General features: G+C 37.0%; 5 protein-coding genes across 7 annotated transcripts; 2 read left to right on the top strand and 3 right to left on the bottom strand.

Moving 5' to 3' along the window:
- Window positions 1-395: 395 nt before the first annotated feature.
- LOC131671536 (growth/differentiation factor 8) lies at window positions 396-16,867 on the bottom strand. Its single transcript, XM_058948025.1, has 3 exons — window positions 16,265-16,867; window positions 1,459-2,122; window positions 396-1,281 (listed from the first exon to the last, which is right to left on the bottom strand). Exons 1-3 carry the CDS (start codon window positions 16,623-16,625, stop codon window positions 1,062-1,064), a joined length of 1,245 nt encoding a protein of 414 aa, XP_058804008.1. The 5' UTR covers window positions 16,626-16,867; the 3' UTR covers window positions 396-1,061.
- Window positions 16,868-23,842: 6,975 nt separating this feature from the next.
- On the top strand, window positions 23,843-29,037 carry LOC131671555 (uncharacterized). The gene is made up of 7 exons (XM_058948055.1): window positions 23,843-24,067; window positions 25,836-25,930; window positions 26,019-26,150; window positions 26,247-26,479; window positions 26,675-26,895; window positions 26,959-27,233; window positions 27,578-29,037. The coding sequence occupies exons 1-7, from the start codon at window positions 23,843-23,845 to the stop codon at window positions 27,807-27,809; spliced, it is 1,413 nt and encodes a 470-aa protein (XP_058804038.1). The 3' UTR covers window positions 27,810-29,037.
- Window positions 29,038-29,195: 158 nt separating this feature from the next.
- LOC131671518 (endothelin-converting enzyme homolog) lies at window positions 29,196-46,489 on the bottom strand. Of its 2 annotated transcripts, XM_058947989.1 has the most exons (17): window positions 46,329-46,489; window positions 46,020-46,072; window positions 45,845-45,925; window positions 45,536-45,756; window positions 44,861-45,287; window positions 35,211-35,316; window positions 34,864-35,017; window positions 34,117-34,326; window positions 33,757-34,037; window positions 33,598-33,696; window positions 33,355-33,525; window positions 33,116-33,264; window positions 32,751-32,973; window positions 32,222-32,681; window positions 31,648-31,794; window positions 31,413-31,552; window positions 29,196-31,260 (listed from the first exon to the last, which is right to left on the bottom strand). In XM_058947989.1, the coding sequence occupies exons 1-17, from the start codon at window positions 46,389-46,391 to the stop codon at window positions 31,084-31,086; spliced, it is 3,162 nt and encodes a 1,053-aa protein (XP_058803972.1). In that variant the 5' UTR covers window positions 46,392-46,489; the 3' UTR covers window positions 29,196-31,083. The 2 variants fall into 2 exon arrangements, with proteins under 2 accessions (XP_058803972.1, XP_058803973.1); XM_058947990.1 differs by lacking the exons at window positions 44,861-45,287; window positions 45,536-45,756; window positions 45,845-45,925; window positions 46,020-46,072; window positions 46,329-46,489 and adding an exon at window positions 39,101-39,406 and having other exon boundaries at window positions 35,211-35,324.
- A 2,525-nt stretch (window positions 46,490-49,014) lies between these two features.
- On the top strand, window positions 49,015-51,803 carry LOC131671538 (RNA polymerase I-specific transcription initiation factor RRN3). Its single transcript, XM_058948029.1, has 8 exons — window positions 49,015-49,172; window positions 49,480-49,683; window positions 49,802-50,021; window positions 50,100-50,208; window positions 50,294-50,446; window positions 50,530-51,018; window positions 51,097-51,275; window positions 51,347-51,803. Exons 2-8 carry the CDS (start codon window positions 49,480-49,482, stop codon window positions 51,790-51,792), a joined length of 1,800 nt encoding a protein of 599 aa, XP_058804012.1. The 5' UTR covers window positions 49,015-49,172; the 3' UTR covers window positions 51,793-51,803.
- A 453-nt stretch (window positions 51,804-52,256) lies between these two features.
- On the bottom strand, window positions 52,257-66,739 carry LOC131671537 (diacylglycerol lipase-beta-like). 2 transcript variants are annotated; one of them, XM_058948026.1, is made up of 15 exons: window positions 66,318-66,739; window positions 65,346-65,538; window positions 57,036-57,135; window positions 56,699-56,911; window positions 56,060-56,382; window positions 55,335-55,478; window positions 54,993-55,161; window positions 54,126-54,249; window positions 53,888-54,031; window positions 53,676-53,787; window positions 53,483-53,575; window positions 53,265-53,419; window positions 52,967-53,110; window positions 52,505-52,623; window positions 52,257-52,423 (listed from the first exon to the last, which is right to left on the bottom strand). In XM_058948026.1, exons 3-15 carry the CDS (start codon window positions 57,128-57,130, stop codon window positions 52,261-52,263), a joined length of 1,998 nt encoding a protein of 665 aa, XP_058804009.1. In that variant the 5' UTR covers window positions 57,131-57,135; window positions 65,346-65,538; window positions 66,318-66,739; the 3' UTR covers window positions 52,257-52,260. The 2 variants fall into 2 exon arrangements, with proteins under 2 accessions (XP_058804009.1, XP_058804010.1); XM_058948027.1 differs by lacking the exons at window positions 65,346-65,538; window positions 66,318-66,739 and adding an exon at window positions 62,134-62,420.
- Between the last annotated feature and the right edge of the window lie 4,829 nt (window positions 66,740-71,568).

The raw sequence follows: 71,568 nt of genomic DNA, 5'->3' as shown, positions 1-71,568 counted from the left end.
CTCGCACATTGCACACTTTCCATTAAAAAAAGAAAAAAAGACATAACGAATTATAACTGTACACCGAGATCCTTCGACCATCGCGTTTTTTTTCCATTACTGTGCTTTTGTATTTTCTGTAGAGAGTAATTTGAAGCCTTTTTTATATATTATAGTAAAACAGCATATTTTGAATTATCTTTCATTGTTGTCTGCAATGAAAATGTAAGTTTTTTAATTTTTCGTACTTGTGTTTTTTTTTCATTTACCAATAACGCGATGGTATCTTAAAATAATACCGTGACACTAGGAACTATTCGCCTTGTAATGTATTACCGTTTTTCACTTTTTCAAGTAAAACGCATGTTTACTCCTGAAGGCTCATTTGTACAATAGTTTAATTATGCGCAGTAGGTATGCTAAGAAAAACAGTTCAGCAGTGCACACTATGAATAATGGTATTACAACTGTAAGGTTTTTTGAAAGATCCGTCGAAAAGAATGTTCCCTTTACTTTCATATTTTTAAACAAAATTACTGTATATTTTCTATCGATACTTTGTGCCAATTATTATTCTCTAAGCAAAGGATTTATCATTAGCATTGCGTGCGATAGATAATACTATTGTGCAGAGAGCCTGGTGATGTCGTTTAATAATTGTCGTGGAGCGCGCACGTCTCTTCCCTATTCTATACGAAGAATTTACTAGCCAATCGACACCCTCGTTACTCAAGTTCGATCGACTCTCGTTTGCGGCAGCCACATCTACAAAGCACTTCAGTCTATCGATGAAAAATAAGAAATAGAACAAAAAAGAAAAGAATGTTAGAGAATGAAAACGCACGCACACGCACACACGCCCACACGCACCCATGCATGTACGCACGCACGCACACACACACACACGTGCCCATCACCAGAGCAGTCTCTCTGTCTCTTGTTACGAAAGCTCTTACATAAACTTCAGTTTATTTCGACAAAGGCGAAATTTCTTATCGTTCGCGCTGCCGAATATATGATAAATCACCTCTCGATCTGCTGATCTGCTGTCACGGCCTCGATCCTCTTGAAGATTGAGAAAACTATGAGCAGCCGCAACGCTCGACGACCATGCCAGGCAACCGTGAGAAGACAATCTGGTACTCGTTGTCGAAGTAGAGCATCGTGATCTCCGAGAGCTTGCGAGGCGCGCAGCACGGCCCCGTTGTGTTCGGTGGTTCGGCCAGACTGACGATGTGCGTGTTCGGATATGCCGGTAGAAATGCCATCGGACAGTCACCCGAACAGTAATTTGCGTCGTACCTGCAATCGGAAATCATAACAACATACCAACATTTTAGGCGAACGTACTTTGACAACTGTTATTCTGGAAAAGTCTTCTTCGATTTCGTAAAATGGAGTTAACGTTACGAGAGAAATTCTATCGGTAGTACGATTTCAGCATGCGATACAGTATAGGACTTTTAGGAATAAACTCACTTTTTAGGCGCAATAATCCAGTCCCAACCGAACTTTTCAAAGTCGACGGTGAGCTTGTACCGACAGCACCTTGTCTCTTGGCTGGCTTCGTCGCAATTGAGCCCGACATTCCTCTTTATCCTAGCTCCTCGCCTCGAGTCCAGCTCCTGTGTCTGTACCTCGAGATAGGGCGCGTTGTCGGCGTCCGGACTGGTCTCCACGGGCCTGGAGCTGCGGCTTGGTCGGCGGCCATTGGCCAAGCTGATTTTGACCGCAACTCCGAGATTGTCGCGCGGGTGCTTGAACCATTCGGCGACCATGCGTCTGAGCTCGATGGTAACCCAGGTGCCGCGCCTGCCCGCAGGTCTGCGATGCTTCGTGGTGAGAGCCGGCCCGAGCGGTGGCCCGCTGGCCTCGGTCGAGCCGCGCATCACACGCTGCAGCGTTATCGTTATCGTGCTACTTTCCGCAGACTCGTAATTGTCGAGTAGCGTGGCTCCTCCTCCATCGCCTCCTCCTCCTCCTCCTCCTCCTCCTCGTCCGTCGTCCGACTGATCTCGACTCTCTTGCATGCCGTAGATCCACAGCGACAGCTCCGCTCGCGTCACCCTGTGCTGTAACACCTTGTCCGAGAACTTGAAGTAGAGCACGTCCAGGCTGCCCTTTGAATGCCTTAGTCTCGGATCTGCACAGACATTGAAGCACTCGGTCAATTGCATTGTTAATCCACGCTTTTCTCTTCTCTGATTCTACACCTAGATGTGTGGACAATTGAAATGTTATATAATGAAGATATGGCAGATATGAAATAAGCCACGCGGCTAAGATTTTGGTCAGCGAATTTTTAAATATAGCCTTATCTTTTCATATAGCTGATTTCAGCGCCACTAATAAACTGTCTCCGTTATTATGACTAGCTGACAAAGCTTATATCCACTTAATTTTCTATACAAAGTTACATCTAATTTTAAATAAACTTACTATTTCAGAGCGAACACTTGTATACAAGCAAACCCCATTTGGACTATTACTCATTTAATATTTTCTTTATAATAAAAAGCATTCTTTTTTTCAATTTTACTTATTATTTCGGTTCATCAAGATTTAAAATTATCTTTATTTATTTATGCATGTTAAACTGCTTAATAGCGGGAATATGAGTTGGTGTTACTTTATCTAGAAACCAAAATGAAAAAATTTCAATACAGTATGGATTTTTATTATCAGATTTCATTCGCAGTATCGGCATAATAAATCAATTGCTCAACACGTACGCATTGGTCAATTCATCGTGTATGATTCAATTTTTATTTCAAAAGTTAACAACAGGAAAACATAAAATCCAAATCAACGTTTCCGTTCTGGAAGTCTGTAAAAATATTCATTATTCTTATTCAAAGCAAGCTCAGGAAATGTTTGCGTACGTTGCAGTCAAAAATGTTATTTTCTAAGATCAAGCTACAGTCTAGAAGCATAAATATTCAAGTCTGGCACACATATGATATTTACGTCAGTAATTATTCGATGTTTGTTATGTTTTCCTGTTTTCTATTTCTTCCTGCAAGCACATATTTGTACTCATCTCTGACCTTACAGTGGCGATTGCAAATTGTTAGTGTTGTCTGATAAAATTTTGGCGAAGTTACGATGTAGTTCAAAGTAGTTTAAGATGCTCTCTATTAGCAAATGAAAACGAAACGAAAATACTTCAGATGACAGACGTTTCTTTCAATTAAACGTAATCTTAATGTTAGTTATTTTGAGCTTATACATTATTAGTATAACCAATTTAGTATGTCGAATTGAATCATTATAAGAAAATTTTTAAATGTTTTACGAGATCATGCAATAATCGTTAAATAGATGAAAAGTAGTAGACGTATAGATGGAAATGGTATTTTGAGAGTGTATAGCCATCAATTAAGATATTTTACTACGAGTATTGAATTCAAAAAATAATTATTCATTCGAGATTATTTAGAATAAAGTTTACGCAGAAATAGTTTGAAATGTAATTCAAAAAAGTTGTACACTTGACAATTATATTGTTACATGTCACATTCAAAGTGACCTACGTAATAGATAGAGGCTAATTGTGTAGACAATATGTAAGCTATAGATATGAGTAAATATTGAGTATCCAATGACAATCGCGTAGCATGAGAACTTTATCTGTCTATTTGTCAGTAAAGCTTACAAAGTTTGCTAAATCAAATCGAGTACGATTCCAACGCTAAGAAGTGTGTCAAACGATGTATCTAAATTGTAATGTCATTGCTCGTAACACTTTGGAGCACATTTAAATCGCTTACACGAGCTTATTCGAAAAATTGTTATGCAAAAGTCGATAATTTTTTCCGATACATTTAATTATAATCAAATGTAATATTTTTGTTGTACAAAATAGTTTGTGCATAAATACGTCCCTTGCGCAAATCACTGTATGTGCAATTAAATAAAAATATTGTTATAGTCGTTCTGTAACTTTTTTTGACTGTTAAGAAGCACTTTGGAATTGGTACAATCAGTAGTAAAATTAAAACTTGAACAAATTGATTAATCAATCCACTTACAAAGTAAGAAAATATTTGCAATATTAATATTCGTATAATGAAATTCCATAATGCCAAAATAATATTATAGTAATAAATCACGAGATTTGTAATATCTGACAATTACTAATTTTCGTCGATAAACTATCAATTCATAATATATAATCTCTAATTGCTGACAAAAACCAAGCAAGGCATGTAATCATAATCATAATGGATTGTACGAAGTCTAATTGTTCAATTTTTTTAGTTATTACTGTATCATTACAGTGTACTTAGTTCCTGACGTATTTGTTTCTTATCAGTAATGATATATTCCAATTATCTACTGTGCTTTTTTTTATCGGTCGCAGCAAGAACTCAGCCGTACTCCTCAGGCAAGTTGAGCATACATCTAGTAACACAGTGTAACATATTTGTGTCGAAACAGAGCAATATTAAATAACAAGCTCGTCGAGAAAGCTAAGCTTACCTACGAGAGGACGTACAATAGCAGAAAGAAATGGCGTATAATTAGGGATAAACATATAAGATAGAAGATTAATGGAGTCGCGGAAGAAAAGGAGAAAAAAGCATAAGAGGCCAAAGAAACGAGCCGGGACTCGTTAGGATGGTATTGCGTGGGGGAGGGGGGCGAGGTAGTGGGTATCGCGGAGTGGACAGTTTGTCGGACTGCGTGTGTGTTCCTGGCTGGTGGGTAGAAAGCGCAAGAAGTCTGCCGGCCGAGAGCAGATTCATAGGTGCACGTTCGCTTGTCTATTCAGGCTGCGTGAGGACCGGCTTTCCATCCAGGGCGGGCGCTTACCGTTAGCCGCCGGGGCGGCTGGTGCTGTTGCTGCTCTGTTGCCACTTTTTGCGACGGCGATCAATCAGCGGTCGATTGGCCGCGCGACCACCTTGTTACCTTTGCTATCGACGGCGTTTTCCCGAGAACGATCCTTAGCTCGCGCGCGCTCCTCGCCATAGCCCGCCTACCGATCAATTCCGACGATCACTTTGTCTTGCGATCATCACTGCTACTCCACATCCTCTTTGTCTACCTTTTCTCTCTCTCTCCCACCCTCTCTCTCTCTCTCTCTCTCTCTCTCTCTCTCTCTCTCTCTTTTACTCCTTTTTTCCTGCCATTACCGTACACTTTGCTAATGCAACTGATCGCTCTGTTCGCGATTTATCGCATGTGTCAATTATTAACTCCCTCTTACAAGCTCAGCTTTCAGCCGTATAGCTACATCTTTTCTCGTAATGTGCTTACTTTTGTTCTCTATTGCCGTCTTGTATCCTCGTCCCCTCTTTTTCTTATTTTTCTTTCTTCGTCAATCCTCTGAGTTTTAATAATAGTTGTTGAAAAATTGAGGACTTGTCATAAAAAACAAAAAAAAAAAGAGCTCAAACATTCTATCCACAGGCGCAAAGTTTATTTGTTTGACAATAACGAAGAATAGTGAAACGCTATATGCGCGATGAATTTTGCAAAAGCCAAGTGATCTTCCTTAAATTAGGTTTAACTCGCGCAGTCACAGATGTCAACTGTCAAAATGTCATGTCGCGCATCGACTTATGCGGAGACCTTCTTCAGCGTCAAAGGAATTGATTATTAGCTTTGAACCGAAGACGGAAGTGCGATTATTCTGAGATCTTATCTAATTACCAGGAAAGTCTTCTTATCTTCTAATCATTTTGGGAGTTCAATATCCGCTTGGACGAGTATTTTTGAAAAATTTGTCTAATCTTGAAACTGCGAGCATTATTCCATGTGAATAAACGACATCATATGATTTGAGCGTTTGTCGATAATTATTGTGTTTCAAGTGTTCCGAGAATATCCCCACTTTTTCATTTATCGCTTTGCAATCGGCCCGTTAATTACTCTTATCTTCGTGTTCAGTTTGTGTACGTGATCATTAAAGTTATGTAGAGAGCGACGAAGCAGCTGCAGTCCCCACTGCGTGAAGTTGAAGTCAAGGCTCGACTGCAAAAGCTCGACGCGCGTCGAAATTTCGCGTGCGCTCGCCCGCATGGCAGTGCACAGGCAACACTAGACGTAAAAGCACAAAACGAGTAGTAGACGGAAAAACGTCGACTTATTTACGTCTTGCGCGCGGCGCGTGTCACTGATCTCTCCTCGTTTTTCTTCGATTCGACAAACGCATACTACGTACCAGAGCTTACAATCCGAAAGTTTTGTCGAGTTTTGAATAGCATATACGCTGGGAATGTTATGACTTGTTCTTTTTCTTTTCTTTGCATTTTTTTTCTTTTTGATAACGAAAAGTTCATCGATGTCAGACTCGACTCGTGGATAAATATAGTCTTCACTAACGGATGACGCTCGTACTGCATGATGTCTTGCGCGCTACAAAATGATTCTTCGTACACGCTCTATCTTTAATGGCGATTATCCACTATTATTTTCGATCGACTAATGACGATTTGCAGAAATTCGATAAATTGAAATTGTTTATAACGAGTTAAAATGTTGTATCAAAATTGAGCAAGAGAAAGCTGGAGCTTTCCTTTCTACTAGCGAAAATAATGCAACGACAGCTTGATGCATAAAGTAGCGTGATTAGCGTACTAAGGCATCGTCGAGAGTCGGCGTGAATGGGAGCTGATTGGCTTTAGCTTATTCGGCGAGGAAGCGCGGGGACAAAACGAACCGGCAAGCAACCGGTCGCTCGCCTGCACCTGAATTACCTCTTGTACGGTTAGCTAGTTGAAAGGGAAAAAAAATTTGACGAGCTCGGTCAGAGGAGTACAAGCGACCTTGCGAGCGAACGAAATGTCGATGTTTCTCTCTCTCTCTCTCTCTCTCTTTCTCTCTCGAGTGCTCTCTTCGCGTCTTTTTTCTCCGCCTGCTCGCGGCGGTCGTTCATGCTTCTCTACTGCATCTTTGGTGATGCTTCTCGGAACGATCATTTATGTGCCAGCTGAACGCTATTGGTTTATGAGTTTTGATGTGTTTGCCGCATCGGCGGCCGAGGTGATTAATTGGGCATCAGAACTGGCGATTCGAAAATGCAGACAACGGGAAATATTGCTGCGGGTAAGTGTCAACTAAATCAACGAGGCGAAACTCTGTCTCAGAGACAATTCAATGATAGATGTGCGCAAAATAATTGTGTCTAGCTGGACTTGAAACTTGTACTTCCTGAGAAGAATCGAAGGCGTAATTTGTAAATTCTACGAATTAGGTAAAGCACTATAAGAGAGCTCTTCGAACCAGTTTTAATAAAAAAAGACGCAGAGCAGATAGTTATCGTTGCGTGCGCCTTACACTTTCGCTTTTCCCATCAAACTAGCCAACAACGTTCGATAATCGAGCTCGCTGGGGTAGCATCCAATTAGTCGGCAATCAGGCCTGTCAAATTATGGCCATTACACCGATAGCTCTCAAGAAAAACAAGAGTCCGTGGGGCCCGCCGAACCAGAATGAATGTAAATCAACAACATGCAAAAATAATTGCTACGTATATGCCGTAAGTATTTTACTAAGTAGCTTACACGCGGAGAGGTGTACATACGCTCGAGCACTGAGAGTCGAGAGTGGCTGCGCACGCATGGCCCACTCGTTTAAAAATATATCATCGCTCGCGAGTCTCGAAGCGCGCAGACGGACGAACGACGACGGCCCGAGCAGGATCCTTTGCATTTCGCTTCCGGGCGGCGGCGGCGACGGCGGCGGCGACGGCGGTGGCGACGGCGGCGGCGACGGTGGAGCAGAGCAGTTAGCCCGGATCCCTTTCTTCGCCGCAGCAGTTGTCTGGACGACGGCCAAATGACCCCGCACGTGCGAATGACTTGTAATCTGCCCCGATGCATTTTTCATACGATCGATTCTCGCGTTTTACTCGTGAGATTATTCGGGCTTCGTCGTTCTTTTGCGCGCAGCCAGTTGGAGACCGCAGCTAAAAGAAAACGCTTTCCTTTGGCCATTCTCTTTTTGCCGTCGTCTTTATTGTTGTAGCATTAAATGGTATCGGTATTGGAACAATCCATGGCCTTCCGTCGATCGACGAAATATTTCATTGATAGTATTTATCAATGCCTCGACGTTTTGCCAAATGTGATGTAACTTCCTGCGGACTGCAGTATCACATCAGTGACGTTTGACGACGCGTAACAAACTTTCCTTGTTTCATTTTCGCGCGATAACTAATTTGACGCGATAAATTTTTAAAAATAAAAATTATCTTGTAGAACGCTGAGAGTAAGGCTGCTCTCTCCAAGTGCTATTTTACAAGTTGGTATGATTCTTTCGAACGCGATAATTTTTTTACAGAAGAGCACAAAGAAACAGATCTATATCGTTGCGGGGCGAAGCGATGAGCAGGTCGATGTATGCGCGCGCGTGTATACGTACACTAGGCTGCAGCCAAAAATTCAAAGGCAATGACTCCCGTGACCCTCGCCAAGGTCTTCGCGGCAAAAAGTGGCCCGAGGGCGTGTGCACGGATTTCTGCGAAACGCGCCACTTCGCCGGGGAGAGAGAGAGAGAGAGCGAGAGAGAGAGAGAGAGAGAACGCCTATATGCTATATTAGACGACGAGAGAGAAAGAGAGACCGATTCGAGCGGCTCGCGTGATTTGCTGATTAGTTGTAAGGCGCAGCACAGCCTTCGCAGGACGAAACTGACCGTAGCTTCAATTTAAGAACGTTGAACTTGGGCTATTAGGAGCCGCTGATTCATAGCCAAAGAGAGAGCTGGCTTTTCAATCGATTGCGATATATTATAGCTGAGTATCCCAAACGATTCGATGCAGAGTCGAAGGATGAAAGTACGAAGAGCGACGCGGCGTTGCTAAAATAGCCGGCAATTCTATTTTCTAAAAATGTTGCAATTGATATCGCCGTACACATCGCGCACTCGCTTGGATGCAGTTCTCATCGTCAGCTGGCGCAGCGCATTACGAAAGGGGCACGACTTTAGAATCAGTAGGAAGCGTGGCTCTTTGGAAAGCGTAGTCTTTGGCTGAATTAAGCGAATTGCTCAAGGTAATTGTAAGTTCTGATAAAGTCGCGCTGGAGTGTACGTAGCCTAGCTGCTCGCGGATTACGTGACAAAACACCTTTCACGCCATTGCACGTCGACAATCCGATGCTCGAGAGAGCACAGAGATATTGCGTAATGGTTATATCAGAAGAACAGACCTGTGTAAGCTGTCACTCGGAAGCTGCTGCTGCCGCTACGATTACGGTGCGTTCTGCAAGCAGATACTCAAACTGTGCTCTCGACTTTTGCTTCCTTGGAAAGGAAGCTTTGTTTTCGGTTTTTTCAATAATTTTTCCGTTTTCGCTGTAATTTTTTTAATTTTATCGTTCGCGGTTCCATTCTTGTTTTTTTTATAGATCTACACGTCCTGAAACTGTGTAAATTGATATTTTACCATAGAATTACTGTCAGAAGCTCAGAATCATCGTCAAAGTCATATTTTGATGACGTCTGTCCGTGGGGATGTATGAGTGTATGTGTGTGTGTTCTGTCAATCGCATGATTGAATAATCGATGTATATCAAAAGATATAGTACTTAGAAGAAACCTATTTTCAAAAATTTAAAAAAAAACATAATTTTACATTATAGTTGCAATAAAATTATGCATATAACCATTTATTTCATAATTGCTGTATGAAATATACTATATTTAATGAAATACAATGAATATAAAAACGATTAATAAAGTTAAACACAAACGCAAATAACAGAAAGTCCAAGGAAGCACACCGCCAGAGCAGCTGGCAGCGTTTTTTATCTTTAAAATTGGAAATTTAAAACGAACATATAATAATTAACCAGTGGATTTCCCGATATCTAGCTTCAACGCGTACTCGTACAATTGAAAGCCATCGGCAACCGGATGGTTTGCGACTCGTTCATTTTTTCTCTCCTCTATTGCCCATGCTGCTGCGTATGAAACTCGTCGTAGGGAGATTCTCTCTTGGAGATAAAGCTCGCGCAGGACTATAGCAGCGACGTGCTCAAGTACTAACAGTTGAGACAGTCATTTTCTCACCCTTTCCTCGCGGCAACAGCCCCGTGCAAACGTGCCACTGGCGATTTCCGCAGGCCGTTTGAATAATTGCCTCGTGCGCATGCATCGAATAATAATAATAATAATAATAAAAATAACAAAAGTCCGCGGTATTTGCATTTGGGTCAAGCTCACGCACATAAACGCAATGGTACATTTGTTTGTGCACTGAAAGAACTAGATTTAACGAATGCCACTCCAAATTTTGCGTACTGAAAACTTGATTTTTTGCGTAATTTTCATCGTGTCCTTAAAAAGTGAAATCGGATAACTGAAACACCTTCTACAGTTTAATACAGTAAGACTTGATTTCGCTCGGTCGTCCGATTGACCGATTATCGGTATCTTTATTGTAAACGTATCTACGTGCATTACGCCGTCATGCAAACTAGCCGTTAATCGTGCAAGAAGAAAACGTCGACGAAATATTGTATGCCCGCAAAGGCAGACGGTACAGGTGATGAGAGCCCCTGAGCCGCCGCGCGACGCGGCGCCTGTCTGCTGTCCGACGAGCTGACCGCAGTTTATTTTCTTGTCGCGGCTGTCATCGCTCATATCGCCAATATCCATTACAGATTTATCAATTTCGTAGCTTGCTTCGATTTTTACAGCTGTAAATAAACCAGCTTCTGTCCGACATATCCATTTTGCGCCTTCGCATTACAATATTACTCCACGTGCTCGCGGCGTAGCTCAGTAGTATTATTATGCAGTCTCGGCAGTTCCTTTTCAATGTTTATGGATTCTGAGGTTTTTCAAAATGTGTTTTCGAAATCGAGGACAGCCGCATTACCGGGAGAGGTAGTTTTTCAATTTCTTTTTATGTTCGATTGCGTTCCGTAAATAGCAGTACTTGAGCTCAGGGATTATTACATTTTGCTCGGAATATTTTCACGCGATAGATTGCAGGTTGCTTGGCAGGATGTCAAGCCTGAGCTTTTGCACAGCTTATAGGGGACGAATTAATCGAACATTCTCAACGAGTGACAATAAAATATCTTAATGGTGATATTCGAAGTAAATATAGATTGGCAGCTGCGATAATTGAGCAAGCGCATCACTATCATCGAGACGATATAATGATTGCAATCAAAGCATCCACACAGTCAGAGATAATAATTAGTTTTCGACCAAGATTTCAGATGAATGAAAGAAAAAGAAGGATAAGAGATCAGGTTACGATGGGACGCACGTCAACGTGTAATTGCTCAGTTAAAAGCTTGTATGTGTTTGCTGGCGACCGAAACGAGCGAATGAACGAAAAAGAAAGTGGAGGCGCTAAAGCGTGGAATCGTGTGGAAAAGGAGCAACACGAGATTAGCGTGTGGTTAATAGAAGAGCGGCGACCGCGGCGCCGGCGGCTGTGTAACAGAGCAAAAAAAAGAATATCCAGATAGAAGGTGGATTGCGAGTAATGAGATGAGAGAAGCGTTGTACAATGTTGAGTGAGAGCGAAAAAAAGGGGAAGAGAGAGAGAGAGAGATACATAGAAGCGCCGGCTTCTCCACCTTAACGAGCGCCAAATTAACTTATATCTTCCCACGTAATTGCCGCTTATACGAGGTTCTCTCTCTCTCTCTCTCTCTCTCCCTTTTTCTACCTCGCCTTCTTCTTGCACGCGGCTCGCGATCGCACGCGCCGACGACGAGAAACTGGCCCCCGCATGCAAGGCACATGGGCAAAAACTAGCGTCGAGAGCGAAGGAGATGCAACCGCCGGATTTATATTTCGGTACCGTCAAAGTCGAGCATCGACGACAAAAAAAATTGGCGTCTACCTCGTCAGTTTTTTACGCGCTATATACGGGATCATAATCGGATAATTCTAAGATCTCTTTGTTTTTTTTACGCGGGCATCGTGGGTCGGATAGTGATTTACAACGACACACGTTTGACAAACGATTGGACTTTACATAACGCAGGCAGTCCGGATGGGGGTATCAAAGGGCAAAAGAATCGCTCCAGCGAAGAAACTGGTTGAATCAAGGCCGATGCACAGATTACAACGTCAATCTGACGATTGGCTCATGTCGGCGAGACATTAGCAATTTTTTTGCAACCGTATAAAATATCCATCACGTATGTGTGAGAGAGACACTGCAGCATTGATCAAGGTCGTTCGTGTACCTTCTGCACCTCGTTTTCCGCGCTCGCATAAAATGCAAGCGCGGTACCACAGATTTTCTCATCCAACCAGCGAAATAAATTGTCAGCGAGAGAGAGAGAGAGAGAGAGAGAGAGAGAGAGGTGGGGGGGAGAGAGCGAACGAGCCGCGGTAACTCGAGACACACGTTACACCTGCTCGAGCAGCAGCAACCTGACTTTAATTGGCTCCTTGTTTCTATAAACTCGCGCGCTCATAGCACTTAGCGCCGCCGCGCAACAGATTGACTGGGCAATTTCTGCACTGCCTCGCTAGCCGCAGGCAGGCGTTGTGTATTATAATGCTCTCAAGCCGCGCAACCGATCTTTTTCTTCTTCTTTTATGGAAATCGGTAGATTATATTATACACCCTGCATCGTAATCAACACCGATCGCTGGAATTATGGAGGCCCAATTTTCTATTACAAGCAGTTTTATTATGCCTTATCGTGCATTTGTGCAGCTTTTGATCATCATCTTTCTTTTCTCTTTTACTGCGAGATCTTTCTATTTCAACTTGGCGATAAATCGATTATTTATTGCTGTGCGCCCGCGTGTGTGACTTAGATTTGTTACAATGTTTCCATTATGTTCTCGATATTGACTTAACTACAATGTACGTAACAAATGTAGACGATGCGAACTATTAACCTCTTTTGCTGTGTCCCCAACGTCACACTCGAGATATTCACTTTAATTGACTGCTATCGCACTGTTGTCGATTAATCTGCTCAAAGACGACTTGCGCGACTTTTGAGTTCAAGCAACGAACTGTTCCAGTCCCAGTTGTGGGGGAAATGCAGCCGATTAACTTTTTACATGTGTTTTGGGCTGAGGATTACGATTTTTATTTTAAACGTTAAATTTCAGGACCTGCAACATTCGTTTATAACTTTTTTCCTAACTTTTCTTTAGTTACGGGCGAAAGACCTAAATCTTTTATCGGCCTTTCACCCGTATTGCCACAGTATATTTAAAAAGTCAATTACGACCTCAGCGATTCGTTTTCCGGACTACTTTATTGTTGCTAGTGTTGTTGTTGTTGTTTCTACAATGAAATCATGATCGAAAATAGCTTGGCCAAATTATATCGAATATTTCATCGTACACGGAGGGACACTCATCATGTGCTAAAATTAGCTGTCTAGTGAGGTCACATCATTTTGATAACTAATAATTAGGTCTGCTTGAAAAAAACATCAAATCACAACAAGATTAATTTTTCAATTGCAGATACAAATAAATCGACAGCGTTGAGATAGACAGATCTGTTTCCATAAGTCGTGCACTGTCGTAAAAGAACTGAAGAATTGATAGTAATAAGAAATTGATTTGGACATCCGACTTTTGAGCAAATGCAGTTGATTGAAAAGCACCGATCAGCGGGTAAAAAATACCGTAACCGAATCGCCGAATCAGGATTGTCGAATCGACGATAGCTGTGCTGGCGTGCGAATAACAAATGAAGCAATGCAGAAAAGAGAGCCACATCGATGATTATTACGGTAGGAGCTGGCTGAAATAAGAATCGGAAAAAACGATTAGAGCGATCGGAGCGTGCGTTTCAGTAAACATCGCATAATCTGCCGAAGGCGTGAAGCAGGTTGAGAGCCATAAAAATAGAAATGAAAAAATAAACGAAAAGGAAGAAAAATACGAAGACGACAGTGGGCGCAATTGTTGAATTGACGAATGGCTGTCTAAGAAGAAAGCCGTGCGCGTATGATGGAAGAGAGAGAGAAAGAGAGAGAGGCTTAACACTGCGAGCGCGATGAATAGTGGAGTGGGCAAATATTCCGGGGTATATATAATGCGCGCCACGTCAGTCGAGCGGTCGTCGTCGGATAAAATGAATTGGTCGGTTACTTGTCTTGCACATATGATGTGGGGCCTGACCTAGCCATCGGCCTCGATATGGCCCTGACCTTTGCACGTTTGTCGCTCGCACTCTCTATCTCTCTTCCTATACAGACGCAGATGCGAGCACGATATTACACGTAAGTACGTGGCGCGGGCATTTGTCAGCGGCGAAATTTGCGACTGGCTGCGGTCGAATGAAAGCCGGCGATGACTCGGCTATTTCGAGCGCGCTGCAGCTTTTATCCTCGTATCTTGTTGTTTTTCCTGCGCGCGCGCGCGCCCGAAAGTGCGTTTATAGATCGGCTATTCTCCGTCGCGCCGCGCTATACGCGGCGACAACGGGAGTAGAGCACGGCTAGCCTGGATAATGACGCGAGAGTGGCGTTGCCGCTCTGACACGGATTTTTTTGCCCGTCCGGCCCGGCGACCGGTCAACATGTAAACACCGAGTGGCGGCGATCTGACGCAAACGCACGCGACCGGTGCGCTCCCCGATCGGGATCGAGCGCAAAAACGCCCGCCGGACGCGCACTTCTGCGAAGGGGGCCGCGCGACGCGACAGATAGAGATATGCCCGCGCTCATCAGCTACAGGTAGCCTGCGCCGCTGTCATGGGAACGGGGAGCGAGCAGCCGCGGCGCGCCGCGCATCTGTTATCCGTTTGATGCAATTTACGGGGCAACGCCACGCTGGATCAACTTGTCACGCACCTAAGCTGCTGGTGGATGTGCCGCCCCTGCGCCCCTCCCCGCGTAACCCGCTCGATCTATTGCCCGGCTTCCTCGCTGCACCGCGAATCGGCATGCATCTCGGACGCTCCTTGCCAATGTTAAATCGGACGCGCGACCTTTCCAATTAAGTGCGCCGATGATTTATACCGCCGCGCACGGCTTTCGTAAGTATTCTTTATTCGAGCAAATTGGGGCATGCCAGGCGTATAAGCATTGATAAAGTAAATCACAAAATTTCTTGATCGCTATCATTTGTTTCGTTCTCGTCTGTTCTTTCCTCGGCCGCTTTCAGTTTCCTCGCTGACCGAACGCAAATTCTGCACACGCCGATCACCTCGCTATCGGGCTTCTTTACCATTATCGAGGATTTGCTCCAAGAAAAGGAAGCGAAATTAACGGGCCGACGGCGAGGAAAAGGCAATTCCGAAGGCGCCTCCGCGAGAAAAACCAGTAGGCCGTAGACAACGCGTGTCAAAATTCAATAATCTTTGCGGAAAAAAAAGTTCTCTAATCATTTCGACGGCAATCGTTTATTGACAGATATTTCATAAGCACATCATATATGTTGAAGGTGAAAGCTTTTATCTCGCTTTATTCATTTTTTACGTCGATTCCGGATTTCGATATATTTACATTGATTTTTTCAGGCATTTCTCAATCGTTATTAAATTGTCACATGCTACGTTCGATGCAGATATTCTAATGATTGATTATCTTGCTGAAACTCTGTTCACATGATATTTTAGCGATTAGGCTTTTGCGTAAAAACCCGGCAACAGCATTCGCAGCAGGGAATAATTGTTGTGAAAAAATAATATCGGAATTTGCAGAGCTTATCGGTGGCTTTTATTTAACTGGTGATTTTATTTGAGATGCACCGATATTTCCATGTCGAAGGTAATCATTTAGGCTCAAGAATTTGTTTACACCGAACAACGCTCACATTTTTATTGCTGGCGTAATTTAAAGTAATCTTGTCTTGTCTCGTCGAAATGTACAGAAGTACTTATACGCTGATCGCACGCTTTAAGAAAAAGATAAGAGCTTGAAAATATATTTTGACCGATAAGTAAAATCTTCGTAGATCGACGATAGGCGAAACATTCGACGAGCGAAATTAGTCGCTAACGGTGAGAGTACGACTGGTATCTGGCTGACCGACTTGGAGCAGTAATTCGCGCGCTTATCCGGAAAAATCGATTGGCCCGCGAGAGCAAGACGTGGCTTTTCGCGGATGGAGTTGACGCACGCCGTCCGCGCAACCGAACGAACCGCAGACAAGCAATCGGATGAAATTGGAATCCGGCTGTCAATGCTCGAAACGCGCACGCGAGTTATTTGACTACGGCGAGGGAAGCTACGCTGCTGGTTATTGCGATGGAAAACGATAAAAAAGAAAGGGCCGCCGCGAGTGCGAGACGGCGGCAGCGGCAGCTTGAAAACAGGCCAGCTAACAGTGAGTGCTGGAAGGCGAGAAAGCTTCGAGGAAAGGCAAAGTGGCGCAGGCTACTCACGGGGCTGAGCGAAAGCGAAGACGCTCTCGGTCTTGGCGGCGAACTCGTCGGGTTCGTCGTGGTGCGTGATGCCCGGCTCCATCGGCTGGTCGGCCTGCATGCCGTACATGTCCATGAGCTTGGAGATCGGCGGGATCCTGGGCAGCGCGCGGCCGGTCATGTTGGGCGCCTGCTTCAGTCCGAGCTTGTTGAGTATCTGCTCCTTGATGGCCTCGAGGCTCATCGCGCGGATCTCCTCGTGCATGCGGCAGGCGTTGCAGCTGCTGCCCATGGCCGCGAGGCCGGCGGGCGCGCAGGCGAGCAGCAGCCAGCAGCAGAGCTGCAGCGGCCCGAGGGCCGCGACGAGCCGCCCGGTAATCATGGTGCCAGTCGCTGGAGGCGAGCCGAGCGCAAGGGCTGCTGCTCAGCGCCTCCGTCCGTTTGCGCCGGGTGCGTGAAAGTGATTCTCGCGCGCACTGCTCGTCGTAGTCACTCGCGGCGGCGGCGGCGGCGGACCGGCATCTCTTCCAGCGACACCACTGACTCTCCCGCGAGAGAGACAGAGCCTACGCGACTTGCAGCAGGACGTATCACTTGACGAGCAGTGCGCTCGTTGCAGATCGATGTCTGCCTGCCTGCCTGCCCGCCAGTCTCGCGCTCTCTCCTCTCTCTCTCGCTCTCTCTCTCTCTCTCTCTCGCTCTCTCTCTCTCTTCCTCGCGCTCGGCCTCGCTGCGTGCGACTCGGTTGCAAGTCTTCGCGTTTAAGGTTTCGCATTCGTCTTGGCACTACTCGGGCAGCAGGCGGAATCGATTGGCAGGAGAGGCCGAGCCGTCGGTTGGCATCGCGATCGGCTGCTCGCGGCGCGGCTCAATCGCTCGCAGGCTCCCGCGGCCTCGGCATCTTCGCCACTACTGCCGTGCTCTCTTCTGCTGCACTCTCGCACGTGCTGGTCCGTCCGCGGCAGCCGATCTCGAGCGAGCGAGCGAGCGAGCGAGCACGTGACGGTGCGTTCGCACCGGTGCGTGGAGAACGATTGGGGGTGAGATAGAAGCCGAGCAGCGCGGAGAGCCGAGGCGACAGAGCCGACACGCACGGAGAAAAGGTGAGGGCGGCCCACCGGCAGCGGCAGCGGCGCCGCCGCTCTCCTCTCTACCACCACCGCCACCACCACCGCCACCACCACCGCCACCTCCACCACCACCACCACCACCACCACCGCCACCACCACCGCCACCACCACCACCACCACCACCACCACCACCACTAACACTCGGCGCGAGCGCGATTTTTGCAGTGCGCTAATCCTATCGATGCGTGCGCCTGCCTGCCAAACCGCCGACACTCGCCGCGATAGATGCTCGGAGCTCGCCGGCTTGTCAGCTACTGAGTCAGGAGGCGCGAGTACCTCGACGCATATATGCTCGACGGCCGCAGACACGTTCACAGTCGCACTGCTGTCTGCTGCTTCTGCTGCTGCTGCTGCTGCTGCTGCTGCTGCTGCTGCTGCTACTGCTTCTGGCGCTTCTGCCGACGACGACTCTCTTCGCTCTCTCTCTTTCTTTCCTTCTTTTTAACTCTTCGCGGTCGTACGCACTAGCACTTTCTTCCTCCCTCGCGACGAAGCTTTTTGCTCGTGCCGCAAGCAGCCGGCTGCGCCGATCGGTTGCTCTCTCCTAATAACAATCAGCTTTCGATTTCGGTTCGACCGACTCTATCATCGGCCGCTTTCATTCAATTGTGCCCGGCTCGCCGCAGACACTCCAAATAATACGCGCGAGACGGTTTTTATCGACGTTCGCCACCACGGCCACTGCTCGCTACTTAATCACTTTGCCCGACAGCTGAACTTTGAGCGGCTCTTTCATCGCAAGAAACCGCACGAGATTTTTTCTCGGCCCTAGCCTTTTTTCCTCTCCACCTCCCCTCCCCCCAGCCTAAGAGCAATTTCATTCGTTTATTTTTCGATTGTATATTGAAAAACCTCATTTTCAATATTTTCGTATTTCTTTAATCAAGTTGTCATAACGTCAACTCCTTCACATTTTACTCGAAACCAGCTCTATAAATATCTCAAACGGTATCTATTTTTTCAACTCATTATTTTTTTGCAAATTTCGTTGACTTTTCGCAGATGACTGATATTATTTTCAAATTTCTCTTCATTTGTCTTGCTCTTGAAATAACGTCATTCTGTCTTATCCATGACGTCGAGGATACGTTTCATTAATTATTTTGTCTCGAAATCGGAACAACTTTACAAATGAAGCATTTCGATAGATAAACATCAGCTTACCACATTTTCAATAAAAGTATCGTTTGACAAATTAAATTGTTTACGTTGAAATGATGATAGCCATTTTAAATTTTACGCATAAATGCATTTGTTCTCTTTGATTGGTGCAGTTCAACTCTTTATCTTTGGGGCGAATGATCTGTAAGAGAATTATATTGATAGCTTTAAGTCTAGCGTGATTGCTTAATTCTCTATAGTATTTATATACTATATATCTATATATAGCATTTATTTCATTAAAATCCCTGAGTCAATTAAAATGTTTGCACATGCCTAATTGCTATTTTCACAACTTGAGTTTCCATGCAATCACATATTTACCAAAATATGTTGTTTCATATATTTTTTATCGTATTCTTCCATAAAGCAACATTTATATAATTCTATTGAAAATGCCAGTCAAAGAGATGTACAATATCAATGGGCGTTACGCTATGTAAAAAACTGTGAGACCCAAAATTTCACTACGAGTTCATTAAACGAATAAAACTTTAAATAATGGTAGTGCAGTATTTGCTCAGAAATAATACAATAGAATACAATATTCTATTAACGGAAAATATAAGTTTCTATCAACGGAGGTTGAAACAAATATGAATAACGATTCTTTTATCAAAAAGACATCAGATCCGAAAAGTTCTATCTGCCGTGAGCAATCTGTACGGATGTACATATACGTCAAGGAAATATCATGCATACACGCGATACGATCGTCTTGCGAAAGCTGCGCTGCTACCGAGAAAAGGCTAAACAGAAGTATGACGCGGGCAAAAATTACATTGCAACTAAGCTCGCTATCTGCGATAGATTGAATTTTTAAGACGCACGTTTAATTCGTCGTTCGTGGACCTACGTGCACGCACAAATCTCTTGCGTACGATTAGAAAGATCTTGGATAGCGATACTCGCAATTCGAACGTTAGTTTGAGGATTAATTTCCAAGGACAAGACATTATGGAGTCCGGTAACTTATTTCAAAGTCAAATTCAAACGGTTTGATTCAAACGCATGTGTACGGTCTATTTGTTCTGATTTCTGGCTAGGTTTTGCATCCTTTTTAGCTCCTTTACATTCGGTTTACGTATTCGTCAAATCGCAAAGGTCGAAGAAATCGCGTTTGTTTAACTATATGCTTCGTTGGCTGGCTACCAAATATATGCTTGGTTAAACGATCGCTTTATTTCTTGTAAAGAGGAAAAAGTCTTTACCGTCCATTATTTAAATCTTAGTTTTTGAATCGCATAGGAAACAACGTTTGGCTGAAATTGACGAATTTCTTTGTATAAAGTTGTTTGCTAATGTAACCAATAACAATAAAAGCTCATGTTAGTGCGACTATATTGTATAATTGATCATCGTTCAACCTAAATTGAGATGCAACTGTGTAGATATTTTATAAAAACATTCCATAACAATTTTTTTTTTAGAGATTTAATAAAACTTGTTTTTTATATTCTATTTTAACATTTTTTTATGCTTTAGCTTACAGTCGGATATTTTTCATGTAAACGCCATTTTAAATACATTTTGTGGCTTAAATTAATATTTAAGTAACACTTATTTTTTGAAACAATGGGTCCACTATATAAAGAATATTTGTAGCATAACATAGATGACATACGGAGTACAACTTCTTTTTTCTAATCTTCTAATCTTGGTGACACACATCTCCCAATAAATTACTGCAGTGCTGTATCCATTCGCAATTGGTTTTGTCTCTTTTATTCATGATGATATAACATGAAACGACATATTTTTTCTGATAAAGCGTATCAGTTGCCATTTCAGTATTGATAAAGCAGTTTTCTAAATTTCAAATTAAATTGCTTTGTATTCATTTATTTTCCGACTTATTTTGCTTCGACGTGTAGATGACGATCAAGCTGTCCAGTCCTGCATTGCATTAAGAAGCTTACAACACGGAGTGCATTATACGATCGATTCATGTTTTTGCCTGATTTCACGTCAAGATGTGAGTCATTGAGGCATCACCGATCGATTTTCAACAAACTTTTCCAACTACCTTTCTCCACGGTAACGGTTTTTATTAAGTATAATTTATCAATTTCACCCAAATCTCTAAACAATTGTCTCTATTCATATCCTCCTTTTCACCTTTATCAAGTAGTGAACTCGAAGCTGACAGGAGTGCCAAATATTCTTCTTCAAAACTCTTATTTCATAACGATTTCTTTGTATAAATGAAATGATAATTGTTCATATATTCAATTGAATTTGTAATTTTTGAAAATTAATTTAGAAATATTGAATACGTCGCCACCCGATTACTTTTTGTATTTTCCTAGTAAATTTTATCGTTTATTCTTCAGCCGCTCTAATTAAATCCTATATTGCACAGAACTTTTTTGACATGTCTTAATAAATTTTGATGAATTGTAGATCACGGATAACGCATTTTTTTTTAAAGTTATAATAAAAGAGGTCTGATATAAGGGGGTACTAGGGTACTGATGTACTTACCCTTTTGTTTGCAATGGTTTGAAGGTGATGTAATGACGATCGTTATAAACATAGGAAACAATTCCTTACAAAATACACTATCAATATAGAATGCCACTGATTACTCGATTAATTTATCAATCTTACTATCATTGATTCGTTTGAATGCTGTAAGAAATTGATGAAATCTCCATCAATCTACTTTAACATCCATGTCTCTTTTTAATTGCAATATAATTTTATAAAAACTTAAATATTTCGAAGAAGTATTTTGCTTCTCATTCTTTTTAATTATCAATTCAATGTTGGATTGAATAATCGCAATACCAATGTTCGCTGAAAGTATTTTCATGAATAGTTCCCTTTCAATAGTTAACTAATCTTCAACTAACTAATCTGCGTGGATTTAAAAAGTGATAGTTTAAAACGTTGTCACAATAAATATTTAAAAATAAAATTTAGGAAAGTAGTCAAGTAAACTTTTATCATTATAACTATAAATCTGTTAATTCAAACAACTTATTTATTTGATAAGAAATATGAAAAGAAAATGAAAAAAAAAGAAATCTGAAATACTAAACAGTATAGTTTACTTTTCAACTAGGTATTGGACTTAGATTCATATAAAATAAAGCTCAGTAAAAACGACATTAATGAGAAACTTGCAAATATACGTGTTTGGTTATGATATCACCATACGTTATATATTACATGAGTTTTCACTATCCATAACATTTTGACGATTAATATAAGAAAAGTAAATTTAACCGTAACTGAACAATCTTAATTTTTTCAATAAGTATCTGGAAATCGGATTGGATAAATTTTTTCTTGTGTATTGCGTCTTTCTTTGAAGTTTCTATAAATGTAACAGCAGAACTAAAAAAATTGATGATATTTTGTATTACCTTAATAATGGAGCATTATAAAAAATATTAATAAACTATTTAGCAATGATGAATGTTTCACCTCGGTTAAATTTAAAATATTAATGTTGCTTCTACATTTGGAATTAATGCATTCATTTATTACAGGTGGAAAACATTCATTCGGTGACATTCAGTGGTATTCATCTATTGGTCAAGCTACAATAAAATATAATTTGAGTTTATACATAATAATGTAAAACATTATTTTCAATGTAAAAATAATTTTTATGGATGAATTGGCTCTGAAATTATCCATATTGTCGCGAAACATTAAAGCGCTTTTTAGAAAACCATTCATCTACTGTTACCCTTATATTGAATACATAGATTTTTCATGGCTTTTGGATTGACAATCTTTATTAGGTATTTTTAACATTTCACAGAGATACTGTGACGACACTAGATTATAAAACTAAATTATTACAATTATTAATGTTACAGCCCTATCCTCTTTTTATATTTTAATATTATAATATGTTTTTATCTTGAAATTACTCAAAATAATTAATAATGTTTTTGATAGCAAAAACATAACTTAACAAATTTGATTGTAATATTTAACATATATCAAATATGAAAATTGTAAAAGTGACATTGTGTCCATACCACTATTCAAATGAAGATATTTAACAATTAATAACCACAATAACGCAATGAACTTACATATCAATAGTGTAAATTGCTTTACAGAAAAGCAGCATATAATAACAATAAACTAATGAAGAAAGCATCAAATTTCAATAAGCTGGAGAAAAATCATATAAATATTATTTAAATATAATACAAATACACTAAAGAATGTACTAAATTATTCTTATACCTATAAAAAAATAAATAAAAAACGTAAGTAGGCAAAAAAGGAGGAAAATCAAATATATCAAAATATCGAGAAAAAAAATTAAAAAAAACATAGGCAAGAAAGGTAAATCGTGGAGTGAATTGGTGACGGGAAGAAAGGGAAAAAGAGGTATACTTAATCAATAAAACCTTATGCTTCGCCAACCTATCAATTTTTATAAGGATAACACCTTAGTGAAATAATATGGCTTTATTAAACTCATTCAACTGATTTTAGTTCGCCCCGCTGATTTTGCGTACTCGTCACTTTTATTTAAGATTCATTCATAAATTACATTATACATTTTGATTTTGAGGAATATGAATAGTGAAAGACTATGCTAGAAATTGAAAGATGGTCAAAATGTGTTCAAATATACGTTTTTTATGAATGACTCCTGATGAAGATTTCCTGACCTACCACCTGGAGAAGCGCTGAATGCGGGATATACCAGAATCCGGACATCAAAAATAATGTTAAGTACGTTTTAAAAAATATATTAAACATTTTGCTTTTGAATATTTATAAAGTTATTATGCAACAAAAAATATCAATATGCTTAGATACAATCATTTAACTGTATTGTTTTGTATATATTTTTTTGAGATAGATACTTTTTATAAAGTATTTTATGATTTTTATATGATACAAATATTAATATATTTTTTATAACTATAATTGTAATGATGTCGGATACAATAAAAAGATAGACTTTCAATATCATCATTACATGGTATTCAAACAATACTAATTGCTTTTACACGTTCAAACTTGTCAATATTCGTGATATCTATTGTAGCTACTGTCCTTGAAATTGATCAATTATTCTGCTTGAAAAAGTATAAAAGCATACTATAGCCAGTGAGTATTCATCAGATTGTAAAAGTTAACGAGTGATTCAGAACTATTTTTGTCACATAAGAAATATGCTTTCAAATAAATTGAGCTCCACTTTTATTTTTTACGTTGTGGTCACTATATTTCAAAATCTGAATTTAGTTCATATAAAATTTTTCATTTCTACAAAAAAAACTATAAAATAATATTATTTCTTTGATAGGTGTTTTTGCGTACGACAATGTGCGAAACGTGTATCAAATTTTTTAACGATCAAAAACAGCTACAAGAAAATACAGAAGACGATACATCGTTACTTTTTAATCCTGACCGTATTTTGCGCTACAACTCAATGAGAGAAAAATTCGAAAAGCTGGAATATTTGAAACCCAATCAAAGTGCATTATGTTCTGTTAAATTTACGAAGAATTTGCAAGGGAAAATCTTAAGAGTAGCAATAAATACGGTAAGAAAAAGTAATAATTAATGTTAATCGTACTAAAATGGAAGAAACCATTCTTATTTGTCTTTATTCACTCTTATTATTCATTCTTATTATGTCTTGATTGCGTGGTATGTCATTTTCTTTTCTTAAAAAATAAATAAGTTAAGTTGGTTACAAGTCGATTTGGATTGACCAAGAAATGGCGTCTGTATGTATTTGTACAGAATATTTCAATTGCTTATACATGTCTTTTCAATTGTATGCGAAGTCCCGAACGGTTGCTAAGATCTGACTGTATCTCACCCCATACGTATGCTGAAGTCAAAAGAAAATATGGAAATAAATCTCTAACGTTACGCTATGCTCAGGCGGTAATGCTGTAATCACAAAAACTATCAAATTTATTCCTTTTCTGACCAATTTTTTATAGAAAATTAAGTTGTAACATTTTCTTTGTGCATTTAGAGTTGCAGATAAATAGGCTAACTTAAAAATTTTTAACATTTATATTTTTCTTTTTTAAATAAAAATAATATAATCTGTTTAAGAGAATGAATTAATCAGACATGCCCAAATGAATTTACAGTCATAAATACATACAGTGTTCATGCAAATATGCAAAAATGAGCATAAGATATTTCATAACTGGAGTAGAACGATTGAATCCTCAATTCTATTACCTCGGGCTTTACCTCGGGTGTCAATTTACATGTGCTATGGACTAACCAATATTTTTACTCCCTTGGTTAGTAATTATGCTGTATGTAACATAACTTGAATATGGTTACATCAAAATGACTATAAGTCCATGTGAAACTTTTATTTCTATAAGGCTCTCGTCACATCGATCAAGTCAATAAAAGTTCTTTTTCATAAACAAACAAAAAAAAATTAATATGCATTTTTATAAGGATTTCGTAATATACTGTCGTTCGTGATATACTGTGCTCTCTAGAATATGAAGACTACATAAAATCTGATAAAACGTCCGTTTGCATTTGACCGATGCGATTACAGCGAATTTATTACGGATTGAGATTTACCTTTATTCAATGATATAATATAATGCAAGAATTTGTTGTAATATTTTAAATTGTTAATAATTTTCGGTACTGTAATCAAATAAATGACATATTTCAGAGGCGTTCAATGTGGTACTCCTTCACGCCGAAGAACCTTTAATTAAACGCATTGTGGATTTTCACTCCACTACTAAACAATTAAAGTATCAGTAGAGCTGCTTTTATTGGCGAAACCACGAAACTCACTGAGCTTTATCAATTGAAAGCCAATGTTAAATTTTTTTTGTTTCGAGTATTAAGACTAGTAGATAAAATACATTAAGTTATAGTTACACATTTCTTTAGTGAAATATTTATAAGCTCTTATACAATAAGAAATGTTTATATTTACATATTATTATTTTTTTATTATTTTAATAATTTTAAAATGTAAACTAATGTAAAGAACTTTCTGTTCGTTAAACAATTTGAAAATAGAGCGAAAATCAACTCAACTGTTAACATATAATGTAAAAGTGAATGAGAAAATTGTTTTCAAGGTATTTAAGTGAAATTGCTAATCACTAAAATGATGTATATTGATTAAATGAAAGTTTGTGGTACAAATGATGTTATATGGCTATAGAATAATTTTATATACCATATTTCATAGTTATTTGAAATATATAATAGCTGAACGTTATAAATTTTTCAAAAATCCCAAAATTTATATAAAAGACAGGTTTTTGTTTAGGAAGTATTTCTCTAAAGATTAATAAATTTTACAGAAAGATCCGTATACGCATTTAAAGGAAAATAACACAGTAGTGGGTGGATTTTTGGGTGACGTTTGGACAATCTTAGAAAAAGCGTTAAAATTCAGGTAAAATAAATTTATTCGCTGCTTCATACTATTTAGTGCTATATTGGTTAAAAGTTATTAAATACTTAGAACTCATTATTGACTTCAGGTCTATTTATACATCATGCAATAATATTTCCGAACTGCGCAATGGAGCCTTTGACATTACTTTAGCTGCAACAACATTGATTGCACAACCAACAGTATATTATGTACCAAGTACTGTAATTGGCCAGAAATCGTTAGTACCATTGATCTGTTTACACTTTGAAAAATAATATTTATTTAAACAATTTTTTTTAATAAAGTACTATTTTTACGATTCTCAACTAAACAGATACTCACTTTTTACGGTTCCGGAAGGTACATTCATTTCAAAATGGTGGTACATTCGTATATTTCATGTGTACGTTTGGACATTATCAATGCTTTTTGTACTTTTATTGACTTTAAGTATGATTGGTATTTACAATATAAAAAGTAAATTATGCACAAACAATGAATCATGCGATGAGTTTGGTTGTACGTCTTTTAATTTACTATGTATTCTTGGAGCAACAAGTGGTCAAGGTAAATCTTGTTACATTTATTAAGAAAAATTATCTTTTTAACCAGTAGTCTGTTGTCTATTATCGCACTCAGATTGTAATGGAATTGATATGAACCGACTATAAAAGTGTAAATGTAAATTTATTCGAATTTTGACAAAGATAATCTCTACGTTCATGTAATTAAATTTTATGAATTTATATATATTGTCTGAAGGTTTTCAGAAAATACCTCGTTCGTGGTCTTTGCGAATATGTACTTTTACTGCTTTGATAATGGGAATGTTACTTTCATGCGGATTTAACAGTACCTTAACTTCATATTTAGCATTTCGTGCTCCATTTGTAGCAGTATATGAACTTGAAGATGTTTGGAGAAAAATGACTCACTCAATTTGCGTACGGGATCAGACTTACGCTTATAACGAACTTCAAATGGTGAGAATAATATGTAATAAAACAAAAGAGATTATTAAATTTGTTTTTAAAATTGTTTGAAAGTCTATTGAAGGAAATAACGAACCAAAATCTGTGAAAAATAAAAAAAAGCTATTACTGAATAGGAAATGTCCTAATATGACAAACGAAGTGGAATTTAGAAAAAATATTTGCAGTCCAGGATTTTTATTTCTCGAAACGCCTGATATATTTTTAAAGCAATATCAACATGTTCAAGATAAATGCCAAATTATAAAAGTTCGTGGTAGTTATTGGAGAGCAAAAATATCATTTTTACATTACAGAGGGTCTAAGTATTGGAAGATTCTCAATACGTAGTATGTATCATAATAGGCATAATAAGATGCTAATACTTCTTCGGCTAACAAGTTAAATAATGTAACTCGTTGATTACCAACACTAAGAATTTGCAGGATTTTATTTTTATAATTAGACGGAAATATAGTAAAGATAATTACTAAGCAATTTTCTGGTTAATGTATAAAACAAAATCAAGTAAATTCGATAGTCGTTAATGAAAATTTATTTCATCACTACAGTATTTGCAGAATAGCTGAACATTTTCAGATAAATTTAGTCGAATGAATCCTTGTCTGTTATTTCGTCAACAATGATTTTGTATGAATATTTGTAAATTTACTAATCATTTTTTTATTTTTAGCCTACTGCGGTTACATTCTACGGGTATTATCAAATATTTGGAAACAAAATGGGGGTTTCATCGTGAGCTACCATTTGGAATATATAATAATTATCAAGAAATTGAATTAGATCATATTAAATTGTTAATTTTAGGACTTTTTATTGCAATAATCATCAGTATAATTATTTGTATTTTCGAACATATATGGTTTCGGTTACATAACGATATTAAATTGTCAAACATACATTAATATCTACAATATCCATGAAAGATTGTTTTGATGAAATGAAATATATGAAAAAGCTCAGATAGGAGTACGGATAGTAGTGATACTGTAGCATTTCTCAGCCTTTTCTATGACTTTGTTCGCACCAAATTAAAAAATGTTGAACAATACGATAAATTTTTATTTTATGAGTGTCGAAAAATATTATAAAATTCTTTCATAGGTGTGGCTTTAAATGATTGGATGAATGTTCTTATTTCAATTGTTTTTTCTACTTGTATTGCGTTTCTTTGTTTCATTAAAGTAAGTATTCAGGCCTCTTTTTCTTACATAACGTGATAAATGTCATCCTCTAAAACTATTGCAGTATTTAAGTTTTTGAAAATGACTATATTATACGATTGTATTTTATAAAATATATAGCTGAACTGTTCAAAAGTTATTTATTGTACTTTGTCATGAACCAAAATTTGATTGAATAATGAGATAATTTTTAAATAACAGCTTACTATAGATTTCATTTATACATTTTCGAATATCATGACTTTAGTACAGTTCAATTTTTCTAATAAGGTTTTTAACTAAAGCATTTGATCTCAACTTTCTATCGGTGACCTTTAAATATGTAGACCAATTTTCTCAAGATTTATTTAAGTTTAAGGAGAGACTTGATTTTTAGATATATTAGATGAAAGGCCCCTTAAATGCCCAACAAAGCCTATGAATCTATGAGATAAATCCTGAAACACGTGTGTTTTTTATATTTTATCAGAAATATTATTCTAACATTTCATCAAAATTGGATCCTGCAATTTTGGCGGTTTACATGAAAATTTGAATAGTTACAGCGATGGTAGTGTTATCACGTGATAAAAAAATGCCTTAGTACGTTTAATTTTCTGGAAACCCTAAAGGTTTATACGATTGGAACAATAATTATAATAAAATATGAATAGGATCCATAATAGTAAGATTTTTTTTGAGCTTTTATTAAAAATGCACTATACATTTTAAATTATCGAGTTTATTGTTTGTTTAAAAGAAAGCTTTTATTATTATGGTCGACGTGATTCGATGTAATTACAGTTATTGAAGTTTTTATTTGGAACAAATTATATAAACATAACTAATATAAGGAATAAATAAAAACTTATAAATTATGACTAACGAAACATTACAACGGCATGTATTTTTACATTATTTACATGTAGTAAAATAATTGATGACGAATATAGTTATATCATATAGTATATTACATATACTCTTTAATTATTATTTTAATCTGAAATTTTATTCATATTAAATTGATGAAACAAATTTAAACTTTAATTTTTGTAAATCTCGATAATTTGACTTATCTTGACTTTGTGATCATTTTAAAATTAATTTATATTTATTACGTATAAAAAAGTGATGACAATTATTTACTCAAAAGTGTTCACAAAGATTTTGAGTTTTCATTTAATAAAAAAACTCTTGCTCTTATAAATAATCATATTTTGTTTTGACAAGGTAAAAAAATAAACTTTGGACAAGTGAGGACAGATGCTTCATTAAAGTTTAGAGTTAAAAAATACAGAGTTAAGAACGCGGGCAATTCTGAAGATAAAATTTATAAAATATATTGTAATATTTGACAGACATACAATATATATATATACATTACACAATACATCAATTAAAAATTTTGTATTATTTCGTGAATTCTATATTAAAGAAAATGGTCGTATCGAAATGAATGACATACAATCGTGCTAATATGGAACTTTTATAAAACTTATTGTCCATTTTTTAGATATATTTTCTTTACCTTGTACATTAGATAAATTGATGTGACTGAGAATGAATTGGTATATAGTATTTTTTAGTTTATTTACGTACTAAAATATTTAACATAAATTCTGTAATTTCATCTTAATTTGTTATGGTGTGTCAGTAAGAGTTAATTTTAAATTTGATTACAAAGCCGTGTTGCATTTCTAAGAAATGCTCAGATATTTTTCAAAAATGGTAATAAAACACGTTGTGTATTTTCTATTGAATCTTATATTCAATTTCTTTGTCATCTGTTTATGAGAGTCGTTAAAAACATTATCGCAATTCATTTTAAATATTTAAAAGAATTTTGTATTTATGATACATTTGTATAAAAATGGCTTTCTACAAAATAATTAAAACGTGATGGATTATATAAATAAATAAGTGATGATGATAAATATTCATAATAATATGACAATATTGATTCATAATTACGAAACTTGTTACGTTACTTTAACTATCACAGTAAATATTTTCAGAAACTATCATGTTATTTGAGTGTTTTATGATAAATACTCCCTAATAATTACTTTTATTAATTTCTATGACAATTTGGCAAGACTTTTTTAAAATATTATAAATACTGTGAAATATAATCAATTTTAATTGAAAAACTATCTGAAATCCAATAATTCTAACATTTAGTGGTTCTATAATGTGTTATCTTACTATCTATATATTCATGCAGTAATAATTAAAATATTAACATCTGGTACATTGACATTTTTACAAAATAAATACTTTCTTATAAACTATCCTGCCTGCAGAAATGACTTAGCGGCACTTGAATAGTAGTTTCTGAACGTGCTCTTCTTCGGCGTGTTAGCTTTACTAAACAATTTTTTTATTTCCCTTCATATTTTTTTATTTTTCATCTTCGTTCGAGATGATTGATGGAAAAGATTCTTTCTTCTAAGTATAAAAGTGGAAAACGCCAGGTAATTAAGCTTTTACTTTGAGTTATAGTTTCTGTGCATTATTTTTGTTAAATTTAATTTTACATTTGAAATGGCATATTCTAGGATATTTGTATAAGTAAAAGATAATGGCAAAATAATCTTATTCCACGTTTACACTTATATTTATGACTTTATTTGTTTTGGTATTTTTAGCGTAAAAATATAGTTATACGAAGTTTGTCTTTAAGATAATGTTTCATAAAAATGATTCATAAAATAGTCGTATACGATTGTAAAAGAAATGTAGCTTTCTAAACTTTTTTAGTAGACAAATACATAAATACATACATACATACACACATACATACATACATACATTCATACATACATACATACATACATACATATAGGTATATAACACAACTAGTTAACAGCAAAGTTTCATTTCATGATTTTTATAAATTTGCTATAATTTTAATGACATCGTATCAAATTAAAACTACAGTAGTATATAAATTATTGTTAAATCATATATTAAAGAGAGATTAGAGCCATATTTAGTTTTTTTTTTAATTCTTATTTTACCATACCTCACACTTATGTATTGGGTTCATTGGAGAACCCTTGGGACAATTGAATTCTTTCGAAAATTCATCTAAATTGGACAAAGGACCGATGACTCTGAATCTTGCTGGGCAATGAGAGTCCTTTTCTATTTGAAGACCAATAGCTTCAGACGTTACAGCTGAACACCAAACCTGTAATTGAAGTTACTAGCGTGTAATAAGATAATAAATTGTATGGACTAAAATAAAACGATTAAAGTAAAATAATAACAAATGGTTCAAATATTATAAATATACAGCATTGAAAATAAGACAAACATTTTGTATCAAAAGTATTCATTCACCTGAGCAAAATTGAGAAAAAATAACTGACGATGGGTCATATTGAGCCCTGGTAGAGGCAGATGATCTTTGTAGTCTCTTTTTGTCGTTAAGTATGCATGATAGGCAGCTTTCAACCCTCCATTATCGGCTATATTCTCTCCTGAAAGTGATATCACAACTTATAATTAAGTTCAAATATCGCTACAAATATAATCTAGTTTTTTTTACAATGGTGCTTAAAATCTGCATCATTACCTAATGTTTGACGGCCGTTGACATGACGACCTTCAATTTCAAATTTACTATATTGTTCGACGAAACACTCAGTTCTGTTTTTGAATCTCTCTATTGTAGCATTATTCCACCACTGGTGTAGATTACCATGCAAATCATATTCTCGGCCTTGCGTTAAAATGAACATTTATTTTAAATATAATAATGCTTTAAGTTTCAGACAGTTTTGTTATAATTGCCTAAAAAATTTGTTGGGTACATAAAATAGTTTTTCGATTTGTATTTTGGATTTCTATGATTTTAATTATTGAAGAAATGTAAAATTATTAATTAATCAAATTCAAAAATTACAATGTATATCATTTGTAATATAATTACATGTCGTTATATTCATTTACTTCATACAAACGTTATAGAAACTAGCAAGGGATTAAGTGTTTTAGAAATATGAAATTGTTCAGTTAATTTTTTAGAAAAGAAATTGCGTAATTATTATTAATATATTTATAAATTTTACGTTCAAAGATACTATATGCGTTATTATTAAAATCTGTATAGATGTATAATTAATAAATTATTGTTGGTTGTCATTTACCTTGATCGTCAAATGCGTGGGTAAGTTCGTGACCCATAACAACTCCCATGCCACCAAAATTAAGGCTACTTGGATTTTGCATATCAAAAAAGGGACACTGCAAAATTCCAGCAGGAAAGACAATTTGGTTTTTCGTTGGTGTGTAATAGGCATTCACTGTTGGCGGTGTCATAATCCACGTTGTTTTATTAACTGGTTTATCAAGTTTTTCAAGATTTTTTATCAAATTATATTTATTTACGCGAATATTATTAGAAAAATATTCGTTCTTTGTGATTATTAAATCAGCATATCGCTCATTAAGCTCAGTTGGATTTAAAATGAAGTCGGGAAAACCAATCATGTCAGTAATGGCGTTAGCTTTCTCTTCAGCTGATTTCCGTGTTTCCCAATCCATCCAATCCAAATTTTTTAAGTTCTTCGTAAAAGCTGTTCTTATTTCGTTTATCATTTCTTCAGCCTGTTATTGAAATACACAATCGTAAAGATACGCAAAATTAAGGAGTCTTTGATAATAAAAGATAAATACCATTGGCTTGCTCTTGCCGTGAAAAACTTCTCGAACAAACATAGCTCCGATGGCAAAACCCATAACATTATTAGCATCGTTTACACAATAGCGCCACTGTTCTTCTCTGCCCTCTGAACCAATCAAAGCTTTTCGCAATCCTTTGTAGGCATCTCTAAATGGCTTTGATAAACATGAAGTAAGTGACCGTACGGTTTGCCATATCAAATAATTATTCAAAATCCTGCAAGGAATTCAACAAGAAAATTTTAAAATAAATATAGTAATATATCAACTCTTGAGAGCACGAGATAATGCTGCAGAAGCTATTAGATACGGGCACACATATGCTTCGACATCACGTACGGATATTGCACAGGACGTACACTTTTCCTGAATTCGTTTTGTTGTACTGCAACACGAGTTTCGACAGCTTTTTGAAGTACTCTGGCGCATAATTAACTATTTTTTGATCGCTGGTGATTGTTTTGTTGACTACACCAGTGGCATTTTGAAAATAATCGATCCATGATATCTACGTCAAGATACCATTACGTAAACATTATTTATGATCAATATTCTCGTATGATTTTCGATAAGTAGCAAAAATAACAAACAAACATACAAATGGCGCAGCCTTCTGTAATTCGGTTATAGTAACGAGATTATACAACTTTTCCTCGTCTCTCCGTTCTTCTTGAGGTATCGTAATTTCAGCAATCTTCGTCTCAAAGTCAATAATGTCCTGCATTTGTTTTCTAGTTGCGTTTTCTTCACCTCCAAGTAATACGCCTATCTATAATATTGTGAAATTAGCTGTGGATTATTCCGTGTGAACATGATTTTTCATCGACAATCAAAACCATACCTTGGTCATGTATTCTAGATAAGCTGCAAGAACTTTACTGTGCTCTGTTTTGTTCAAGTAATTATCAGTAGTTGGTAATGTTAGTCCACCTTGATCAATCTAGAATAACAGTATAACTCAACAGCGTAAATATACCTTTTACGAAATAAGTTTACTCACTTGAATGATGTGTCTACTACTATTTCGATCATCTTCGTTAACAGCCCAAGAAAATAAGCCACCCATGTTATATACATTTTGTAATACATGCATACTGTTTTGCAAGGACCATGTGTCGATATTGAATTTCTTATCAATACTCCAACCTCCCACAACTTCCAGCAATTCTAACATAGGTTTAGCGCCAAGCGATTCTATAGTTTCATCCGCATCCACGCACGACTCATAATACAGTTTCGCTTTTCTTTCTGCCTCTGACTTCATAACCTTTTCGGGCTTTTCTAAAATTAAATTCGAACATTTTCATCAAGAGTTACAATTATCAAATGTATTCTCAAGTTTTTTTAAACAATAGCTTACCTAGAACATTTCTTACAACTAACTGATTATCCTGCTCGAGCTTTCCAAAGGTTCCCCACATACTTTTTCCATCGGGTATAGGATTCTTTTTTCCCCATCCGCCACATGCATACTCATAAAAGTCTTCGCATGGATTGACCGAATGGTCTATGCTGTTTATTATCGAGGCTGCCACAGTTACGCAATGCTGTGTTACGCAGTGAGAATCACCTACAAGAAATGGATCATAGAATAATACCAGGATCAAATGAACCTATTTTTTAGTTCAGTGAATGCTAATATTCTTATATTTTTTTATGTTGACATTTTATAATGGAAACGAATTAAGTTTCAAATTTATTTATTTTCTTTAGAATTTTTACATAAAAAAATCAACCAAAAAAGTTGTTATTCAGCCCTCAGCAAGAAATATATTTTAGTTAATTATACGAAGAGTTCAATTTGTTCTTGATAATTTAGTTAAAAATTTAGAAAGATTCTAATCAAAATGTTACTTTATTTCGTTGTAACTTTTTTTACCATTTGTTAACTTAATTATAACCAATTCTCAGATTGAATAGAAATAGTCGTTCACTGACGGAAACCGAATATGAATAGAACTTATATTAACATTTACGTTGAAATGTGAACAAAGGCCAGAATTCCAATTTGCTGGTCTTTGAAATGTAATGATGACATTGCAATTTGCTTTTATATACTTTTTAACAATTAAGAAAGGATACTGTACATAATAATCGAAGTAATTACCTTCGTTATGTGAAGTAATATGAAGAATATGAGAATCCCATCCATTTTTACTACTAATTACTATAGAAAGTACAACGACCATGAGTAACAAAGCCACACATATGATAAAAAGACATCTTTCTAGAGTACTTCTTGCTCGCCATAATGATGAACCCTGAAACAAAACAAAATGTTGTAACATATTACTTTAGTAAGATAAATATGGATAAATGTAGACATTTGATAATTTAGATGTAGTTTTTCGGAAAACTGTTAGGTTTGATTGCTAAACTAGACGGTTTGATTTATATCCAATAGCATAGAACGAGCATTACCTTACAATATAGACAATGAAATAATGTACAAACCGAATGATATCGGATGTGGGTTGCAGACGTGCTAATGCGTTCGCTGTTCAATGCGATAGAGCCAATGCTACTGGTATTATCATCTTCAAATTCAGTCTGTTTGTACCTCATCATCTAAAAACACATTGAATCACATGAATTCATAAAAGTTGCGTTAATTTCTTTTTTTCAAGATTGATTAGAGGATACAGAAACGGATATTGTGGGTTGGAATCATGGATTTGAATTAACTTTTATATAACAGAAGTTTGTTGATATCGAGAACGATGGCCAAGTTCGTCATCAAAATAATACTATAGTGCATTATAAAATAAACAATAATCAATAAATATAGCTATTTTACAGGGTACCATTTCTATTTCTACAGAAACACTAATAACTTATAACACAGCCGTATATTGTCAATCAAAATAGTAACGCAAACAAACAACCTGTCGTACTTGTTAATATTGCAATAGATCGAGAAAAATGCAAGCGTTAAATACAGGAGTTATCTACGATCTGTCTTGCGCATGGGAGTTACATTCCGTAATCTTACATTTTTCCGTACGGTAGCGGCGTTACGTCTGTAGAGAACCGCCGAACGTACTCGCAAGTATTATCGCAAGTTTCGTTAGAGCGAGCGAAAAGCGCCAGAGAAATAAACGCGATTTCGACGATCGAAGGCTTCGGTTCGCCAGCAGAATAGAAAACAGCTGCACGACTCACCGGTGCCGATTGGCTTCGAGAGTTCGCAGTCGTTCAGGCTTCGACGCGTGCTTGGCCTTCCGGCAGTGCGCATAGCAGCACAATTAATAAAATTGAACCGCTCCGTACCGCGAAGGTCCGCACAGCTTGCCATGGCTGCAAAACGCCGCAATTCAGCTATATATATATACATATACACACACACACATATATATATATATAAAATTAAGTTTGCCGTCTAAAAATACAAGCGTTTGGATGACTTTCAGCGCTCGTTTTTTGAAAGCGTGCCTCTGTAGTGGCGGTTTCAAGCAAGCTTATCTCACGCTCCTCTCTCTTTTCTCTGGCTACGAATGTATATATATGACCAGGCGATCTGGCTTCATGTTTATGCAGAACCCGGCAGACCGCACATCTGCTTCAAATATACGCTACGTACGACTGATGTTTCTCATACGATAACAGAGACTTGAACGCGGTCAAGGGTAGACGTGCACGTCACGACTGTGATTTGGATGATTTGCAAGTTCGTGTTTTCTTCGAGCGAAATTAGACTGCTTCGAACGGATGTCGATTAGTTTCATTCCACATCGGTCTTTTCATTAATTTCTCGCCTTTTTTATATTTCTTTCGCAAACAGTCATTTGAACAGTGTTTTAGTATCTGTATTACGGTATTACTGATGAAAAACCTCTTTGAGATTTATATTTTTCCACTTTTAGAATTGTATTATTTATTACTTGCGCTTAGATTACATTATTCTATTAATTAGTGCAATCAAATCTCTAAGTGCGCAAGTTTTAACGGAAACGCTTCAAAACAAATGCTTATGTCCAGGCTCGAATGTTTAGTCTCAATTCGAAAATGCGTATTCTAATAATTATCAAATCCAGCAACTTCTCATGCTTAAAATTTGTAAAAGAAAAACGCACCGACAGCAAAGAAGATGTCCTTCAAAGGACTCAGGGATCGTGGAATTAATCACGAGTCAGTCGGATACGGACAGACGAGTGCGCGTGCGAAGGGAGGCCCGAGACTGCGCCGACTATTTCGTTCGGTTGGCGCGGAAAATCTGAGGGAGAGAGGGGAAGCTTGGTCGACAGGGTACACACGTGACACGCGCAAGAGGCGATGTATCGCTATTGCTCATCAGCCGACACGGACGCGGGCGCTGTGATGTCGAAGATCGCAGAGACGACGGCTGATAGTCTCGCTTGCGACGCCAGCAGCACAACTGTCCGCGGGGAAATACGATTTATATGCCGTGCGATTGGAAAATGATCTCACATCACATCTCCTTCTTCTAGGTAAATTCTATTTTTTTTTTCTTTTTTCTCACCTCCGGGTAAATGAAACAAGATTCGATGGATTGCAGTCTTATCAAACTTTTTCCTGGTGTCACATCAACATTTATAAACAAGAATATCAGAACGGATATTTGCGTATTTGAGGAGATCGATGAATACGTTTGCTTTTGGCGATGTTTGATTTTAGAGTTAATCAAGTGGAAGGATCCACTAAAATAGCTCAGCCGATCTACATTGCCACGCGTATTCGTCATGCGGCACATTCAAATTGACACTTTTTTTTTAATTTTCGATCGTTCGATGTCCAAATTTGTCCATCCATCGAAAAACTCCACTTGAGACATTTTCCGATCTATTTGCTGGAAAAGCATTTTACACCGACACGTCAGCACACGTAGGACATTTTCCAATCAATAATAATCAATCGCCAAGAGGGTGACAACGAGGTCTCGATTGAATGCGTCGCTCGAGCACACGTTATACGCCGGCTATAGCATCATCGCGTGGCCAAACAGAGCGATATATATGCTGTACGCTTGATCGCCGTATTGTCTAATTAAACAAGCCCAGTTACGCCCGAGATGTATATTCGCGTGTTATTTACAGCCCGCATTGAACGCACCGGCCCAGCATACCACGCAAGCTCCAGACTATTTGTGCGATCTTCCAACACACTCACGATTTTAACGTGTGCGTTCGAGGCAGCAGGAAACAAGCACTTAAAGTCCGCGCCGCGACTTGCTTTTGTGTATACGTCGCATATATAGGCTTCATTTGAGCTTTTGTATAATGTCCGTGCGGCAATGGAACATTTTTTTTTATTTTTACGGCTTGCGACGATCGATCCACGCCACCCGAGATGACGAGACAAACAAGAAAAGGAATTGTTGTTTTCGTTCTGGCAGGCGCTCTGATCGATAATAGAGATTAATTTCATCAGTGCGTCAAGCGACTCGCGCTGCTTGTACACGTGAGTTTCCATCTTACGATTGCGCAGAACCTCCCGCTGCTAATGGCGTTTTCGTTTGCCACTGAAGGAAGGTTATTCTGATATTTCACAACCCCTCCTGGAGACACGGAACGACAATTATTGTCTGGGACTTTTGGTAGATTTAAATGTACTTTAAGCTTATCGAACGAAAGCAATTTTTCTCCGATTGCGATGTTTCTTCTTCTGCTACGATTTTTCACAAATTTAATATTTCGGAAATTACTTACATAGATTGAAACTTTTCATTTTGTTTTAATATCAATTACAATTGCATTCATAGTTGCATGCAATAAGTATATCAATAAAAATCGATAATCTATATAAGCCATACATTAATTTATCATGAATATTTTTGAGTTCGGTCACTGAGATTATAGTTCTAAGGAATATTCATCATTCTGAATAATTTTAGTATTAACATTTGCTAAAATGGTACCAAACAGCATTTATTGATTAATTAAATAATGTCTTAGCATCATTGATGAATTACATGTTGCATGCATTTTTAATCAAATTTCAGTTTGTAAAACAAACAAATCAGCTAATCTTACAATTTATTTTGCAATATATATCATCCATAAAAACACTCTAATGTTGACAAATAACATAAAAAAAATATGGTCGAAATTGGTAGCCACAACACTTTTTACAAAAATACGACATTCAAATTGACTATATACATAATTAGGCAATATCAACTCTAATAAATAATAAATAACCTAGTTGAAGCAATACGTATACTGGGAAACACAATACGAAAGTTTATTCTATAACAATCAATGCCAATGTCAAACGACAGAGTGTTGAACTTGTATAACCCTTACTTTATGCGTTTAGATAAAAAATGGCAGCGACAAAATTGTTCTCCGCAGTGCGTGTGTTTGTTAGATTAACGTGAAGCTCACCTTCACAGACATGATGGTCGGAATTGGAAGTAAACAGCCGTAAATATTACCATGGAAGATGCATGCCGCAAAAGGAAAAGGCTTACTGCGAACCGGGAGCTTCTAGGGCACAGCTAACTTCGATGGTCGTAACTTTGTCCGCGATGTTCCGCATTAAGGTGCAAGTTTTTCGGATCGAACGGAAAAAGACGAAAATAAACGTAACGAATCTCTCACGAGCGAGGCATTGTCTTGCGCGTAAAAGATGGAAGATAGCTCTTGTGAAAAAACCTCGACTACGACCGCAGGGATGATGTCTCTGCGCGTCTCGACCCCTCCACTGCTCGTTCCTTTATTGATTTCCCTTTGCGCCAACTGCGTGCGTATACGTATGTACGGGATATACAAACATGTGCTTGGATATGCGCTTGTGTGCCCATCGATAGTGTGACACCTGCGCGCGGGACGCCTAAAAACTTATCGTTATCAGAAAGCGTCGATTGATGAGCGACCACGTGGCGTCCATATGTACTTTCGCGTCAGTTCAATTAATTTTCAATAATGCCTTTCTTACATAATAATTCCGAGTCTTTTGATTTTATTTGGTTATACATGCATATATTTTCATGAACAATGCATTGTGATGAAGGCGAGGAGAAAACAAACAGCATCACATCTATGTGAATAAATATTTCGTATGTCTTTATTTTCAATAAGACATTATTTTATTAGTTACAATATTTTACAGTGTCCTTTTCTGGTCAATTCAATTCGAATAGTTTCTTTTCTGCACAATACAATATCATAAAAGAGCAAGTTTCGTTCGCACCGTTTTAAGCTTCACTCGTTTAGATCGATCGATCTATTAGCCAAGATCAGCAATCAATGTATCAACATTACATTTTATGCGATTATTTTTGAAAGGTTGTCTAACGTATGGCAGTTGGAAATGAATTAGCTCATGTAACGGAAATAAACATTGCGTAGTTTCGTATAGTCCTAAAATTTCTTCGATAGATAGATTTGTTCTAATTGATAGAAATGTCGATACATCGAATAATGTTTTTCGTTCACTTATTTGTCTTTTGCTGGTGCTTTTTTAAAATCTTTTTTTCATTTTAGTTTAGAATATCGGAATACGTTATTTACGGCAATATCATGCAATATGGTGCTTTCCCGTGGAATTTACAGTTTTTAAATACAATTTGTGACAAGGACTTGGAAGATTACAAAAAATAATTGTGTACGTAGTTCATGTATCGCCTGGCAACATGCCAGATCAACTATTTGTCTCTGACAGTGCATTTACAGATTCGTCACTTTGAAAGTGTTGCATACTTTTTACTTCATTACGCTCGAGTAATATTTTCTTTTCTTACCAATAATACCTATACCGAGTACTTTGTTTTCTGCTATTGGCACATACACTTTGGACCGCTATTTCGAGTTGAGAGAAGGAACAAAATGTTCAATGTTTGTCTAACACAAATAGCTAAACGACAATATTATTATTTTTTTTCACGTTCTCCCTCGTTGGAAAGTAGTTTAGAAAATCGAAACCATATCATGACCAATACTAAAACTCCAATTAATGCTTATTTTACGAACTATGTAATTTAGCAAAATGTTAGAAGAACAATAAAATTTATTTAATACTAATAAGTATTGGTCAATGCCATACAAGTACAAAATCGGTTTTGGTTAAAAAAATAGAAAAAAACACCATTCACTCAACATAGACATTAAAAAAAGGAAAGCAAGTTGGCCTTTTTTTAACAGACAACTCGAGATCATCTTTATCACGAAAATATTTTATTTTTCTAGAAGCTTTCTACTTGCGACTCTTTTTCAACTACGTTACACACTTACGAAAAAAGCACACTCCTTCACTCGTTGCCTATAGTTATACCCTTTTTTTTTTTGAAAAACTCGTACAGTATATTACCCAGACAACACTTCAAGCGCGATTTGATGCTTTTTCACTCGAAAGTTCTTTTTTTTTTCACACCAAGCGTAATCTACTTATCCGTGAGCGTTGCCCTTATAGGACAATGAACCACGGTTCTTACTATTTTATAGAATTTTTTAGAAAAATCCTACGCCGAAACGAGTGGGCGATCTTTTGCAATAGAGAAAATAACGAAGTTTTCGTCGCGCTCGTTCGACCATTGTTATAGTGTAGATTTACATTAAGTACGTTACACGTTAAAAATAGAGATATTTTTTATTCATTTGTATATTTTCCTATATTAAGGAGTGAAATTAAAAAATCGAATTATATTCGTGTGCGCGTATATGATAGAGTTGTGCGTAAGTCCACTTAATATTGACAAAGAAACATGCTGAGACGCGCATATCATAGCGACTTGGTTCATAAAGTGTTTCAAACACTAGAGCAGCGAGATGAAAAAAATTACGACAGTATTGCTACGAATGTCGTTTAACATTTAGAACATTATTTCAAGTCTTTTCAAGTCTAACGTACTTTCAAAACCATCCCTATATTGCACCATAAAGTAACAGTAATTGGAATGTTTTTATTGATCCTTTTGTTTGTTTCTATGCATTTTGAAGCTGGCAACCAAGTTTTGTTGTCTCGTTTTACAAATAGGTCAATAAAAAAATTTACAAGAAAATAAAATTCTTGCTAGAACATAAAAATGTTTTTCACATTCGATAGAAAAACATAGGAACAGTATAGGTAAATAAACGCTTCAACAATAATTGAATCATAAAAATATAAACAAATGCAACTTTTGCTGATTGCGGAGTGCGTAGGCAATTTATAGCATCGCCAGTGCGATAATAGTACATTAAAATACAACTACGGGAAAGTAGATGCTCATCTCGTGTGGGGTTTACGCCCAAGCGAAGCGAGGGTGGAAAGATACACAAGACGAGAATCTTTTTCCCGAACATGTATCGTACAGTATTTTTCGATACGACATGTGGAATAGTACATTACGATATAAGTGCGGGAAAGTAGATTCTTATCTCGTGTGGGGTTTACAAGTGAAGCGAGAGTGGAAAGACACACGAGACGAGAAATTCTTTCCCGAACATGTGTCGTACCGTATTTTTTGATACAACGTGTAGAAAGCTCGTTTTTGAACGCACGTTTTTGGCCGAGCGTGCGGAAAGTATGTGCTTTCTACACGGAGTGTCAAAAATCTTGTTTTTGAACGCACATTTTTGGCCGAGCGTGCGGAAAGTATGTGCTTTCTACACGGAGTGTCAAAAATCTTGTTTTTGAACGCACATTTTTGGCCGAGCGTACGGAAAGTATGTGCTTTCCGTACGGAGTGTTGAAAAGTGATTATACCACTTTACGTATACTAAATTAACATCACATTTTTCAAATTACTAGTTAACTTGTCTACACAGACTTAATAAAGTGATTGTTATAATTATGATATGATGGTGAGTATTTCTTATGTTACACGTTTATAAAATAGAAACGAAGATATTTGTGTGTAAAGGGTCAGTGAAAGTTTTTGAATAATAACTCTGGCTTGGTTGTTCTCAAAAATATAAACTTAATTTACCATATAGTTTTAGCCTAAATTTATAATCTTTTAGAATATTTCAGCTTAGTCAGCTATCAAAACACTTTGTGTTTTTGATAAACAGTGTATCGGACTGGCAAATTACTTTAAAAAAGGATATATCAGAATATATAATCAACAAAACTGTTTTTGTGAGTATAAAAAGGATTAAAAAGTCGAATATCCCAAGGTCTTCGTAATTACCAAATTCATGATAGTGTAACAATGAATGATTGGGATATTTCGTTTGTTTGTCTTTTCCAGATATATCTTTTTAAAAGTAATTTATAAGAAGGTATTATTCTCAACGATGCTGTGGTAATTGCTGAGTTGGGCATTATTTGTTACGTCGATCGAAGTAAGGAGCAATATATGCATCTGGCAAAAATGGCAAACGTTACACCGGTTTATGCAAGAATAAAATCTCGTTTTTTCGATAATTCTCACGCGAGTTTCGTTATTAAATTATAACGTGATTTTCCTCGATCGCATTAAAACAAAATTATTATTTCTTTGTTTTTTTGTTCGGTTTCGCAGTCTTCGTCCATAACAGAAAAACTTATATGTACATCTCATGATAACCAAAATTCACAGATTTCCAAAAATAAAAAAGAAAATCCACGCTTTTATTTTTATAAAATATACAGCGATGGCACGATACATTCAACTAACGTAACTTAGACCTAATAACTGTAATTGGCAACAATATAAAAAACAGAATGTATCAAAAAAGCAATCATAAGATGCGCATATCCACGTAAATGATCTGACAAATTTGACAAAAGTAAGTATATACATTACAATTAACAACTGGCCTGACAGTCTCCGACGATGGCAGAATATATTTCGCACGGTCATCTTTCTCTTTCTTGCTCTCTCTCTCTCTCTCTCTCTTTCTCTCTCTCTCACACACACACACACATGTCAACAAACTAAAAGCTCAACAGGCATTTGTATCTCACTCGAGGGATCGAGACCTGTCGAGTTTGCGCCTACTTTCGAGATTAGAATTTGTACTGCTCGGAGAGCGCTGTTGCGGCTGTAATTGGTCTTGGTGGGCAGTCGCGGCCGCAGCTGATATCACATTGCTGGATGGACTGGGTTGGGAGGACGAGGTGGTGGCTGTTGCTGTTGCTGCCGTCGCCAATGCTGCAGCCTCGGCAGCTCCGGAACTCAGTCGACGTTTCGCTAGCTGCCTCAGTTGCTCGCGCCTACGCGGAATCTTCAGCGAACCACCTTTGCGTAAGCTCGAGCTCGTTCGCTGATGAGTCAACAACGCGGGATAGTGCTCGAAACCCAATGACGACGAGGTCGTAGCCACTGGTTCCTCTGAGAGTAGCTCCGATTGGGACGAGCTTGCCGAGTCGTATCTGCCTCGCCGTGACTGCCCATGCACACTACAATTTTTCGATATCGTATTATGCTGCCAGTGGAAATTTCCCAAAATATGTTGTCTTTATTTATTGCTAATACGGAATCATTGGACATTAAATTTTCGCGAAGGAGCTACTACAGTCTGCGCCATACATGACACTGACTATCCACTTAATCTTTCGATTTTCCATGACAACCAAGCGAGTCGGAACATGCTCACGCCGAGGGGCGCCGAAGTACGTTCCGGCGACGTTCCACAGGCATTCATCGAGTGAGTATATCGACATCTCATCTCGCTACAGTTAGTTGTACCCGCGCGTCTCTTCACAATTATGTAGTGTTCGTTTACACGTGACGCACTTGGCCTAAATTTGTCTTTATATTATATAGAGTATTTTAAAGTTATTTGTGAGTCAATTTACTTCACCTTCACGCCTCTAAAATACCTAAAATATTTTATCAAATTTGTAAACTGTCGAGAGGGAAGTAACTTTAGCCTGATTCTAAAAGTTGTATACTGTAGATTCAAGTAGAATAAGGTCAGATGCCGTCAGACGTGACTTTATTTAGCTCGCTTACGGATATAAGTATATCGTCGGATAAGTGTCGAATCGATGTTCAGTGGGCAAGTTAGTTCAGTTTGAAATTAATGTCTAACAAAAACAGAATTAGGAAAGAGACATTAGACACTCACCCTGGTCGTGAGTTGAGCCTGCCAATGGAAGAGAAAGAGTGGAGCTGGCGATCAAGTGCGCAGGAGCTATCGAAGCAACTGGTGATGGTGAAGCCACCCTCGATAGGACTGTCAAGTCGAACACCAGCGGCGAGCTGCTCGACCTCGGAATCGGTGAGTAGCTTGGGCCTAGTAAGTTGGTGTCTTGGCGATTGAATCATCGCGGCCTCGGGTCCGTATTGCTGCACCAGCCGCACGTACTCGGCCGTGTCAAATCCAGCTGTCTGACCTGCGGGCTGCTGCTGGTATTGCGGTGCCCCCTCGAGTGGCATCCTCGCGGCGACGTTGTAGTAGCACTGAAAAGCTGTGTCCCCCGAGGATGGGGCTGGCGGCTGCAGCACTCGTGGATGAACCCGCAACTCCGGCGATGACGATGGACTCGACATTTTGCCCCTCGTCTGCGCAATCACAGTCTCATAACTCGGCGGCGGTCCATATAACTGGTAATATGGACAGTTCGCGTCATTCAGCACCACCGAGGTATTTTGATAGTGCGTGGCTGAGCTGGCTGCCCCGCCAGTGTTGCAATACGCTGGCGATGTTACGCTCCTTTGTGCTGAAAGTATGATAATTTACATGCCTTTTCATTCAAAAGCATTAGAACTTTTAAACTCATTAAAGATTCTATTTTAAATAACCTGAACCAGAAAAGCAATGAAGCTTTTTGATTTTAAAACCATTTGTTCAAGGCCTACTTTAAAAATATAACAATAGACTAAATCAAAACAGTTGTGTTCAATTGTAAAGCATTTTAAATAAAATATCAAACCAACTAAATTCGACTTAGATGTTTCAACATTTCACCTTTCCACATTCTGTGTAAAAGGACGGTATTTCTTGCTGTATTGTACGATATTCTGGCTTGTTGAGCTTGACATGTTGGACCTCGAAGAGGATTATGTACCCTTGAACTGGAAGATCTACTCGGAATGGCAGAAGCTGCTGTCCTATATCTTCCTTGTAACCAGTACCGATACCACCAACCCCCACCAGAGCATACCAGAAACATAATTATTACCAGTAACCTGCAATTGTTAAGTTTTATGATAGGATCCCTTATTGAGACAAATAGGTACATATTAATATTCATAGATGTGTCATCTAAAATCTTACCAATAATACCAGAGGTGATAAATTTGATACCCTGGTGACACACAACAACCAAAGTTACAGCAGTACTCTGTTTGTGGACACCTATAGAGAAATAATTATTAGAAATAAAAGTGTATTCCTCTGTGTGAAGTATACTCTAATTAGATTATATTCAACCTAACGATTGATAACTTACGCATAATACTTTGGTTCTCCATGTATTTCAAAGGCACAATATTTTGCTTCTGCCTGAAATTTTATCAAATATATTATCATGTAAATATAAACTTTTTCTTGAAACAAACAAATGATGATGAAATAAAATGTACGTTTTTAATTAAAGCATCTCATACTAATTCTTAAATAACAATCATGTTTTAATCATTGTGCATAAATACCGTAGTTATTCTGCACGTATTTTTGAGATTTTATATGAATAAATTCCGAATGATATACAAAATAAATAGAAAAGAATGATGATGGAAAACGTGCGAGTGATACGTACGTAAACTAAACATTCTGATATTCCAGCAATGACCGCGAGTTGCCACTTTGTGTTTCGCGACATGCTTTTCGAAGACGTAAATTATTAATTATTAACTTAATAAATCACAGACGGTGCACAATTAACTCTATGTTTTACCATGACAGCCATTTCCTTCTTGAACTGTCATGTGCACCGACTAGTATGTACGTGAGACCGACAATTATTGATTTTCAAATTTCGGAGCTCGATATGACGTCAGAAGCAGGTGAGCCAATACTGAGATGCAAAGGTGCAACATTTCAAATAATTAAAATAGGCTTATATTGCATTTTGCTAATTTTTGTAAAATTTAAAAATTGTAATTGATTAAAAACCATAGAAATAGGAATTTAGTAGTGTAAGAAATAAGAAATTATTTTTATATTTACAAAATGTTTATTTTTAATTATTATTTACAATTAAAATCTTATTTTAGTAACATAGATGCAAAAAGTTATTACAACATATACTTTCAAATATTACATGATCAATGGAACAGTCTACTTTTATAAAAATTAAAGTATTCTATTATAAATATTAAAAAGATATTTACCAAATAGTTATAAGATTTTCACATATTATTGAGCACCACAGGATCTAAATTAATAATTATACCAAATAAGTTCACTAATTTACTTTTTACAAAATTATTGCAATTTCTTTGTATGTATTTACAATAAGATATGTATTATTTTATAGCAGTATCGTGAAAACCATACTATATCTATTCTACATGATTAATACTTGATGAATCACACTTTATGGTATTAAAGTAAACATACACATTGAAGCAAGGCCAGAAGTTATTGATATTAATCTCGTAAATCATATGTATAATTAGCTAAATTTTAGAATTAAGCAATTCAGATTCTGATCCTCTTGAGAAAAATCTATACAAGCAACTTTTATTTTTGTATATTGCAATGAAAAATAGTATAACTATGAACAATCCAACAAATACCCACACCCTGTAACAAATAAGGTCAATATTATAGAATTTATCATCTCTTGAGAATTGGTACATGTTTGTAATTACGTTATATTATTATGTGATTTTGTGCAACATTCATCATCTCCACAACAATATTCATTTTCATTACAAGTATCAAATTCACAATATGGTAATGGTAATGATGATATCTGAAATATATATTAAATACTAATTATGTTGCAGAATATAGAATAATAAATAGTTAACCTTTTAATAATAATCAGTTTAATGTTGCCTTACCAATCTTAGTTCAGATATCCAAAACAAAAGTATCACAATTATCTTTCTTGTGCAATCTGTCATTGTTATATCAAAAATACTGTAATAAATGGAATTATTACAACTTTTAAAATAATCTACGCCTACACCATTTGGTACAAATAACGCAATATTGTGACATTAAATAGAAATTCGTGATTGCTATTCACAACTACAGTGTAAACAATAAAATGTCGGAACATAAGGGTTATAGGTATGGCGCGTTGATGTGTATGCAAAAATCTATTGGTATCTCTACTCTAGGGAATTTTTCATTATGAATTTTGAACATGGAAAATGACACTGAAGAATCTAGTTATTTTCACAGAATTCACGTTGACTTGCAGCTGTGACATTCACCAGAAATCGCATTTACACGTGTCAAATAAATATTATATTCGTTAAAATTGCTGCTCAAAAAATAGTTGACAGAATGTCGCTGGCGCCGCAAACTAAACAAAAAATTTCAATTGTGCTCAACGTGTCAAAAACCGTTTTCCATTGGGGTTTCATTCCAGCAGTTCTGTATCTAGGTTAGTTTAACTGCATGTAAATGAATTAGTTAAAAATCGATGCATCTATTTTGATTATTATTGCTTGCAATTGATTTTATTTGCAAAAAATATAATAATAATTAATATTATTTTAGGATTCCGAAAAGGAGCGGATCCTGGTATGCCTGATCTCTCTTTTATGCAGTGAGTATTTAAAAATATTTTACTAATTTTTAGTATATATTTAAATAAATGTTGAATATATAAATTATTTAGTTCTTTTTTCAATGAGAAAATATTTTTCTTTGTTACAGCTTACTTTGGCAATAAAATTGTTTATATTCAACAATAAAATTCAATATCTGAACTCACAACTCCAAGACCTCATAATTTATAATCAATGTTTTGCCTCTTACTATAATTCTCAACTACTATGTTATGGAATGTAAAAGGACAAAATTTACTTGCTAAATATTAGTTATAATGAATATAGCTTGTATTTCCAATTGTATAGTGCATGTATATGCGTAACTAGGTAAATATAATTCAATCAGCATGTAGTTTCCAAATAAAAAATTGTTAAGTTTGAAATATGACTATTGTAGTACTTTTTTAATTTATTGTAAATGTTCTTTATAAATGGTATATGTTATTTTATGTTTTATTTATTATAAACATTTTATTTAAATGGCATTGACAATACAGAAAAATGGATTATTATATTTATAAATTAATACTTATCTAAGATCCTTATAAAATTGAATAAATAATAACAAACATCGAAAAATCGTAAAAACCCATTTGTTCATAGTAGACATTGCGTGCAGTAGATCAAATTGTTTCTTTACGAAATTTTAGTTTGTGCGTCCATAGTTATAACTTGGCGTAATTGCGATAGTGTTAGTGCATGTCAGTAGCGTCTATAAGAGTGAACACGCGGTCATGCTGCGGCACAAAAAAATTAGATTTTATAGGATACAGCACGAAAAAGGAATTAATATTGTTACATGTAGCGTTTATTCTAATCGAAATTGAATAGTTGTTTGTATATTTTCAGCATATTTCATCCTAGATTTCAAAGTAAGTACCTTCTTCAATTCAGACATAACCTATCAAATGGTGCACATGGTACTTTGTGAATCCGTATGTCAAAATTAGACCTTATTACGGTCGGTATTATTTTTACGCAACGTGTAATTTTCAGCCAATACTATTTAAATAAAATAATCACATCTTTTTTTATTATAAAATATCAACATATTGTGTTATTTGTAACTTATTATACTTTAATTGGCACATTGTAGATGTAAACATTATGTTCAAAAACGATTCAGTCCAATTCAAAAGTGAAAGACTTCTAAAAATTACCACTTAACTCTATTTTTAGATGTCTGTAGTTTCATCTCGAGTTACCAGTGTATCTTCAATCCTGAAAGGATCTGGAGTTAGAACTGCATTAGTTGGACCACAAAAGAAAATATGCTTCAAATTACCAAGAGATTTGAAAACAGTGCTCTTAAATTACGAAAATGGACGTGATCGCCAAGCATATCAGGATATGATTTGCATACTTCGTGACTCTAATGTTAAGGTAGTTATTAATTTATTATAAGATTTTAATGAGCATCATTGTAACTTTAAACAATCGAAATTTTATGGTAATTATCAAAATTTTGTTAAATTTAACTTTATGAAAACCCTGTTGACAGGATCATGAATTACTTGAGCTACTTAAAGATCTCCAAGAATGTATGTCGATGCTTGGATCTGTTCACTCCCTTTTTATTGAAGTTATTCTCAATATTAGTTGGATCAATCGAGCTCCTGAAGTAACAGCATGTTTTAAAAAATTTGTTTTGGAATTACTGTGCATGCACATTTATCATTCCAAATTGGTAATTAATAAGCTGATTTTTAAGTTTAGATCAAGTAAGTAAACAAAATTATATAAGTATGTACATGTCATCTATATCATTTAAATTTTAAATAACAAATTTGCCTTTTTAGCTGATGAAGGTGCTACACAATGGATCAATGGAAAGTGTCCTGAAAGTTATATAGCAAAAATTGGCCATATTCACGATTTATTAAAGAAGTTTCTGCAGCTAATACCAATGTATGTAGAATATGAATTTTTTATTATTTTTGACAATATATAAATGTGCTATTGAATTATAATTAGTACATTTTTTCAATTCTAGGTCAAGTGGTTTATTAGTTCAGAGCCTTACATCTATATATCCACACACTTCAGAAGGAATTTTAGTAACAGAACAATATTTGCTTGCTTTAGTTCATATAATGAATTATGCACCGCAATTAAGGAAAGACATTCTATGTTTAATTATAGACAGGTATAATTCAAAAATACCACATTATTAGTTAAATATCTAATTAATTTGAAAAATTAATTTTATTCTATAACTATTCTTGTCAGGCTTATTGCTTTAGATGTGAGTGTACCACCTTCAGAAATTCAAAATTTTGAAGATGGTGATATGGAAGAAGATGAAGATGAAGCAATATTTGATATGGATGATTCCACTGCTAAAAATAACGGCAAAAATACAGTTGATATGCAAATGAAACATCCAGGTGCACAAATGTTGGATATTTGTATGGAACAAATACTGTCATACATTCATAATTTTTGTTACGTTAACGGTCAACTGCAAATAGATCCGTTGAAGAGCATATATAATGATTTGTTATATGCATTTGAAAAACTAATTTTGCCAACATATGCCAGTCACCACGTTCAATTCCTCATGTTCTACCTTTGTAGTTTTAAATCAGCAGTTACAGAAGCATTTGTTAGATGGTTATGGCAAAAAGTTTCTAATCCCAATGTAGCCCCGATTCTCAGACAATCGGCTGTATTGTATATTGCTAGTTTACTAGCAAGAGCGACATATGTTACTATTGGGTAAGAAATAATTCATTTCTATTAAAAATATTAAAACGCTGATTGACGATTTAATTAATTTAACGATATCGATTTTAGATTAATCCAAGGAGTTTTATCAGAAATGTCTACATGGATACATAGTTATATTAGTTCACAAGATAGTTTAGAATGTGCAAACAGTGACGTGCGCGTTCATGCCGTGTTTTACTCAGTATGCCAAGCGATGTTTTATTTGTTAGCTTTCAGACATAAGGATCTAATGGATGGGGAAAGAAGTAAGATCTTAACATTCAATTGTACATTTTATTTATTTTTTAAATAAATCTATTTAAATTTATTTTTTCAGATCTGCGATTCTTAGAAGGACTGAATCTTAATAAAATAGTCACGTGCAGATTAAACCCATTGAAAGTCTGTCAATCAGCAGTTGTGCAAAATTTTGCGGCTGTTACGAGAAAATATCAACTAGCTTACTGTTACACGGTCATCGAAAGAAATGCGCGAAGTAATCTTCCAGTGCAGTACAGTTCAAATCGTTATCAATCGCTGAATTGGCTGGATACATTTTTTCCATTTGATCCATACCGTTTGGTACTCAGTGGACAGAGAATCACGGAGTTGTATAACAACAGTCAGACTGCTATTAGTAACGAATCACACGTCTCAACTAATAAAGTTGAATTCGACGACGACGACTTTATAGACGAAAACTTTTCATCTCACAGTTTTGAGGCGCAAAATCGTTTAGATAAGTTTTCGTACAGCACGTCACCGGGTTTCAAGTACACGTGAATATTAATAAATAGCTTTTCGAATTTTTATAATAAATAAGTTTTTGTCAATCGTTTTAGTCACATTACGATTTATTATTTACACGGAGGTCACTTTCGATTGTGAAGTAAGCCTTTTGTCGACAGCTGGTAAATATTTAAGACTCGATAACCAAACGACAACTAATAGCGACGTTTAACTATAAAATTATAAACGCAAGTTGTTATAATTTAAATTAATAAGAGGAATTCAAGCAAAATTATCTAATTAACGATATTAATTTTGTTACAATATTAATTATTAAAATTAAAATTTTATTTATGTACATAATCAAGGCGTATAAAAACGTTTCTAAGCTTACTCTAAATTCATTATTGCTACAAAGAAATACTGCCTGTTTTAGTGTAAGATTCAAACGAATAGTCAAATTTATATTAAACTAAACGCTCGGTAACATTGGTTTGATGTGTTTAAGGTAGTTGTAGCGAATCATCGTATAAACTCGTCTTGCTGTTTGACAAGAATGGCCAAAGACTCTTCGAGATTTTCTGGCAAGTGGTCTAAAAGCATACGAGGCATCACAGACAGTTCCATGAATTCTTCTGGAGATGCCCAACGCATCTCAAATCTTTTCTCTTTATTTTTTTGTTTTCTATGATTAACAAATTAATTCATTAGAGCTTATTCAATAATTTGAAATGTAAAAACGATAATGTATGTTTGAGTAACTTACTTTTTCTTTTCTTTCGATGCTGGTTTGCATCGAGCAATATGTAAAATTTTACCGGCTGTAAATAATCTAACCTTCGAATATCTTCTCCTAGTTACATCTCTTTCTAAAATTGTCGTCTCCTATAAATTTTCACTGTTATTAATTTTATGCATAAATGAATTTTGTTATACTTTAAGTGTCTACTATAATATTTGTATAAACTATAATAAATTTGTTATTTAATGAATAATTACTAAGTAATTGTTCTAGCCAATTAATTTTTGTGAATATTTATATATATCATACATATAATATAATTAAGAAAAAATTATTTTATTGGATTTGAGTTTCTTCGAACGTAAAATGTATGCCTTAAATAAGATAGATTTATTATTTTGAACCGACATCGTATTAGTTTATAAATTACGTTATAAAAATTGTTTATTTCATGAGTAGTAATTTGTAATTTTATACGTTACGAACAGTTTGTCGTGTCGATGTTTCCGAAAGAAGAGGCAATTGTCCTGGAATGGAATTAATTGTATTTCCATTTCTCCACGTTCTATTTAAATCTCTGTCAGGAACGCCAAATAACATGTAACCGAATCCATTTAGAACCACTCTATACTGCAATTGTGAAATAAATTTATACTTATATTACTACAAATTCTGTTACATTATTATTTCTTATCATTTGAAAAAAATGTAGTTCATTAAAAAAGTATATCCAGTATCAGGGAATAAAATACTGTCGTAATTCATGACATTTGAATGTATTTACCTTTGGAAGTCTACAAGCCTGTAAAGTTATCAGCAAAGACGTTCGAAAATTTTCCATACTATCAACACTAAGTCTCATAACTAAATCATCACCCAGTCCTATTGATAGAACAAATTCTTCAGTCACTTTTGCTGCTTCACGACTTAATAATCCAGCTGTAAAGTAAAATAAATTCATTAATTTCGTACATGCATTCAATATAAAAGTTTGTCTCATACCGGGAGTCGAGAAAGCGTAAACCCTCAGATGAGGATAACGAGGACGAATAAGAGAACCTAATAGCACGGCTAATCCAGCGCCAAGGCTATGACCTTTAAAGGAGAAAATTTTTTATTCAGAATTAAAAAAGTATGATAGATAAATAATTTTCGAGACACAGAAGAAAAGTTGGAATTTATATAATTTTGTTACCTGTGAGCGTGAGGTCATAGTGAGGAAACATATTAAATGCATTTTCAAGGACTTTATATTGGTCCAATTGTTTTAATATCACTTTAGCTCCGATGATCATTCCCTTGTGCGCCTGAATGGAAAAGGTGATGGTCAAACTGATTGATTTGCAATGTTTCCATGCACGAATGCATCGCGAATACATCGTAATACGCGAAACATTAATAACTCACCATGCTTCCGGACGGAAAACCTTCGGGTTCGAACGAATCGGAAGCCGCGGCAATGTCAGTTATAATGTCTCTGAGAGATAGCGAGCCACGTATAACAATGATGATGCTCGAAGTTTTGTGATCGGCCACCACGACAAATGGTATCTGCAATAGTGAAGCATACGTGCCGTAAGGGCCAAACGAGTCTCGTTATATTCTCGCGCAATGTTAACGTTTGAAATGTTTTTCGTATGCGCACCTCGCACAAGTGATTTCTGAACGACGCAAAAAGGATGTCATCCTTGGATAGCTTTGACAAAGTTTTCACGCCTGAAAGATTGCACATGCAGCAATTGTCGTCCACCACGATATTCCGCTTTCTCCTGCGAAACCAATATCATTTGTCAGATCAGAATACGTGTTATCATGTCGATTCGACGAATGATTTTACGCCGCCAAAGATCCATCGAGTGAGAGAGAATGCACTGAGCTTCAACATTGTAATCGACATAAATGTATTAAATTTCAAAGTTTACAAGCGTAAAATATAAAGTTATAACTACAATCGTGAATGAACTTTCGTATATTTCACACCGATGAAGTTAGCTTTCTCTCTTTTCCTTATTAAATTGTCGCTAGACGAGACGGCTACAAGAGCCACTTACATGCACAGTAAATATGGAAGCATCGAATTGTAATGCCACACTTCAAGGCAATGCTTGCCCGTCGCGCAGATCGAGTGCACCTACATCGCGAGGTTTGTATTCGAAAGCCTCATATTTTCAACTGTATAATGAGCTTTCAAAAAGCCTTTCTCTTGCTTGCGTATTGCTCGTTCGCTCGCGCGCGCCCGCGTTAATTATACCAGCCTTGAATTCCGACAACGGCGGCGACATCAAGACAGTCTCGTTTGTTTCGCTTATTCGTACAAAGCAAAGAGAAATGCTGAAAATATATGAAAAGGATTCGCTCTTTTTCTGAGCATTGGATCAGTTGCACAATTGCTTGCGAATGAGTCAGTCGATATGCTTTAATGTTCAGCAAGCTCGTGCTCATTTTCGTGGGGGAGAAAAAAAGATTGTTGAACAATCAAGATGGACGAGCTTTGGTGGGTTGTCAAATATACCTCCAACAGGCGCAGCACGTCATCTCTTTCAAAAGGTGAAAGCAACCGGTACAACATTGACGATAGATAACGAAAAGCCACCCGTAGGACGCGATCGACAGTTGCATGTAATGATGAGCCCATTCCAGTGACATCCAGTCCGGGGAATTTGCAAATATGCGCACGGCATCTGCAACCAAATAACTAACGTTATGCAGTCTCCTGTTGACCTGGCGGAGTGCGTTAGTCTTTTCATTGTGTTTACAAGGATCTTCATTCGGACTTAATCAACTTCAGCTACGTTATTTAGTACTGTGCTTTAATCACGGATTTTTATTTAACATTTACTTAAAAAATACGTACCTGTGTCATACTGAGGTCGCTCAAGTAGATTCAATCTCTTGAGTTCGAGGTGTTCACGTTTTTGTCTGACTCTCAATAAAACGCATCCTGCCATCACGTCAGATGGTACCAAATCTGTTCCACGGAACAGAGCACTCAAAAGACCTAAAATAAAAATATCAATTTGCTTTTAAATGAGTTTTAATGAGTGGGCTTATTATTTCTCTAATGTCTTTATAATGAGATAGGTAATTATCGAAGCTGTTTAATGTACACTCCCTAAATATCTTCTTTTCCTACGTGTGTTAACATTGTCTCTGGGATATACGTCCTACCATTGCTAAGAGTTTCTCACGTTTATCTTAACGCGGGCACCTATTAGCTAAACTTGGTTCATTAACTATAGACAGTATCAAATATCATAAGATACACTCGATAAAAATATTCTTTTTTTTATTATAACGAAGATAATGGTTGCCGAAATCATTTGTAAAGTCAGATCGTCTCAGATTGTCTAGTCGATTTAAATAATTAAAACAAGACAGTTCGTCATGAATCTTTGTTAATTTAATTGACAGCTGACGCTCGTTTTCAGTTAAAACTTCTTATCATCAACGTCAAAGTCAAAATATTCAAATAACACAATCAAGCCGTTGCATAATCATGGGAAACGCTTAATAAAAACCCGATCAATCCGCAAATGCACCGAAGTCGCACGGAGTCACCCACATGTACCTATGTCTCACCAGCAACATGTTGAAAGGTCTCGCTGGCACTCTCGTCGCGTCTCATCCACCAGAAAAACTTGACCCGCCGTAGCCAGATCCTAGAGACTTTACTGTGCTCGACCGAGTCCTCGAGTTCCTTGTCCTTCAGACTCAGTGAACCAAGTGGGTCGAAGATCAAGGCTAATCCAAAGATCGTTAATCCTACGAGCACCCAGTCGAATAATACTAATGCCTCCACTACGCCGATCGTGTAATGCTCGGGGCTGCACTCCACACTGTCGCTGAATAACCATATTGTGCCGAGAACGTTCCACACTATTTCAAATGGTATTAGCAGAATTCTAAAAATAACGCACAAAGTTAGTGCCACATTTTTATTTCAATTACGGTTAACAAAGACACAAGCTGTTTGCTTTTACGAGCAATCTTAACAAAGCGTATTTACTATTGAAATTAGTCCATTGTTATTTATCAAGCGAATATGGGAATAAAATGATTCACTATAGGCTGGATAGTAAGTTTTTTTCCGAAACGATGCTAAGAAAGACACGCGATTTCTTGTGCAACCATTAGGCGACACTATTCCAAAGACTTTTTTCCTCGGAAAAAAGTGGAGAATGAGTCAAAAAAGAAGAAAAAAGATTGCTATTTACTTACTTGACAGTCAGAAGAGGCTGAACATAACGCCGTGCATAAGTGTCGGCTATGGAGCCGCGTGCGCTGTGATTAACTATGAATACTATCAGGATAGTGGCGGCGGCAAGTATGGCAAGCTCGCCCACGAGAAAAATTCGGACCAAATCACCTCCCGAGCGACATTTCCACGTTTCGCCGTAGTACCTTTGGCAGGCTACTCCTACGAGTACCAACCTGAACGAAACATGCGTTATAACATCATTCGAAACGCGTATAAAATAGAAGAAAGATTAATAGAGTTATTAGGATAACTCGTAGTCACGTGTAGCGCAGACAGTTACGTACGAGAGAGACTTACCATACTATTCTAATAAATATTTCGAAGAGACCAGGATAAACGAGATCATCGGTGGCTGCGAGCCATTTTCTACCAAACAGTTTGAGCGCTGGCATTTTTTCTGAAAACACAAAGGTGTATTTTGATTTTTTCCCTAAAAACAAATAAAAAGTTATAGTTTCATTAGACGTTCGTGTGAGGGTCGACTGAGTAAATAATCACTATTGCTGATGTTATCGAAGGCTCAAAATTGTCAACTGGTGTCGAAAAAAATGGCGATACTTTCGCTTTGAGTGCTCGCTGTGACTTCAGCGAGCGCTTGGTCAAGCGCTGAGATCAACTACTGCTTTTTCGCTCCTCTCATTCCTTTCGGGCTGTTGCCGCAGGGGATGGGATCGGAGGACCCGAAGACGTACGACGAGCGCTAGATTGCGCTCTCTCGCTCTACTTCGCTCGTGGGTCGGCGAACAATCTCGGGATAGGCCTGGAGCTATCGCCGAATCCTGACCTTTTCCCTTTCGGAGAATGGTCGTAACGGTGTCGAGAGAGAGTGCGCGGCACTCGAGCTGTGAAGTACGGCCCCGGATCTACCCATCGGTAGCCACTCCGTCAGTCGAGCGAAACTCTGGAGGAGAAGTGCCGATCACGGTTCAACTGACCTCCTCGCCCAATCCACCTACCTTACTCGTAATCGCGTTCTCCCTCGGACAAATTCTTGTTGTCGACCTTACATTCGCACCGCAAACCTAATATTCTTACATAGCGTTTGAGAGCGACACGTTGGTGACCTCGGTAAGGTCGGGAAAACTGCAGGGAAAATCCATCATTGCCTCGACGCGCTGGTTATTACGAAGAGATGTCCAATCTTTCTCGATGGCCGACAGGCATTGGTCAACGCTTGACGTTGGCGCGTTGTCTGCTCACTACGCGTTAATTGCCGTGTCACTAAGCGTTTCCCCAAAAAGAACCGCACGACCGAACCTGCTCGCTCTATACGGGACACGTTGCCCGGTCGAGGCCACGTAATCGCCATCCTTAATAATTTGCTAGTGTTACATTCATTTTGACATATGTTATTCGGATTAGTCAAAAGTTTACAGTTCGTTGTCCTGAATACTTCAGTTGCTACCGACGCTCAATCGAATCTGTTACAAAATAAAGAAGAGCGCCTATCTAACAATCTTCCATTTCTGTCGGTCCAGCCTAGAATGTTAATTAACAAATTATATCTATACTAAATGCGTAGTTGCTCAACTTTTATTGCACAGAGAACCGAGAAGACTTATTGGGCTGTACGATGGTTCAATTGCGTTCGTGCACTTTTCTGTGCAATTCACATGAAGCAAGTTGACTCGTCATGTCGAAATAAAGAATCTCAATGAAATAACTTTGTGAAATATGATCAGCACTGTTATTTATATACATTCGATTTATTGAATCAAACTATTAATTATTTAAATAGATAATTTCAAAAGTACTCATTAAGTTTTTTTATTTTAAATTTATTATAATTTGAAAATGTAATGCTTACTTAAAATCCGAGGAAAAATGTTTGTTTGATATTTTCCCGTATACTTGGTAACTTACAGCATTTATTAAGAGCGAAGAACTTGATTACGAGTGTTTTGAAAGGTGACATTCAGAAGAAGTAATGTTAGGTAGAAGAAAAGTCTAACTTGCAATCAGATGTGGCTAATGACGAAGATGAATAATTAACTTTACAGTACAATCGCAATTGTATATTGTGAGATGAACAGTGTCAGCTTAGCGTTCCATTCCGCTAGAAGCGTTGAAATGACACTTCCACGAAAAATGAAAAATGCACAATGATATAATGTCAACGTCCCATGAGTTGTCTAAAGAAACATTTGACGATCGAATATTTCGTAACGGATAACGTGGGAATGGAATGCGCACGAAATCGACACGACCAAGTTTTAATGGAAAAGTAGAAAAAACTTTGCGTTGTCGTACGTACGCGAAGCGCGAATGCAAATTCGCATCGAGTCGAAGAGAAGAAAAGCGAAAGCCCGCGCAAATGGCAAAAGCGGGAAATTTCAGCGGTGTACGTATATATAAAAAAAAACACGTTTCGCATGTAAGGAGGGTCCCGTCGGCGTTCGAGGAATAAGGAAAAGAGCGACCTGACTCGATCGTGATCGAGCTCGCGCACGCCACGACGTATAACGGCTTTCTCCAGTTTTGTATGAATCTTCCTCCCGGAAATGCGCGCTAACGTTGCGCCAAGCCCTCGCTCTAATAAATCTGAGGCGCGCGTTGCCTTCTCTCTTTTTTTTTCGATAATCAAGTTTTATTCGCGTAATGCGATCACTATAGACGGAAATATAGTTTGGAGTATTGGAGTAGGCTTACCACGAAACAGATTGTGCTCACTATTTATATAATTTTTTTTTTATCATTTCGTCGTGAAAAATTCAAGTAGCAATCGCTATGAATGGTTTTGGATGTTGTAATCCACTGTCTTTTCATTATATTTCTCGTGAAACTATAGATTCTAGCATTACGCCTGTATATATATAATTTTTGGAGAACTTAAAATCTCATCAGTTTAGTTACACAATTTCGTTCGTTTTTGAAAACAGAAAAAGAGATTTATATTTTTTTTTGTCGAGAAAATTTCCCCTTTGCACACTTGTGCGCGCAGCGATCACTTCTCATTTAATATACTACGTTGTCAAGGCCATGTTTAAAAATCAGTTGAAAATCGAATTCCAAATAAACTGCTACTAGCATAATAGCCCGGGGATAAAAACGGTTTTCTTTCATTGCTCTCACTGCGAGTCTGTCCAAATAAAGATGTGTTATATATTACGAATTCGTAACACGCGTCATAGTACACAATGACAGTATGATTTGCTAAACAGCCACAGAGAAACTTTGTGGGAAACGATAGCATGGTAGTCAAATGTCGAAATAAATATGATAAAGTAAGTAAAAAAATTGTTAAATCTTTCTAGAAAATCAATTGTAAAGAAGCTCTCAATTGCGCATTGAGTAATACGAAAAAAAGGAGTTCACGAGCATGTAATAACTTTAAATACTTATCACTGACGTCTTTATTAACTTATATAAACTTAGAGAAAATGCAATGGCAATTAAAACGAAGACGTGTCTCTTAAGAGTGACCGATGTGTCACAAAACGCTGCAGTTTTCTTCATTTTGAATGCGACCGCCGGGTAAAGAGATGCGGGATTTTGCAAGAAGCCATAACTTACGGCAAACCGACGTATCTTTCCAATGAGTATACCTATATTCCTTGGCCTTTTTTATGTTGGTGATTTTTACCATTTAAAGATAAAAGTAACTAAAAGCTATACTAATCAATTGACCTCATAAAACAATTACATGGATGTATAACCTGAAACCATTTTTTAACTACATGACACGAGGTTACATTATCCGATCGCACAGCATCAGAATTTCAATTACGTTTTATTTTTCGACATATACAGGTACTCGAACAAGAAAGATAATTTGATGTGGTGGTATGATTTGTTTAGAAAAAATAAATTAGCATCTAAGACTCGAGTATGAATATGAGCGACTTTGTCGCACGATTGTTTGTGAAGAAATATACCAAACAGTTGACGCTTGAAACTAGTATTTTGTAGTTAAAAAAAGTCTCTAATCTACATTTTAATGACTTGATTGATGGAAATTTCGAATGAGACTGACGCGTAACGTTCCGATGTGTAAACAAATGCATGAAAAAAATTGAAAACTATCCGACACATGCCTCACAATCCTGGTTGGACACTAATATCGGTCCCACAAAAAAAATGTACGCAGGCTCGTGTTACGAGGAAAACTCCCTTGAATCTGGAAAAATATCGAGATGGAACAAAAACAAAAATGCATTCTCGCGAGAAGACACAGACTCATCGAATCCGGTACGCTCGCTTACCCCTTTCAGCATCTCGGAGGTATGACGTAGGTACGTTATCCCGGCGTGTAATGGATAGTACTCAGCGTCCCGGGAAATCCCGCTGACCGCATGCTCAAGGAAACCTTTCTATCGGTCGACAGACTTTATTCGCACTTAGTGACGTATCTACTTGTGCGTCTGCCAATGTCAATGACGCGAAGCATGCGAACGACCAGATTTCAGTGTCCGATTGAGCTGCCTTTTATCGAGACGTGCGTGACTTGAACTTATTTTTGTTATTCGTTGCTTATCCGGCTCAGGTACCTATACTCAATGTCATGGCTGTACATTTGGAAGGTCTGACTGTAGGTTATCGTAATCGATGGACACACAATGGTGTCGTGTGCCTAAGGACTTTCATTTCTTTACTTTGAAGGCCATAATACTATAGATAACGTTTTATTAAGGGAGATCGTTAATATTTAACGATTACGTAATACTAAACCTGCCAAAATAATTTTTTTTGCTCAAAATTTATCAATGAACTTGTAATACGGTCTACTTGCATGCAAAAATAACGAGATTGATTCGATGCATTTGTATACCTTAGCGTGGGAATACAATATGTTAATTACAAGAAATCGAATTGATCGTATTGTTCTTCAAAAACGAATAGCGGATTTATACCGTATTTCAACCTGGAAACCAACTTATTTCTTTGCTTTTTGTAAAACACCATTCGAACAACCATTCAAATTAATATTTCGCTAAAATTCCGAAGGAAAACATAGACAAAGGAGAGTTCGATTAGCATAAACCTTGACTGACGGAAACTTTCTAAATATTCTCAAGTTCAAGCGAATAAATCATTTAAAAGTTTAGCCGGCCTAATGGCGTACTTTATACGGCTTTACACTCTAAATTGAAAATAAAATCTCTCCTTGAAATGATAAAGCCCGTTGATTGAAAATCAATGAACTACTATCATTAGAGTTATTGAAGCTTGCAATAACTCAAAAGTAAGTATCATTATACACATAAATCATTGTGCACAGTAACATAGCGTGAGAATTGATTCACGCGATATCATTTCACACAATAGTTTATATGTAGGATAAAATCGTGTACAATTGTACGCACGCCAAATTTTCTCGTCTGCATTCATCAACCCTGGCCAGGTCTTCATTGTATTCTACCACAATACACGGACGCTACAACACCACGAAACTTACCAAAAATAAAAAAAACTTTGAATTCTTGTTAGGTAATCAGAACGCACTCGTAAACGCAAAGCGTGATCGAGCGCTTTTCCTTTTTCCACGCGGCTTTCCACATTTCACCGACGCGATGTACGTTTCCAAACTGAACGTTCACGCACTTCGATCGGCCGAACTGGACTACTCCGCGTGACACTTTCGATTTTCTTTTCTTTGACCGAGCGCGTCTGCCAAGTATACGAAAGAGGCTATAGCACAGCTAGCTGCGTATAGTGCACATGTATGCGCGTGCGACGATAATGTCGGGATCGATTATTTAAATTGGTGCCTCGCGTAATGCACTGCTGATCTAACTGCCGCGAGCTTGTTAACCACTTGTTACATTACCATCCATTACGGATCATCCATTTTTCCTGCATTTCGTCTTATCACTCCCAGACGTAAATCAAACCCGTCTTATCGCACGATTATGTGATCTGCAGTGCTAGCCAAGTTTGTCTAGTGTCATAGAGGATTAGGTCATTTGTTGACGTTTTAATATGCGGTAATCACACGAACGAATGACTTCCTTTTGAAATGCAAGACTGAAAGTGGTTTCCACAGAAAACTAACGTATGTCTCGATGACAACAAACGTACGATATAATATGAAATCTAGAGCAAAACTAATTTTATTAGTCGCATATTTAATAAAATCAATTAAATTGTCGCTTATTTGTGATCTCATCATATAAGCTTGACTGAAAGGTCACGAAAATTAATCATCAAGAATAATGAATTGTGATTAAAAAGTTCTATGAAAGGTAGAAAAAATCTTCAAACGAGCTCATATCAACATTTTATCCATCATACCATCTTAGGATCCGTCTCGACGACTTACTTCGGTTGAACTTGGGACGCGGTATAGCTACTTGCCAAGCACATGCGCTTTATCGCGAAATCTGCCAAACGGAAACTGGAGAAAGACTTAGAGCAAGAAAGATACGTATTGTCTGTCTCGTCTCCGGGTGTTCCAGTCTCGTGTAGCCCGAGATGTTGCACGATGCCGGCCGGCGCACGGAGAAAGTACCGTGTCCGAGTGAAAGTTACCCACGTGTACGTATCACTGATATAACAGCAGACCGAGATTATTTCATCCGACAGTGCACGAGATGCACATCTATATACCGATAATGCTTGTGGAAGAGTGTATTCTTTTCAGTGCTTTTTGTTTACGAGAAAGCTTAGATTCTTTGGAATTGTATGTGTGCATTTTGTAATTATATATTTCTGAATAATACATGGGTATTAATAAGCCCCTTTAAAATAATATCTCCATTAGAGATCAACGCTAAACTTGAAAGCTGCTGTATTCATGGGTTTTGAGTATCCACGTTCCTATGAGAATTTTAATAATTCGTTGACTGCTTATTTATGAATTGTTTTTTCTTGTCGATTCATAATTTGAAAAAGAAGACTTTCTAGATGACACACTTTTAATTTCCAGCTCTATGCCTTGATACTCTACAAGTGTATACTACTCTTAAATTCGAAGATAATTTCGAGATCGACCGTGACAAATCTGTCTGATGGAATACCGGTCTAACCAATGAATATTCACATAATTTTTACGTATTTAGGTAGCTGCAAGTCGATCCACTGAAAGTAAGCCTTTTACATCAAGTGTTTAAAAAAATATATTCGTGTATTTCTCGCTCTTTTTCTCCTATGACGTACATGTGACTGCGCAGAAACAAAAACCTGTAAGCTATCACGTCCAAGTTAGCTAATTCTTAATTACAAGAGATTTATAACAGATGATTCCGCGACATCATGATGCCTCACAAACGATAGGCCTATTAAACCACAATTGAAAAAAGTTCATGGAAAAAGAAGATTTTTTTATTCTCTCCCTGAACGATCTGATTACCGGGTCATTCGAAGAGAAATATGTGTTACGCACTCGCAGCTGCTCTGTTGCAATATGCACGCGACATGCGCTATCGCGATAAGAAATGTATCGGGAAAGTAATTGCTGACACGTAATGATGCCTGTCCTGTCGCGACGTCGGATTTTCGGTTCGAGCTATCCGGAAGAACTACACTGCACGCGAGCATTTTTTTGGTGGTCATTCGATGCAATGATTAACGTCAGAACTTTTGGTTTGACGCTATGTCGATTTATCCTAATTATAACTAAATAATAGAATGTGTCATTGTCCGTAGCTACAGATATAAATATTCACACCTATTTCTCTAAAATCATTTTACTCTTTATTTAGGTAATGGATTTTTGTTATTCCATCTTCTCTCTCTCTCTCTCTCTCTCTCTCTCTCTCTCTCTCTCTCTCTCTCTCTCTCTTTTATCTCCCTCTCTCTCTATCCACGCAGCGAATGACGCATGCATTTTATAAAAGACTTTTTATGATCAATATTTGATTATAATTGTAGGCTACGAATAAGCAAAAAATAAAGACATCGAGCAAAAAGAAAAACAACATGTCATACGTTCACATGATCGATATGTCGTTCGATTTGCACGCAGATGCAAATTTACTGACGAAATAAATCTGTAAATCATTCTTTTTCGTAACAACCACGTGTGGTTTCTTACAATTTCGAATGACACATAAGAGTAATGGAATCGAATTGTATCGTGAATTATCGCGGATGCTTATCGTATGCAAACTTTTAAGTTTATTGAGTTTCCTTGTGCGCGAAGGAAGAAGCCCTTCGCAGATCAAGTTAGATTTAATGAAAAATATATCCTTGGTATAAAAAGAAGCTACAGTAAACCACAAACGATAAACCTTACTTTAATTTTTTTAAATCTGAACGACCTTCGATGAGACATTGAAATAACTTATTAGTATTTCATGATTTATAATTTAAAGATGCGTATTATCGCATTGTGGAAGCTTTGTTACGGACACGTCCGAACAAAACAAATTCCAAAGTCCTGAACGAATCTCAGTAGCGAAGAGTTTGTACATACATACATATATATGTGTGTGTGTGTATGTGTGTGTGTGTATGTGTGTAGGGTCACGAAGCAATCACCGGATACATGCTACAGTGAAATAATCATTGAGTGAATAGCGCAAACTTCCGCGCAAGCGCACAACGACAATTATCTCATTAGCTCTCGTGGCGATAGCTCGGTGCAAGATTATTTTCTAGGAAAATGGCCAACATGTCTATGAATATAGGAGAGTTACAAATTTATTTGAGGAAGGAGCGCATATTCACCTGCAGCTTGATGGACTTCCTCCTTACAGGGTCGCGCGTGTAGTTGCTGTCAGCGTTATGCTGATGCCGAGCGGCCGCTCTCTTTACGCTTTTCTTCAGCCGAGGATCCTTGACTGATGACGGTCCTCGGCGGTCATGCTCCCTCGTAATCTCAACATCTTGCGCTATCTTTTCGCTATTGGTGCCTATCCACCTGCAACACGTACGCGATTAGCATTTCCATCATACAAGCGAGCTGTTAATTGCTAGAGTGATTTGTACGAAGGACGATCGGTGAATTGAAATACGACATGCGGCTTTTTCTTAATTTTTTATTTCTTCTCGCGATTTCGCGATGTACCGTTGAATTTAGGTAAAATTCTGAACGGCATCTATTTACGAGCATTTGAGATTTGGCGAAAAGTAACGAAGCACAGCGTGTGGATGAAATTGCAGTGGAGCTTCAACAGATTTGATGGTGATCAAGTTTTTGGAATTGATCATTCCCGATCAATATTTTGTATTGCGTAAAAATCAAACGAAGATAAAAATTATATTCGGATCAAGAAATTAATCTATAATTAATGAGAAAATAATTAGTTTACTGGGGCAGATAAAGCGTTGCCAATGTTAGCTTTTATGGTTGAAAGCAAACGCGCGAGTTGGCAGGCCAACTCAGTGTGATAGCAAATTGTTTTTGCAGTAGAAATGCAGTAATAGAGATGTTCAAGTTAGAGGGTTATTATTAGCGGATTACAACTACGTATAATATACGGAGGCTTTATGTCGGTGACCTAGTAAAAAATAAGAGCTGATTTCCGTTCGCACGCGCAATCCCAACGTCACACGAAAAACTCGCTTCGGTAGAATTCGGAATAAAAAGAAAGCTTGTACTAGCATCTTAAAATAAACCGGTAATGCTGGCGTACTTTATATACGCTGAAATTACCACCAAGACACGTGTCGGCGATAATGTAAGTGCACAAAACTTACCTCAGGGACGGGATTTCCGTATGGGCACGATGACGCCGAAGAAGAAGAAAGAAAGCCAGAAGCCTGATTCTTCGATCGGCGCACGTATATCTCCAAAGTACCGATATCTCGTGTACGCAAGGTCGGCTTATGTCACAACATTACCGAATTGAAAAACTTGTCTTCGGCATCTGTGACGATAGACTCGACCAAGAGAACGACAATCGGCTGAAGAACAGATGAAGTGAGATCGGTATAAAAGTAAGTAAGCACTGTCCGCTGAAGAGTTTCAATCGGATTTGTTTGTTTTTTCACGAGTTACAGCAGCAGCAGCAGCAGCAGCAGCGGCGGCAGCAGCAGAGTGGCTCACCTTCACTCGGACACACTGCACTCGGCGCACTGAGACAAGTGTAGGCCTTCTGCTCGAGCGGCGCTCCGCGTGCCGACTGGGCTTTCCCCTCGTGCCACTTGTCGATAGGCCGTCGGCCAGTCCGTTGCTCCATCTCGGCCTAGCCGAGCGCGCGCTCGCTGGCTCGCGAAAGGGGAGAGAGAGAGAGAGAGAGAGAGAGAGAGAGAGAGAGAGAGAGAGAGAGAGAGAGAGAGAGAGAAAGGACACTCACTTCTTTCGCCGTAAAGCCCCGTAAGTCAAGTTTGACTCTTTCTTTTCGCGCGCACGGCAGCGGTGACGGCGGTTCGCTCTCCGACTACACACTGGCCGAGCATTTCGCCTTTTTATTCGGCTATCGCGGGATCTCAGTCCATTTTCAACTCGATTAGCAAGGCCTGCCATCCTCGCTTATGTTAATGTATCCACAAAGAATGTCGAACGTTGGTTCAGTATAAACGGAGACAGTTTTAGGATTGACTGCTATGTGTCGCCACATCTTCAATTGGTATTTGATAGAGATCGTTTGCCTGCCTGTCGCGTATCAATCTCTTATTCGAGCTTATTATTTTAACTACAAGTTACGGCAATCGAGACACTTGTCTTGATTTAAGTCTGTGCTCAAGTGGGCTGCGTATTGTCACAAAGATGGCTTACTAAATTGTGTCCAGACGTTGTGTTACAGCACTGAGACTATCAAAGAAGACAATTCGAATAAATCATCCTTCATACAATTTTTATTTGAACGAATATCAATAATTCATCGTTTCGTCGTTCAATCAAAATAATTGGAAACATATTGCTTTGTAATGTTGAAGACCCGTGGCTGTTTCGCATATACTTTGGTCATGTTTTTGATTCGAGGAAAATGGAGACGAGGACAGTTTTTTTTGCAACACTTTAGCAGCACTGACAATAAATAATCGCAAGCTATCACGTTAACAAAGTAGAAATTCATCATTATTTTTTATTTCTCGTCCTTCTCTAGATTTCAATGACATAAAAGTCGGTTCTGCCTTTTCATCTTAAGCTTGTATTATTCTTTTTCCAAAGCCCAATCAAGTCTCGCAATGACGTCACGAGTACCTTCATTTCGAAATATGTATTTCGCATTATTGATACTTTTTTTAACGAAGATGTTATTTTAAGAACTCGTTTCGTAATGCAAGTTGCATATTGATCCGATAGTTCTCGGTTTATGTTTATTATTTTACTCATACTTACGCCTCTACAGAGATTAACAGCGTATTTTCAGTAGAACAAGCCGAGTTTGATTAGACACGATAACAGATTGACTATTATGAAAATTTTATTGGAAATCTTTATTAAAAATAGTGATGTTTGTGAACGAGTTCGAGCAAGATCTTAGAACAATCATAATATATATATTAAATAAATTGGTCTGAAAATTGAAATAATAAAGACAATGACCTGTTGGCGATAACTGAAAATTGGCCGAAAACTCGAGAATCTATTACAGCCAGGCGTCGAAATCGCTGGCTTGCACGTATGCACGATTCACACACGCATACTCGTATTCGCTGAAGCCGCCAGTGGGCAGGCGCACATGTGGTGAGAGTGACGGCGTACTGGTCCAGAAAGTCCTGATCTCCGCGAGATATTTCGCGAGAGACGAAACGTACACCGAACGGGTCGAGCGAAGGACACTCGCACTCGCGCGCTCTTGTTTGTGCAACGACTGTCTGTTCGGCGCGCGTTTCATTCAGGAGTCAATTACGAAAACTCTGGATATAATAAGCGTGCGGGTCAGACGGGTGATCTACGAGAAAGCGCGCTTCGTTATGGTTTTGCCGATATGTTTATCGGAGATCACGTTAATGCAGGACGCGAGCTAATGGAATTAGCCGTTGTCCGGCCGAAAATTTAGTTGAAGAGTTATGAGCATGCGATCATGAATGAATCTTTGCTCGCATTGTTTGAAAATTATAAAATTTCTAAGATTTTCAACGATCGATACACTACTGTAGCTAATACCATTTTTTATGTTAACGTAACATCAATTAATCTATCTGCCAAATAAGCTTGTCATACACAAATTTTATGAAATATCGTGCTTTTCATTGTCGGGATCTGCGAAATTTATACGAGCCTTTTTCATTTCCTACGAATTACGTAAAATAAGTATATTAAGGTGATACAATATCAAACAAACAATAGGCGAGCATAATTAGTCACGCGATCACGTAAAGATTTCGCGATATAATTAATTTCAATTTGGAATGGAACCGTTTGTTTTTCAAAGTCTGAATTATTTTTGAGAAATAAGTTATACAGATATCCTGAATAATTAGACGTTTACTTAAGGTGACAGAGTTACCGTGAACAATCACATGACTCGTAAAAAACATTCGTGAATAATACTTTCATGTATTGGGCTTTGTCCATGAGGGAAAAATACGAAACAGACATGACTTGATTTTGATTTATTTTGAATAAATTTCATTTCATTATCAGTAATATACGCAACGGCGTAAAAAATAACAGTGAAATATCTGCTTTGATTTTAAAATAACATTTGACTTATTTTAATGTGAAAGAGAGTAAAGCTGATATTTAATATTTATGTCAATATGTCACGGTTTTTAAACGAATAATATACTGCAATGAAATGCGAAACTGTAACATACTCGGTAAAAACAGCAATCAAAGTATTAATAAATGAAACGAATTCATATTGCTTTTACCACGTAAATGTACCAATCTTATTTGTTATAGAGCCATACATTCTGCAAAATGTATTAAATTTATTAAAAATATTCAATTATAGTTTTGTTATCATGCTGATTGCTAAAGATGCGGATATTCTCTAAGCATAGTTCTCAAGGAAACACGAAGATGGCATGAGCTGCTTGCCGCTAAGTGGTTGTCGAAAGTCGTTAAGGAAGATTTCTGTAAAAGATTACATTAACGAAATAATATAGGAACAAAAAGTTTCTTTTATGGAAACAGTCAAAAAGTATTGAGTTTCGGATCATCAATTCATAAATAAAAAATGAAAAAATTTGATTTTCTTCGCGATGAAAAATGAAACGCGCTCCCTTCAATGGCAAAATACTCAATGAATTAGTTTTTATACAAAAAAATTGTAATGTGCCAGTTTTTTTAAAGACCATCGATGTATAGATAAAACAACAGAAAAATTTTAATGACAGAGTTTGCATCAAAAAACAATTTATTGGAGCAGGTGCTATTGAAATAAATAATACTGAACGTTTAATGATCTGTGATATTAACAAATATTTTCTACAATCATTATATTATGTAGAATATAAATTTGAAGCTGTTCAAATTTTCAATCTAAATTACTTTCCCAAGTATTTTTTGGTCAATTGTTTTGAATAGTACTTTGAATAAAGGAAATGTGTCATAAGTTATTGAAGAAAAAGGACTTCTTAAGTATGTTGTATTCTTGAATTAAATTTATTGTTTAAAAAGAAAGTATTCAATTTAAATATTTGCAAGAAATTTTTCTTGTAATCAGCATAATAATTAGCATAGTAAACTCTAGCGGCTTTCGATATACAAAGGCTATTATGAAAGTTTCAAAAATTCATAATAAGATTTGATACTTCATCAAAAATCTTTGTCGACGAACATTCCAACTTTTTCCAACTATCAAACCAGTAACAACCCATTTGTAAGAGTATATAAGTATACGAGCTCAAATGTACTATAATATATGTGTACACGTACATCTCTCTACCTTGAACCAATTATTATGAAATCTAGATAGCGTTCTAATTCAGTTTTCAACTTGATAGCATGCAATCAATAAAACTAATTTTAATTTAATATCTAGTGACTTCCTGCATTTATTTGCTCTAATTTATAGATGCAGAAATTCTTTTAAATTGATCTTTCATGTTATCAATCTGATATACGTATAATAGGGGGATCAGGGCAAATTGGATCGCTTTGCGTTTTCTATATAGAGCGATACTTAATATTTTCTTTTCTGGAAAACTTTCCGATCGTCGATCAAGTTTATAATATTAGGAATGAGTGAATTTTATTTTAATGATCTCCAGCACCTTATACTTTGACAGGTACCCTACGTAACTTTAAAAATTCTGAGATTAAATTTTTGTTAGACGAGTGTCAACATTTTTCTCTACAAAGTGACAACCAAATGTTACCAGAAGATATGACAGAAGTTTAATCATTACAAAAATGTATTTTTCATATTATCCCTCAAGTTTCTTCTGATATTGATGTCAAAAATGCGATTTAAATCCGCATTATTTTGGCATGAAAATCCGTATTTTATTTTAGATCTATACTATATTGCTCCATTGCAATTTCAATTAATCATTGGATGATAGTGAACAAAAAAGATCTAATTGAAGCAAATTTTTATGATTTTCTCTTTATTTTGGATATGAGACCGTTTTTCCGACCGTGATCACGTATTTAATTAAGCGCCAAACTGTTGAAAAAATAATTTACTGTCTCAATTAAAATCTAGCTTACTGATTAATGTGGGGGAGACGTCTTATTTCGGCTTCGTTTCACGATATTGAAATTCCATTAATGCTAATAGTGCAGAATCTATCTGTTTTCACGTTAATTGAAACAACTGTAAATGTGGTTAACAACCGATACAAATACATCGGGCAATGGATACTGATAACTTTTGTATCTCAGGTCCAGAGCAATGAGCATTTCTCGCGCAATATGAGCTACGAAAGGAATCGATTAATCTTATCTAAATTTCGACCACCCCCGTCGCAGCCTTATTCCCAATTTGTTTTTCTCCGTCGTGGCTGGCACATAAAGCTTGGCAGATTACGTATAGTGGCGGGTCTAGGCGAGCAGCAGCAGCAGCAGCAGCAGCAGCAGCAGCGACAGCAGGTTCGGAACTGCTTT

The sequence above is a fragment of the Phymastichus coffea genome, unplaced genomic scaffold, assembly GCF_024137745.1.
Source record: "Phymastichus coffea isolate CEN01 unplaced genomic scaffold, Cenicafe_Pcof_1.1 PCOF00128, whole genome shotgun sequence".
Classification (NCBI taxonomy): Eukaryota; Metazoa; Arthropoda; class Insecta; order Hymenoptera; family Eulophidae; genus Phymastichus; species Phymastichus coffea.
Note: the sequence above shows the minus strand (reverse complement) of the source record. Positions and strands in the feature narration are given on the sequence as shown.

What these genes read in the sequence shown, in the direction of transcription:
- LOC131671518 (XM_058947989.1), bottom strand. Translation starts at nt 46,391, where the DNA reads ATGTCGCGAAACACAAAGTGGCAACTCGCGGTCATTGCTGGAATATCA. An exon ending in TATCAGAATGTTTAGTTTAC is followed by an intron (nt 46,073 to 46,328) that starts GTACGTATCACT and finishes ATAAAATTTCAG; the next exon opens with GCAGAAGCAAAATATTGTGC. An exon ending in TATCACCTCTGGTATTATTG is followed by an intron (nt 45,757 to 45,844) that starts GTAAGATTTTAG and finishes TAACAATTGCAG; the next exon opens with GTTACTGGTAATAATTATGT.
- LOC131671555 (XM_058948055.1), top strand. Translation starts at nt 23,843, where the DNA reads ATGTGCGAAACGTGTATCAAATTTTTTAACGATCAAAAACAGCTACAA. An exon ending in TAAGAGTAGCAATAAATACG is followed by an intron (nt 24,068 to 25,835) that starts GTAAGAAAAAGT and finishes TAAATTTTACAG; the next exon opens with AAAGATCCGTATACGCATTT. An exon ending in CTTATAACGAACTTCAAATG is followed by an intron (nt 26,896 to 26,958) that starts GTGAGAATAATA and finishes ATTGTTTGAAAG; the next exon opens with TCTATTGAAGGAAATAACGA.
- LOC131671536 (XM_058948025.1), bottom strand. Translation starts at nt 16,625, where the DNA reads ATGATTACCGGGCGGCTCGTCGCGGCCCTCGGGCCGCTGCAGCTCTGC. An exon ending in CTTCGCTTTCGCTCAGCCCC is followed by an intron (nt 2,123 to 16,264) that starts GTGAGTAGCCTG and finishes ATGTCTGTGCAG; the next exon opens with ATCCGAGACTAAGGCATTCA. An exon ending in TGGATTATTGCGCCTAAAAA is followed by an intron (nt 1,282 to 1,458) that starts GTGAGTTTATTC and finishes TTCCGATTGCAG; the next exon opens with GTACGACGCAAATTACTGTT.
- LOC131671537 (XM_058948026.1), bottom strand. Translation starts at nt 57,130, where the DNA reads ATGCCAGCGCTCAAACTGTTTGGTAGAAAATGGCTCGCAGCCACCGAT. An exon ending in TTACGCTTTCTCGACTCCCG is followed by an intron (nt 53,420 to 53,482) that starts GTATGAGACAAA and finishes TTTACTTTACAG; the next exon opens with CTGGATTATTAAGTCGTGAA. An exon ending in AGGCTTGTAGACTTCCAAAG is followed by an intron (nt 53,111 to 53,264) that starts GTAAATACATTC and finishes TCACAATTGCAG; the next exon opens with TATAGAGTGGTTCTAAATGG.
- LOC131671538 (XM_058948029.1), top strand. Translation starts at nt 49,480, where the DNA reads ATGTCTGTAGTTTCATCTCGAGTTACCAGTGTATCTTCAATCCTGAAA. An exon ending in GATTTTTAAGTTTAGATCAA is followed by an intron (nt 50,022 to 50,099) that starts GTAAGTAAACAA and finishes TTGCCTTTTTAG; the next exon opens with CTGATGAAGGTGCTACACAA. An exon ending in GCGACATATGTTACTATTGG is followed by an intron (nt 51,019 to 51,096) that starts GTAAGAAATAAT and finishes TATCGATTTTAG; the next exon opens with ATTAATCCAAGGAGTTTTAT.